This window comes from Cnephaeus nilssonii, assembly GCF_951640355.1.
Source record: "Cnephaeus nilssonii genome assembly, chromosome: 20".
NCBI classification, from domain to species: Eukaryota; Metazoa; Chordata; class Mammalia; order Chiroptera; family Vespertilionidae; genus Cnephaeus; species Cnephaeus nilssonii.
Window position 1 is genome coordinate 39,551,130 of NC_137091.1, and position 71,454 is coordinate 39,622,583.

General features: G+C 46.9%; 2 protein-coding genes across 2 annotated transcripts; both read right to left on the minus strand.

Moving 5' to 3' along the window:
* Positions 1 to 1,364: 1,364 nt before the first annotated feature.
* Positions 1,365 to 7,925, minus strand: LOC307092522 (cell adhesion molecule CEACAM1-like; the record flags this gene model as incomplete). The annotated part of the gene is made up of 6 exons (XM_079759795.1): positions 7,853 to 7,925; positions 6,621 to 6,980; positions 5,075 to 5,164; positions 4,152 to 4,406; positions 2,504 to 2,782; positions 1,365 to 1,540 (listed from the first exon to the last, which is right to left on the minus strand). Exons 1-6 carry the CDS (start codon positions 7,914 to 7,916, stop codon positions 1,365 to 1,367), a joined length of 1,224 nt encoding a protein of 407 aa, XP_079615921.1. The 5' UTR covers positions 7,917 to 7,925.
* Positions 7,926 to 21,046: 13,121 nt separating this feature from the next.
* LOC307092647 (cell adhesion molecule CEACAM1-like) lies at positions 21,047 to 28,802 on the minus strand. The gene is made up of 5 exons (XM_079759999.1): positions 28,730 to 28,802; positions 27,258 to 27,614; positions 23,482 to 23,760; positions 22,815 to 23,069; positions 21,047 to 21,472 (listed from the first exon to the last, which is right to left on the minus strand). The coding sequence occupies exons 1-5, from the start codon at positions 28,791 to 28,793 to the stop codon at positions 21,186 to 21,188; spliced, it is 1,242 nt and encodes a 413-aa protein (XP_079616125.1). The 5' UTR covers positions 28,794 to 28,802; the 3' UTR covers positions 21,047 to 21,185.
* Positions 28,803 to 71,454: the final 42,652 nt, after the last annotated feature.

Sequence of the window (71,454 nt, forward strand, 5' to 3'; positions counted from 1 at the left end):
GTTGGATGGTGCCCCTGCCCTGAGGGTGGGCCGCTGAGGCCCTGGGTGAGGGAACAAGGAGGGGATGGACTTACCGGGAAGGCAGAGGTTCCAGTGGGACCCTGGCCTGGGAGCAGAGACAGGAGGTGTTAGCACCCAGGGTGGGGGGGGGAAGCTTTAGCCTGTTCTCCCATGAGGGGGTGGTTCTTTAACTCCCAAGAGCCAGGTGTGAAAGGTCATCTCCCAGGGCAAGACCCTCGTGCAATTTCAGGGTCCAGTGAGGGAGAGGTGGTGACACATGACACATCCTACAGGTCAGGGTGATTGGCGAATAGGGGTCCCCTGTGCAGAGTGGTGATGAGAATCCCCCTTGAAGCCCAGGGAAGGGTCAGAGCCTGAGGGACAAGGGCAGGGTGGACACTGTGGGGCAGGCCCAGGGGCTCCAGGCTGAACAGACACTCACCAGGGGCGGCTGCTGGGGATGGGTGCTCTTGGAGGCCACGGGGGTCACTGGCCCTGGGAAAGGTCAAACTTACTTGTGAGGGGTGCAGGGGAGCTTTGGTGTCACAACAGGGGGCAGGGAGGGTCTCCTTTCCCAGCAGAGGGTGGAGGCCTCTCTCCTCTGTTTATGGGGGACGGGCCCAGGAGAGGGGAACTGAGGCAAGGCCTTAAGGATCCACGGCTGGGCCCACAGGGGAAGGACCCACAGGCAGATGGGGGTCTGGGAGGAGTAACAGGGAGGCGACTGAGGACCCAGGACAGGAATCCACCCCTAGGGTATGACTTAGTGGAAAGGTCAAGGTCGCAGGAGCAGCCATGCCAGCCTCATGTAGCATTGGTATGAGCGTGGTGCCCTGCTGTGGCCAGACCCGCCTCTCAGGCCTACAGAGCTCCACTGTGACAGTGGCCTGTCCTGCCTCTATCCATCTGACCTAGAGGAAAAACCACACCACAGGCTCTGCTCTTTTCCCATCTTACACATCAGGGTTGTGGTTACCACCCCAACCTGTCCAGGCACTTCCACCCTCAGCTATGTGGCCTTGGTCAGGATGACTTTGAGACCCTGAGGCAGCCCATCCCCTCACCTGGGAGGGTGGACTTAGATAAACAACAGGAGGTGCCTTACTGAGCACTTACTACCTGCCTGCACCGCAGTAGGTGTGTGGAGAGAACCAGGACAGTCCTGAGGGCACAGTTCCTTAATCATGCCTCATTGATAGGTGAGGAAGCTGTTGAGCAAACCACCCTGGTCAGCAGCTGGTGAGGGAGGAGCTGGATGGAGGGAGTTAGGGACATCCATGGGGAAGCTGGGAGGCCACAAGGAGCTGGACCAGAACCCTCCGAGGACGGGGTCTTTGTCCTCCTGGCCTGGGCTCTGCTGGGGGTCAGCCTGGGTCGGGGGCCAGGATTAGGGTGAGGGTGAAGGCAATGCCATGGTACCTCCTAGTCCTCCTGAGGTACAGGAAATAGCCCAGGGAGGCCCCCAGAGCCACCATGACGAGGATCCCGATCACGCTGCCAACGATGGTCCCCACTGAGTAGCCAGTGTAGGTTTGTTCTGCTGAAAGGAGAAGGGAAAGGGGGAGGGGTGAAGGCCCAAGTCCATTCAGGGGAAACCAGGAGGGGTTTTACAGGGGGAGGCCTGATGAGGGAGGAGGGAATTGCCACCTAGTCAGTGTGGTTTGGGAGTGTCCGTCCTCCTGACACCCCACTTCCTGCGGTTGCATCATTCTCTGGTTTGCACATTTGAAACCTTCCATTGGCTCAAACTTTGCTCGTACTCTCACACCCACCATTCCCATGTCCTGGTAATTTTCCTCTTAACTCCTCTTTCCCTCACTTATTCTGTCTCTTACCCCTGTTTCTTCTTTTTCATCACTATGGACAGTCTTAGCAGGCACCTTACCTGCCAACTCAGTGCTGATGAGTAATAAGAATGTGCTGAGTGTTTTTGATGGTCCTAGTAGGGTGGGAAATACTCTACCTTCATGTCATCTGATCCTTCCACCCCCACAAGGGATGGGGGGTGTCACCCCCATGAGCACAAACAGAATCAGGGATGGGAGGTGCTTAATAAATGGTTGGAGGTCACAGAGCTGGTGAGTGATAAATGACATTTTCACTGAGTTCTGCTTGACTTTACAGCCTACTGACAACAGCGTTCATAAAAATACCAATAATAATTGATACACTGTCTGAGTCCTGACTGAGCATGACCCTGGCGGAGGGCTTTAACTCATTCACCTCACAATAAATATCCTAAGAATGGTGTTTAGGTCCAGCTGTTTTATTCCAGTTTAGAGATGAGGAAACTGAGGCTCAGGTGGGTGAGAGCCTTCCCCGTGGTCAGACAGCTAATACTCATGGAACCGAGACAATGACGAGATTAGTCTAATCCTGGGGTCCTGACCCATGTGCTCTATAGGCTCTGAAGGAGGCTCCCATCTACTCAAGGCTTTCATCCATCTTATCCCCTGCCCGTGAAATATACAAAGGCAAGTGGGAGAGGTCGAAGGTCACTCACATTGCACATCCAGCCTGAAGGGGTCACTTTTGCCGGAACTGACAGGGTTGAAGACCTCACACTGATAACCCCCAGCGTCCTCCCTCCTGACAGGGTCGATAGTGAGGGTGCTGTTGTCCCGGGACAGCTTCATCCTGTCCGTGAGCAGGAGATTCTGGTTCTTGAAGAGCCACCGGCTGGAGATCCCAGTGTCATTTGTGAGGCAGGTCAGGACCACGGCATCCTTATGCTCTGTGACTATGGCATTGCTGGCTCGGAGGGTGGGCTTCCCCACTGGCTCTGTGGAGAACAGAGGAGGTGACTGACTGAGAGTTGGCTCCTTCTTCAGAGATGTCAGCCACTCCCCGGCCACAGTGAGCTCTGTAAAGGTCACCAGAGGAGGACTCTGACCTCTGCAGGCTGAGGACCTTTGTTCAGGTGACAGTCTGTAAGGGGAGGACTATAACTCCCCTCTTATCTCCAGATCACCTCAGGGTGACCCCTGACCTGTGTCGTTGGACATCTGAGGTATTAGCACTGGGAGCCTTAGACGTGTGTCCAGCATCTTCATCACCAGGTGGCATTTTCCACCCATTGACTTTTGTGTGACTCTTTCCCAGACCTTTCTGAAACTTTCCAGACACTCACACGCATCTCTGGTACGGTGGCTACACACAGAGATGGGAAGGAATTTCCTTTTTGTTACATAATTTATTAGAGAATGAGAGTGGCCCAGTCATGACCTTAGGACCTGGAGAAGTTTCAATCTAAAGGATTTCTCCATCTGAATAGGATGTTCACTTCCTGGCCTGTGAATTGAAGATCAGGGAGAAGCAAGTCCCTAGAGAGAAGTAGTCAGTTTTAACAAAAGGCTGGTACTCTTAGCTTTCTCCGTAAACTACACACATTGTGGCACTGCTCCTTCTGTCCCATGAATCTACCTACTTGTCAAGTTAGCACCATCATTCACTGCTCTCCGTAGGCATGTTACATAGGCTTGTGTTGCACACTGTTGTACAACTGGTTACTTCAGAGTCAGAACACAATTCAGAGGCTCACTCTCTCCCCATTTCCATGCAGCCTGGTCTGAGGGAGGCCATGGTGTCGATGGATGACATGATTTCGCCAGTCAGAGGGTAGGCCACGCATGTCCCATCACCACAGACCCTTGTCCCACCACAGAGGGCACAGAGTAGCCAGTCACCAGGTGAGCCTGAAGCAGAGCAGGGTGCAGGGGTCTTTCCTGCTCACCCCTCCTCAGAGGTGGTGTCCTCCTTTAATTTGGGGAAAAGAGGTGAGCTTGCTCAAAGCCTTGTATGTTCCTTGTAGCACATGGAGCAGGTAACAGACAAGAGGTGACAGAAGGAAAGTGTTAGTGACAGAAGCAGCAACTTGACCTTGAGGACCTTTGTTTTCCCCTCTGGGAAGCTCCCTCCCTCCACCACTTGACTCTTTCTGGGGCTGAGAGACCCCCAGCTCTGCCATGAGAGATCAGAAGAGCAAGGGAAGGGAGTCTACAGAGATGTAGTGGGAGGGCTCAGGGGAAGACTTGGTGATTTCCTTGTGTCCATGGCCACAGGATGGGAGCCAACACCCTCCAGGCTCTGTTCTGAGAACCAGACAGACCTGCACCCCACAGCCTGGTGTCGATCGTCCAAGAGGCACTTACCATAGACTGTGATAGTCTTGACCGTGGTCCCTTTGAGGCCAGTGACAGAGTTCTGGGCGAGGCAGGTATAGAATCCACTGTCATGTCTAGTGATGTTGGGGATAAAGAGCTCTTGTGTGGGCTGCTGTGGCCTTCCATTGATAAACCAAGAATACTGTGCAGGCGGGTTAGAAGCCGAGAGGCAGAAGAGTCTGAGGTTTGCCCCTCGTAGATAATGAGAGTTGGAGGGGGAAATGGTGGGGGCGTCCGGGCCATCTGGAGCACAGAGAACACAGCCACACATGATGTAATCAGAGGGAAGGGGGAGGTCCTGGTCTGTGTAAGGGCCACACTCTCCCTCTGAGCTGGGTCACAGCTTTGTTTTTAAAACCCCCAACCATAGCCCCTGTGTTCACTGAGCCTGAGTCTGAGACATTCACCTGTTTGTCCCATGAAAGCTTGTTAACCCTGAGCCTCTCCAGAGAGGAGCATCCCATCTCCTCCCAGTCTTGGCTCAAGGCCGAGCCTGCCCAGATGTGCCTATCATGTGGCCTGTTCCTCTTCTTGGGCTCATGGGGAAAAGGAGCCGTGATAGGGTCCAGCAGAAGCTCTTTCTCCTGGTGACCTGGGAAACTGGCTCAGGATGGAGCCTGGGCTGCTGCTCCCACTGATTTCTGTGTCCTCTCCTATTGCCCACGAGGGTGGGCCTTGACACAGGTGTTAGCAGGACAATCTGGGGAGACTGCATGGTGGAGGAAGCAGAGCAGAGTAAGGTAGAGTGGCTGGCATGAAGGAGGAGACAGATAAGGAAAATGGAAGGAGCAGATAGAGGCAGAATGTCCTTGGTGAGCAGCGGGGATTACAAGTGACTTCAACAACCCCAGGGACCAAGAGCCCACAGCTGCCCCAGAGCAGGAGCAGTGCAGTCTGGGAAATCTTCTCACAGTGGAACAGCCCCACAGTCACCAAGGGACTTGGCTCCTGAGTGGGCTTCAGGGACAGGTGGTCAGAGGGATGGACATGGCTCTTAGAACCTGTAGGGACAGGGAACAGGTGTGGCCAAAATGTCTTAGGACTCTGCATTGAGGTTCCAGTCTTTCTAGTCATTATGCATCATTCATTCATTCATTCATTCTGTCATCGTTCACTATCATACCTTTCTTCCTTCATGAGACAGCAAGTGAGTGCTGGTCCCTGAACTGGTAGCAGCTGTAGGGTGGAGAGTGAGAAGGCAAAGTCCTTTCCTTCATAGCTAGTGGGAGTGACGCCAACACATCAGGAAACAAATAACTGGTTTCAAGTCCAGAGCAAGGAGGGGTAGATTGGTGGTAACCTGAGGGGAAGGCCTGGGCATTCCCAGCACTGACTCTGAATGTTATTGTAGGTAATTTGATTCTAGAGTGAAAATTAATTCTCCACTTGCTTAATCACCAGACCAGAAAATCTACCTTGAACTGAGGACTGCTAAGAAAAGGCACTGAACCAATGACTGGTCTCAGGGTCCACAGACATCTAAGACCCTCGTGGTGGAGGAGAGGGTGGGCTGTGGCTGTGCCAGGACCTTGCTGTGTCTGTGTGAGCCTGATGCAATGACTGTATCACACTGTGCCTCCGTTTCCCCCGAATAAAAACAGAACAAATGGTAAATGGACTCTGGATTACCATGTTGTCTGTGAATTGACCTTAAAACATCCCTGGATACTTGACTTTAAGCCCAGTATAGAGGAGACACTGACTTAAATGGCCACTACCATTATTTGTCTCCATGAGAGAGAATTCCTGGGCTGACCCCTGGGGGACGAGGAGCTGTCAGGAGCATCTTCTCTCCTCTCTTCCTTCCTGGAGACCTGACCTCCCTCAGGAGTCTCCTAAGTCCCTCAGAAGAGTCAGATAATGGAACGGGGTATTTTGTTTATCTGTGCTCTCCTGCCACCACCTTAGCTGAAGGACTAGGCTCTGTCCCTGTCCTGATGTGGCTTTTGGGGCTGAGCCCTGGCTGGTGAGCAGGAGTAGAGCCACTGCTCCCACCCAGCCCTTCTAGGAGGTCAAACCCAACCTGACACAGACTCCCCAGGTTCCCTGGAGTCAGGAGCCCGGGGCAGGGGTCTGGGAGGGGTTCCCAGGCTGAGCTTCTCTATGAGGATTCCAGGGTCCCCTCAGGCCAGGGTGTGACCAAGCTCTGCAGGGTTTTCTCAGTGTCTTGGTCATGGGGAGGGGGCCAGGGGGTGGACTGAGACTCTGCTGAGTCTCCTGCTGAGTCACTCTCATCAGACTTCTCTCTGTGGAGAATGTCTGCAGGGCTGGAATCTGGGAATGGAACTCTGACCTTAGGAAGTTTGTCTCCACTGTGTGTGTCCTGCACTAAATGCCCAAACCCAACCTGGGAGATGATGCAGAGGGGGATCAAGGCAGAGTCCAGGGCTGTCATTCTTGTGTGAGAAGTAGAGTTCACCTCACTCGACACCCAGAGGTCAGAGAGCAATCACTCACGGTATACATGGAGCTGTCCAGTTACTTGCTTGGTCTGAAAACCTTTGTCTGTGGCTTGTAGGGTGTAGTATCCTGTGTTCTTCAGGGTGACTTTCTGGAACAGCAGGGATCCATTGGGGTATATTGTCTCTCTACCACTGTATGCAGGCCCGAGGATAGTTGCTTGAGTGTCTATTACATATGATAGAATTTGAAGGTTGCTGTCCACTATTTCCCCTTTGTACCAGTTAAAGCTTCCAAGATTCCCAGGCAGGTTGTGGACACGGAGAAGCACATCCTTCCCTTGGGCAGCATTGGGCGGCACTGATTCAATAGTGAGCTGGGCAGTGGTGGGCAGGCTCCAGAAGGTTAGGAGTGAGGCTAGGAGGGAAGAGAGAAATTGATCAAGATTTGGAACTCTGTATTGGGAGGGAGAGATGAGGCCCTGGGTCCTGCGCAGGTCTCTTCATCTCTCAGCCTTGGTCAGAGTATGTATGTGTGTGTGTGTCTCCTGTGGTCAAGGTCAACAGCATGACCACCAGTACTTCAGCACCTCTGAACCTGTTATTTCCTCTGTTTTGAATACTGTTACCCTGGTGTCTGCCCTCAGACCCCTGCTGACACTCAGGGGTGTCCTTGGGAGACCCCTTCCCTGATGACCTCCTCTAAAGACCTCTGTCTTCACTTTCTGACCTGTCCCTGGGCTGTTCCCTGCATGGCACTAGGGGGGACCTGACATCACATGTAGATCTTCCCTTGTCTGCCTTCTCCCATAGAACATGAGTTTCATGGGGGCAGGGGCTTGTCTGATCTTGTTGCACCCCCAGTGCCTGCAGCAGGCTGTGAGCACCTGTGGGTGAATGAGTGAGTGTTGCAGGGTCCTGCACCTCCTGGGATGTACAGCACATTTCTGAGCTTGGTGGTAAGGACAATGTTTAGTGCCCCTGGTTAAATCTCCTCTGTCCTCACATAAATTGTTTTTATCTGAAGTTTTCAGCTTTCAACTCTCAGTGATGAGTAACTTGGGAAATGAGCAGTCATTGAGGTTTTCCTGTCCCTCATCGTTTCCACATCATTTTCCTGTTGCTGAGTCCCCTCCCCCATCCTACTCTGCTCCTCTGTCTTATCCCCTCAAGTCCAATCAGAAGGCCCCTACTCCTAGTGTTCTCTGAGAGCCGTGTTCTCCCCAGGAGTCCCCAGCTAGCCTGTGCCTGTCCTCCTCCCGTCCACCACCAGGTAGTTGTCCCTCTCACCAGCCAGCAGGAGCCCCTGCCAGGGGAGAAGTCCTCTGTGGGCAGGGGCTGAGGGGGACTCCATGGTGTCTGCTGTCTGCTCTGTCCCTCCCTCTGTGGGAAGAACTTGGATTCCAGAAATGCTCACAAGCACGGCTGTCTTGGTGGTGGGATGTGCTGTTCCTCCTCCCTGTGCACTGAGCCTCCTCCTGGGCCAAGATCACTTCCTTGGTCACATGGGCCAGGGGTGGAGTCTGTACCCAGGTTCCTCCCTGCCCTCCCATTATTCCTGCCTCCCCTTTTCTTTCTTCTACATTTTCATTCCTTGTAACTGCTGAGGCTTCTACCTTCTTCCGCAGTGACTCTTCCCCATGTACACACACACACACACACACACACACACACACACACACACACACTTGTTTGTGTAGTAGGCAGTTAGGCCTGAGCAGAGTAGGACAATAGGCCAGTAGGGAAGGTCACCAGAATGGAAAGCCTTAGGTACCTGGCAACTTGCAAAACTAGACTGGGACCTTGCCCCCTGGGTAACCTTTCATCCTCTAGCACAGTGGTCGGCAAACTCATTAGTCAACAGAGCCAAATATCAACAGTACAACGATGGAAATTTCTTTTGAGAGCCAAATTTTTTAAACTTAAACTATATAGGTAGGTACATTGTTATTAACTTAATTAGGGTACTCCTAAGCTGGCCTTTGCTAAAAACTCAAGGGGCCAAAGAGCTGCATGTGGCTCGAGGGCCTAGCATATCCTGGTTTTGCAATTTAGACCCTCTGACCTTTCATATCACTGGTCATGTGGTTCCTGCCCTCCCTGACCTTTCCTCCCGGGCATACTCTTAGTCATTTGGGTTAGATGCCCTTAGAGAGGAAATGAACAAGGGGACCAAAGAATAGCCCTTCAGAATTAAGCCCCCAGAACAATGAGGTTCCGACTGGCATCAAATTCATCTAAGCCTCAGTTGTGTTTCAGCTGCAGGCCCAGAAATGCAGCAAAACCAGATGAGTGTAAACATCGCTGATATCGGGATCTACTGCATTGACCTTCGACCCTGAAAGGACACACCTGGAAAGCTGATAAATATTTTATTGGGATCCTCCCCTGAGACCTCCAGATAACTACCCTCAAGAAGTAGGACCTTCTTCCAAAGTAAGAAGGAACTTGCCCTCTGAGGTTTATGCCTTAGTAAGAAAGGATCTTCTCCAATAGTTCCAAGAGGGAATTTTTGGTTTACTGATCGTTCCAAATGCTCCCCTCCTGACAAATCCTAAATGAAGTCTATTTAGGGGTGTCACACTTTCATAACTTTATCCTAATTCACAATATAGGATCGTTTCTCAAGTATCTTAGATAATCACTAGTATAGAATCAGCATTTTAGAGCTCAAGTGTTAAAAATTCTCTTGTAGGAGCCATACTACATAAATAGGAATGCAGGGAGGGGACCTGCCTGAGATGGGTTTCCATGGCCTATTCTCCCCGACCCCATTAGTTCCATGATAAAGTATGGAAAGTAAACCACTGCTTGACCTACCTAAGGTAAATTAACGCTCAGGGAACCCTCTCCCGGTTCTTGACCTTGCACAAATAAAAGAACCTATGGGGCCTTGAAAATTAAATCTCTTTGGCCTTGGAAGCTAGAGACATTTTATTTCAACAATGTAGTTAAGGACTTGAATGTCACATATATGACCAAGGTTGGAGAAAATGTTTCTTCTCCCAACTTTTATAGGGTGTGATTCTTAAATACTTTTATAATGTCCAAGGTATATATAAAGATATGTATTGTAACAATTATGAGTGTGTATTTTTTGCAAAGATTGTAGTTTCTCTAAGTGGAAAAAGGAAATATTTTCATAATTTTATTTTATTTTATAGGTACTAATAGAGTGAAAGAAAGGCCCTAGTCCCTCCCCTCCCCCCCCCCCCACTACCAAAAAAAAAAGAAGTAGGACACAGTGCGGCTTTTCCTCTCTGGAGCACACCCTAACCCTTTCCCTACCTACCCCCTTCTTTTATCAAGGCACTTAACTTTGTTCTCTTTCTCCTAAGCTTCAAGAGTCCTTCTTTTGCTTCTGTAACTAGTTTTTTTTTTAAAATATATATCTTTATTGATTTCAGAGAGGAAGGGAGAAGGATAGAGAGATAGAAACATCAATGATGAGAGAGAATCATTGATCGGCTGCCTCCTGCATGTCCCCTATTGGGGATCGAGCCCACAACCCAGGCATGTGCCCTTGGTCGGAATCGAACCTGTGACTCTTCAGTCCACAGGCCGATGCTCTATCCACTGAGCTAAACCGGCTAGGGCTGTAACTAGTTTTTTGAGCCCATTTCTTCTACAGCTCACTTTTACCTCTATGACTTTCTAAATAAACTCTCTTATGATTTGAGTTCTTGACTCTGAATTCTTCTCTTAGCTGAACTCAAGTACTGAGGTTGCTGAACTGAGGGCCTAACTCCCTAGGTTAACACCTGGTGCCATTCCACTGCTCACAATTGGACAAGCAGAAGCTTGGGGTGCACGTATCCAGGGCGTGTCCCACAGCTCTGTGTGGAGTGCACAGTAGCCTTCCCACCACCTTCTCTCATCCCCATTTGTCTCTTATCTTCAGAGCGGACGCCTGGGGCGACATCAGGAATTCTTATCACAGGGATGCCACCCCTTTGTGTATGGTATCATCTATGGAACTTTCTAAAGGTTTCAATGCCCAGGTGACCCCTTAGAAATGCTGCTTTGGCAGCTGCCCAGCTAAGGTGGATGCCCAGCCAGAATGAGACCCTGTGATGTGGGGATGGGGAAGCCCCTCCCCCTCTCTGTGCACAGGGAGGGTCTGCAGTTCCTATTAAAATTGTGACTCAAATGGTGTTTGGTGGACCCGACAGTCTCCATCTAACAAGCTGTCAGGAGATGCTGCTCATCCTGGCCTGCAAAGCACTTTCAATGGCAAGGCTGATGGGGATCCCTGCTCCCTAAGAGGACAACCTACCCATTTAACCCCACCCTTGGCCTGTGCTGTGTGCTGGCCATTGGTCTGTCAGCACCACACAGAGAGCCCCAGGGGATTATTTATTTGTGTGACACAGAAACCCAGCTGGCACCACACCTTCCCTGTGTTCTCAAACTGCTGGGAAGTTGCATTTCCTCCCAGCAGGAAGGGCACAGAGGTGACTCTGGGGGTGAGAAAGGGTTGTCTGAGTGATGACTGGTGAGGGGATCCACCTCTGTCTTTGGGTGTCACCAGCCTGGTTTCTGCTTCCAGGGACAGAGTCCAGGTAGGACCTTCAGTGAGGGGGGGCAGGGGCGGGATGGGAGAGGGTACAACATGTCCTGGGAAGAGGGGACTGTGGTGGGAGGTCATGTGGTTGTGAGCTCCTGGCTCTTGAGGGCCATGATTTTAGGGAAATTTTCCCCTTCCGGGTCTGTTGGCTAAGCCAGTGCATGTGCTCCCTGACCCTTGGGGCAGCCTCTGTCCTCTGCATGAGGAACTTGCTTGTGGTCACCCTGCCTTCCCCATGGTGGTATGCAGCAGGAAGTGGGGAGCTCCTAGCCCCCTAGGAGCCTGTGGGACAAAGTGGACACATGGGAGGGGCCCAGAAGGGTCTGTGATATGGACATCAGGCTTCTTTCCCATCTTCATCAAAGCCAGGTTCCTATGTTAATTTCCTGTTGTCTATGTGTCCCAATGTCGCCCCCTGGAGGGCATAAGATGACTGGCGGCCGCGTCAGGGATGCTGACCAGGGAGCTTACCCTGAGCCTTGGGCAGAGGTGACCTCTGACCTCCTGAATGGCCAGTCACTGTGGGTCCCAGGCTGCCCAACTTCATCCCAGGACAGGGTGAGCGCAGGGAGAGGGGTGGTTGTCCGGAGGACTTGGATCCAGTGCCAGGAGAACTACCCACCCAGGAGGAGCTCGCTGTCCCTGAGGTTTCAAGGAAGGGCCTGGTGAGGGCTCCTGTGGGGCTTCCAGGAGAGGGTGCTTGCCTGGGGCTCTGATGCCCAGCATGCCCTGTGGGTCCCCATCACAGCATTGGGGCACTGCATCCAAGTCACCTGTGTCCCTGACTGTCATCTGCTCTCGGCCTCCCCACGGGGCCCAGGATCTGGATCAGCTCCACGTGGAGACCCAACAGGGGACCCTCCACGTGGAGACTCTGAGGTGGAAGCCCCCCAGATCCTGGGTTCTCCTGACCCATCCTGCTCGGGAAGATCCCCACGACATCATGGGCTGGTGAGATGTTTTCAGAGACACAGCCAGGTGAGCCCACAGATCAGGGCCTTTGGGCACAGGGATTTGCCCCTGACTTCCTTTGAGGTAAAGGTGGGCTCCTTCCTCCTGTGGTAGTAACTCCACCTGGGTCCAGAGTCCAGAGTTTGTGCCAGGTCAGGTGTCACTGGGAAGAGGAAGGACACAGGCTGTCACCAAGACCCACCTGGGGAGATGAGATGTCACTCACAAGGCAGAGGTGGGGAGGGCTGTGATTTTGGAGGAATGGATGGGGGTCTGATCCCTCACTGTTAGGAGAGCCCTGCCCTCCCTTTTTGGGACAAACAAGGGTGCTTGCTGGCCCCCTGCCATGCTGACAACCAGGCCCTGGTCTCCAGGGAACATGCTCTGACCACTGATGTCACAGGTGGTAGGATAAGAGGGCAGGTGCCAGGCTTTAATTGTGTGGTTTCCATCATTTACTTAAAGGTGCCTGTGAAGCCATGTGAGGGTGCAGACAGGCAGAGCTGGGTATTGATCTGGCTTCTGTCTCATCCTCACCGACATTGTCGCTGGAATGAGGCTTCTGTTCAGAGTCTCTACCTGGCACAAGGCCTGGACCTTCCCATCTGTCATCAGGGGTTCTCTTAGATGTCAGTGCCCTGGCTCTGCTCCCGCTCTCACCGCATGTTCCCTCATCCTCAGACCCCTGATTCCCTCCTTGCTCAGCACAGCCTCAGATGTGGCACAAGGTCTGGGTGCTCAAAGTGGCAAGTGACCAAACCATAGGCCTCAGTAACCCTCCAGACATCAGAGGCAGGTGCAGGTGCTGGGATCAGGGCCGCCTCATGGGAAAGGGCCTCCAGGTTTGAATAACCACCACCTGTGGGGACTGGCAGGTCCTATCATGGCAGGTGGCAAGTGATCTCAGGGTGCACCCAGGAGCACCCAGGAGCTGCCCTGAGAGCTGAGAGCCATGTGGGTGCTTTCATGCAGTGATTTGGTTTCCAGAGCTTCCTGCTGTCTGTGGACTGGCCCGAAGGCCCGGATTGGACCATAAAGAGGGGCTGGACTCATCCAGCCTCGGGCCAGACCCACCAATCAGTGGAGGTGGATGCAGGGACATCAGGGCTCAGGGACAGCATGCAGGGTGCACACCTCTGTCTTGAGGGTCAGGGGAGGTTAGGAGTTAGCTCATCCTTCTGCTGGTGGGAGGTGTTGGGATCTGGGTGAGCATCCCCTAGCCTCCTCTAGTTTTTCTTTTCAGATTTAAAGGGATAAAGGGTAATAATTCCTACTGACAAACAAAAAAGGTGCAGAGGCATGGATACATGGACCATATCTCAGAGTGGAGGGAGTGGGTGTAAGCAGAAGAGATTAACCAAAAAACATATATGCATAGCCCATGGACATAGGCAATAATGGGGCGAAGGCCTGGGGTGGGGCGGGGGCTAGGTAGAAGCGGGGAGGGCGCGGTGGGGGACATCTGTACACTGTCAACAATAAAAATTGTTTTAAAAATGTAGCTAGCCTCTTGATAGAAGGGAACCCTTTCATCAATGTAAAATGAAAACATGTACTGGAATATTCTTTAAAGGAAAGCAAACAACCATTTTCAATTTGTCAGTAATTGTGATGCAGGTTTTACTTTTCTAGTTCATCACTGATAACACTTTTTGTAGTTTAGCTCATGGGAAATGGTGAAAGCCAGCCACGGTCCATGTTTTATTTCAAGAATGTGGACTCTCCTGTGATTTTAGGTGTTCACATAGCTCACCTTCTGTGAACACCAATGCCATTTCCCTCTGCCCGTGTGTTACTCATCCCTGTACAGAGAGAGTCACATTTTCCCTGGAAAGCATCTGACCACCAATGAAAAGAAAGTGTCCAAAAGCTTCTGGCTGATGATGATGGTGCTGAAGGTTGGAGGTCTGTTCAGGGTGGGCCAGGGCAACAGTTTTTGAGAACTTTTCCCTGAAAATTACCTGCCGAAGATACCTGTCACGTGTTGGGGTGGAGGAATGATAGAAATAGAGGTAGGAATTTAGGTATCACACCCAAGAGTGGACAACAGATTCTGACCAGATTCTGAGAGGTGGAGGGACAGATGGTAAGGACACTACAAAGACCCCCACCCAATCCCTTAATGAGGGAACATTAAAGGGCTTGTGTTCAGAGAGGGGCCCAGGGATGGGGACCGGGGTTGTCAGCCCACAGGTGCTGGGAAGGAGACCTGACACTGTCCATTTTGGGGGCATAAATGCATTTTTAAGTAATGATGTCACAGTGTATGATTCTGAAAATATAGAGAAACTCCTATGATGTAATTTTCTTCTTAATAAGATGTTTCTTCATAATGATAGAAATGACTGCATTTACTGCTAAGATGCTTGAGATGGTAAGAACATCAGAGTAGGTTGTCTAATGGCATGACATATAGATTTGTTAGGATGTATTTTCTCTTCCCAGTGTCTACAGAATTTTCCTCACTCGACTTTGCAGTACAACCCACTGGTGTCATTCTGATTTGTGGTCACACCCTTTCACAACCCAGTCTTCAGTTGGTTAGCCTCAGGCAGCCACCAGTCATCACCTCTAACTATGCCTCCTTCTGAACCTGAATGTGCCCTCTGTCCAAGGTCAGCCCCAATCTCTCAATTCTCCTGCCCCCTTCTCTCCTCTTCTAGCAAGAACAAGCCACTAGAGGGCACCCACACTCCTCCTTGAGCTCCTGGGGACCTTTTCCATCACCTGAGACAAATAAATGCAAGTGTTTTTACTCAACAGCCCCACCCTTCAAATACTCTTTAGATTTGTTCAGGGTGTAGCTCCTGCTTCAGACATCAGGATCCCCAGGGGAGCACCTCACATTGGGGTGTGGCAGCATGGACTGGGGACCTGGAACCATCCCCAGGGCCTAAGTCATTGTAGAGGGAGATGGTTCAGGGACAGTGGGTAATATAGGATAGACACCCAGGGCCCAGATGTTCCTGCACGAGGGGTGGTCACAGGGGACAATGGTCGTGAGCCTGTGGCTCTGAAGGCCCTGCCACTTAGCATTTGTGCACATGGGCCTTGGCTGGGCTGCTGTGAAATATTTCAGACTGGGCCTTCCTCAGTGCGTGGCGGGTCCTCCTGGGTATTTCAAGAACCTTCCTATTGAAGAATGAGAAGAGATGTGTTATTGGCCTTAGAGAGTCACATTTTCCCCTAGAGCTGGAAAGCATCTGACTGCCATTAAAAAGAAAGTATCCAAATGCTATTGGTTGATGATGATGGCAGTCAAGGTGGAGGTCTGCTCAGGGTGGGCGAGGGAGGTTCTCTCAGGACCTGAGGGAGTAGGTGGTGTCGGGCTTTGCCATCAACTTCAGATCAGGACCCAGGAAGTGGGAGGCTGAGGTCCTACCTGACCCTCCCCACCCTCCTCAGGACACCACTGCTGGGCTGACTGTGGGGAACTCAACCTCCCCTCCCCTTCCTTGCAGTGCAGGACACGGACCCAGAGCCCCTTCATGTAGAGTGGACCATGAAGGAGCACAGGTGAGAGAGGGCAGGTGGACGTGAGGAGGTGGGAGCTGTGAGATGAGGGCCAGCAGGAGGCACACAGCCTGCTTAGCGCCTGCAGCTGAGTCAGTGCGCCAGAGCGTTTCCTCTGCAGAATCCAGTATTTTCCCTGCGAACATTCCATTACGTCTCCTTCAGTGCTCCCAGCTGAGGCCTCAGTCCTTCCCCACTCAGTCCTACATCAACTCTGTCCCCTTCACACTCGGGCAGCACTGTCTGCCCAACTGCCCAGTCCCAACAGGGTTGCAGAATGGTCATTGCTGTCCCTGACCCACCAGTCTGGAGGCCCAGTCCTATCTTCCTGGTCAGCTGTGAGACCAGGCTTTTAGGCTCCATGTCCTGATCACCATCACCTGCCAGGACGTGGCAGCAACTGAACAAAGGAGAGATGCAGGGACAATTGTTAGCACCCTGTGAGTCTCCAAGTGGACATGTAGGGGAAGGTGCTGGAGGGTAGGGGGTGGTGGGAACACCAAGGAAATGATGGAATTACCTGCTAATTTAGATGCTGGTAGTGTGTGCCTTGGGGATTTAACAGAGAGTTCATGAATATTTTCTTGGAGATAGATAAGAAGTTACTTGTAACTCATATTTGGGTCCTCTCTCTTTGTTTCTTGATGAGTATGGCTAATGGTTTATCAATTTTGTTTATCCTTTCATAGAACCAGCTCTTCGTTTCATTGACTTTTTGTATTGATTTTTAGTCTGTATGGTATTTATTTCTGCTCTACTGTTTATTATTTCCTTCCTTCTTCTTACTCTGGGTTTTTCTTATTGTTCTCTTTCTAGTTCTTTAAGTTGCAGGGTTAAATAGTCTATTGCTGATTTTTCTTGTTTTCTTTTTTTAAAAAATTATTTATTTATTTATTTATTTATTTATTTATTTATTTATTTATTTTTTGAGGTATGCCTGTAGTGCTATGAACTTCCCACTCAGGACTGTTTTTGCTCTGTCCCAAAGATTTTGGGTTGTTGTGTGTTCATTTTCATTTGTTTCCAGGAAGTTTTTGATTTCTTCCTTGATCTTGTTGGTAACCCATTCAGTGTTTAATAACATGCTATTTAATTCCAGTTGTTTGAATGTTTTGGGGTGATTTTACTGTAATTGATTTCTAATTTCATTCTACTGTGATCTGAGAAGATGCTTGATCTTATTTCAATCTTCTTGAACTTATAGAGACTTGTTTTGTGTCCTAACATGTGGTCTATCTTTGTGAATGATCCATGGGCACTTGAGAAGAATGTATATTCTGCTTCGTTGGGGTAAAATGTTCTATAAATGTCTGTTAAATGCATCTTATCCTGTGAGTCCTTTAGAGTCTCTGTTTCCTTGTTAAGTTTTTGTCTGGAAATCTGTCCAGTTAAGTCAGAGGGGAGTTAAAGTCCCCTATTATGACTGTATTGTTGTTGATGTCTCCGTTAAAGTCCTCTAGAAGTTTTGTTATATATTTAGGTGCACCTATATTGGGTACATATATGCTCAACAGAGTTATATACTCTTGTTGGATCGATCTCTTTAGTTTTATGTAGCGACCTTTGTTGTCTCTTGTGATGGCCTTCATTTTGAAGTCTATTTTGTCAGATATGAGTACTGTTCCTCCAGCTTTTTTCTTTTCCATTTGCATGGAAAAGATTTTTCCATCCCTTCACTTTCATCCTGTGTGTGTTTTTGTTTTGAGATGGGTCTCTTGTAGACAGCATATAGTTGGGTCATATTTTTGTATCCATTCAGGTATCCTATGCCTTTTGATTGGAGTATTTGATCCATTTACATTAGGGTTATTATTGACAGGTACTTATTTATAGCCATTTTAATTCTGTATGGCTAGGTTTCTCTCTCTGTTTCTTCTTCTCAGCAATCTCTTACAGCATTTTATTTTATTTTATTTTTATCTCAAGGGAAACTATTTTAAATAAAATAATGTTAAATGCAATAAATATAAATTATTCAAGAAAAACAATCTTAATATATTATTACATGCAATAAACATTAATTTTTCAAGAAAATAAGATTTTAAGTATAATAATATTATCAAAACTGTATAACATAGTATGATATCACAAACATTGTAGGAAATATTAAAAATCTGCCAATAACAGGATTACTACTATTATATTCTAAAATATTTTCCCCCCTCTGGCTCTATTTTGTTCATCAGTTTATGTTGTTTATTATATTCCACAAATGAGTGAGATCATGTGATATTTATCTTTCTCCCATTGGCTTATTTCACTTAGCATGATGCTCAGAGCTGGTTCTCTGGCGCAGGCCACATCCACAGGGTCTGGGGTCTCAGGTCCTGGAGGAACTAAGAAGCCACGTCTGCTCTGGGGATGACCCGGCAGTACACCTCTGTGTTTGGGTTGAGTAATTCCTGTCAAAGAAAGAAGAGAGCTCTGAGCCCTGCAGCCTTCTCAGAACAAGTGCCATGATTCACAGGCGCCATGGGGGCTGACTGTGCTGGGGTGTCTGACCTCAGGCACCTCCCTCCTCCCACCCTCTGTTGTCACTTTTCACTGCCCTTTCCTGAGCTGGAAGCACAGCCAGGGCTGGGCTGGGGGCAGGTCCTGGGGCCGCTGGGACCTGCAGGACAGAACGTTCATACCGCCCACTCACCTCATAGATGTGGCCTGCTGTCTTGGGGTCGGGTAGGGGGCCCTGTGCAGGGGGGAGAGAGGACATCAGAGGGCGGGGAGGGAGGGTTTTCTCTGCAGGACTGACAGCTCTGCCTCCTGAGCAGCTGTCTTCACACCTGTAGCCCAGCACCCCAATTTCTGCCCACACTGCACCCCCACACCCTTGTTAGCCTGGGACCTCTGAATGGTGTTCCCAGAGCCCATTCTGCTCCATGCTGGACTCCAGTGTTTCCCTCAGACTCCGGCCCTGCCCTGTCCACTCCTGACTGGGGGCCCCACCAGGCCAGGGCGGGCCTCCCCTTGTGCTGGCTGTTCTTGGGAAGGAGTCTGTGCTGCGTTGTGAGGTTGGATGGTGCCCCTGCCCTGAGGGTGGGCCGCTGAGGCCCTGAGTGAGGGAACAGGGAGGGGATGGACTTACCGGGAAGGCAGAGGTTCCAGTGGGACCCTGGCCTGGGAGCAGAGACAGGAGGCGTTAACACCCAGCGGGGAGGAAGCTTTAGCCTGTTCTCCCAGGAGGGGGTGGTTCTTTAACTCCCAAGAGCCAAGGGTGGAAGTTCATCTCCCAAGGCAAGACCCTCTTGCCATTTCAGGGTCCAGTGAGGGAGAGGTGGTAACACATGACACAGCCTACAGGTCAGGGTGATTGGCGAGTAGGGGTCCCCTGTGCAGAGTGGTGATGAGAACCCCCCTTGAAGCCCAGGGAAGGGTCAGAGCCTGAGGGACAAGGGCAGGGTGGGCACTGTGGGGCAGGCCCAGGGGCTCCAGGCTGAACAGACACTCACCAGGGGCGGCCGCTGGGGATGGGTGCTCTTGGAGGCCACGCGGGTCACTGGTCCTGGGAAAGGTCAGACTTACTTGTGAGGGGTGCAGGGGAGCTTTGATGTCATAACAGGGGGCAGGGAGGGTCTCCTTTCCCAGCAGAGGGTGGAGGCCTCTCTCCTTCGTTTAGGGGGGACGGGCCCAAGAGAGGGGAACTGAGGCAAGGCCTTAAGGATCCACGGTGGGCCCACAGGGGAAGGACCCACAGGCAGATGGGGGTCTGGGAGGAGTAACAGGGAGGGCACTGAGGAACCAGGACAGGAATCCATCCAGAGGGTCTGACTTAGTGGAAAGGTCAAGGGGACAGCAGTGCCAGCCTCATGTAGCATCCAGATGAGCTTGGCGCCCTGCTGTGGCCAGACCCACCCCCTCAGGCCTACAGAGCTCCAACTGTGACAGTGGCCTGTCCTGCCTCCATCTACCTGACCTAGAGGCAAAAACTACACCACAGGCTCTGGTGTCGTCCCGTCTCACACATCAGGGTCGTGGTTACCAAACATTCCTTGTGGGACATTTGACCCAACCCTGCCTGTCCAGACTTTTCCACCCTCAGCTGTGTGGCCTCGGCCAGGATGACTTTGAGACCCTGAGGCAGCCCATCCCCTCACCTGGGAGGGTGGACTTAGATAAACAACAGGAGGTGCCTTACTGAGCACTTACTACCTGCCTGCACCGCAGTAGGTGTGTGGAGAGAACCAGGACAGTCCTGAGGGCACAGTTCCTTAATCATGCCTCATTGATAGGTGGGGAAGCTGTTGAGCAAACCACCCTGGTCAGCAGCTGGTGAGGGAGGAGCTGGATGGCGGGAGTTAGGGGCATCCATGGGGAAGCTGGGAGGCCACAGGGAGCCGGTCCAGAACCCTCTGAGAATGGGGTCTTTGTCCTCCTGGCCTGGGCTCTGCTGGGGGTCAGCCTGGGTCAGGGGACAGGATTAGGGTGAGGGTGAAGGCAATGCCATGGTACCTCCTAGTCCTCCTGAGGTACAGGAAATAGCCCAGGGAGGCCCCCAGAGCCACCACAACGAGGACCCCGATCACGCTGCCAATGATGGTCCCGACTGAGTAGCCTGTGTAGGTTTGTTCTGCTGAAAGGAGAAGGGAAAGGGAGAGGGGTGAAGGCCCAAGTCCATTCAGGGGAAACCAAGAGAGGCTTTACAGGGGGAGGCCTGATGAGGGAGGAGGGAATTGCCACCTAGTCTGTGTGGTTTGGGAGTGTCCGTCCTCCTGACACCCCACTTCCTGCGGTTGCATCATTCTCTGGTTTGCACATTTGCTGTAACTTTGCTCGTACTTTCACACCCACCATTCCCATGTGTTGGTAATTTTCCTCTTAACTCCTCTTTCCCTCACATATTCTGTCTCTTACCCCTGTTTCTTCTTTTCCATCACTATGGACAGTCTAAGCAGGCACCTTACCTGTCAACTCAGTGCTGATGAGTAATAAGAATGTGCTGAGTGTTTTTGATGGTCCAGGCAGGGTGGGAAATACTCTACCTTCATGTCATCTGATCCTTCCACCCCCACGAGGGATTGGGGGTGTCACCCCCATGAGCACAAACAGAATCAGGGATGGGAGGTGCTTAATAAATGCGTGGCAGTCACAGAACTGGTGAGTGACAAACGACATTTTCACCGAGTTCTGCTTGACTTTATAGCTACTGACAACAGCGTTAAAAAATACCGTATTTTCCAGCGTATAAGATGACTGGACGTATAGAAGATTTTCCTGGGTTAAAAAGTCGTCTTATACGCCGGAAAATACGGTAACAATAATAATAGGTACATTGACTGAGTTCTAACTGAGCATGACCCTGGCTGAGGGCTTTAACTCATTAACCTCACAATAAATATCCTAAGAACGGTGTTTAGGTCCAGCTGTTTTATTCCAGGTTAGAGATGAGGAAACTGAGGCTCAGGTGGGTGAGAGCCTTCCCCGTGGTCAGACAGCTAATACTCATGGAACCGAGATAATGATGAGATTAGTCTAATCCTGGGGTCCTTACCCATGTGCTCTATAGGCTCTGAAGGAGGCTCCCATCTACTCAAGGCTTTCATCCATCTCACCCCCCTGCCCATGAAATATACAAAGGCAAGTGGGAGAGGTCGAGGGTCACTCACATTGCACATCCAGCCTGAAGGGGTCACTTGTGCCGGAACTGACGGGGTTGAAGACCTCACACTGATAACCCCCAGCGTCCTCCCTCCTGACGGGGTTGATGGTGAGGGTGCTGTTGCCCTGGGACAGCTTCATCCTGTCCGTGAGCAGGAGACTCTGGTTCTTGAAGAGCCACCGGATGGAGATCCCAGTGTCATTTGTGAGGCAGGTCAGGACCACGGCGTCCTTATGCTCTGTGACTGTGACATTGCTGGCTCGGAGGGCGGGCTTCCCCACGGGCTCTGTGGAGAACAGAGGAGGTGACTGACTGGGAGTGGGCTCCTTCCTCAGAGATGTCAGCCACTCACAGGCCACAGTGATCTCTGCTAAGGTCACCAGAGGAGGACTCTGACCTCTGCAGGGTGATGATCTTTGTTTAGATGACAGACTAGATCAACTCAGGGTGACCCCTGACCTGTCTCCCTGGAGATCTGAGGTATTAGCCTTATATCGTGTGTCCAGCATCTTCATCATCAGGTGGCATTTTCCACCCATTGAGTTTTGTGTGACTCTTTCCCAGACCTTTCTGTGACTTTCTAAATAATCACACCTCCTCTCTGGTATGGGGGCTACACATAGAGATGGGAAGGCATTTCTCTTTTGTTAAATAATTTATTAGAGAATGAGAATGGCCCAGCCATGACCTTCGGACTTGGAGAAGTTTCAATCTAAAGGATTTCTCTGTCTGAATAGGATGTTCACTTCTTGGCCAGTAGATTGAATATCAGGGAGAAGGAAGTCTCTAGAGAGAAGTAGTCAGTTTTAACAGCTGGTACTCTTAGCTTCCTCCGTAAACTACATACTTTGTGGCACTGTTCCTTCTGTCCCATAAATCTACCTACTTGTCAAGTTAGCACCACCATTCACTGCTCTAGGTAGCATGTCACATACACTTGGTGTCGCACAATATTGTACAGCAGGTGACTTCAGAGTCAGGACACAGCTCAGAAGGGTCTACCCTGTGGCTCACTCTCTGGTCTGAGGGAAGCCATGATGTTGATTGTTGACACGATTTGGCCAGTCAGAGGATAGGCCACCCATGCACCTTCACCACGGACCCCTGTCCGACCACAGAGGGCACAGAACAGTATGTCACCAGGTGAGCCTGAAGCAGCGCAGGGAGCAGGGGTCTGTCCTGGTCACCTGCCTCAGTGGTGGTTTCCTCCCTTAGTTTGGGGAAAAGAGGTGAGCTTGCTCAAAGCCTTGTATGTTCCTTGTAGCACATGGAGCAGGTAACAGACAAGAGGTGACAGAAGGAAAGTGTTAGTGACAGAAGAAGCAACTTGACCTTGAGGACCTTTGTTTTCCCCTCTGGGAAGCTCCCTTCCCCCACCTCTTGACTCTTTTGGGCTGATAGAACCCCCAACTCACTTTCCAAGGTTGGACCCCAGCTCTGCCATGAGAGATCAGAAGAGCAAGGGAGGGGAGTCTACAGAGATGTAGTGGGAGGGCTCAGGGGAAGACTTTGTGATTTGCTTGTGTCCATGGCCATAGGATGGGAGACAACGCCCTCCAGGCTCTGTTCTGAAAACCAGACAGACCTGCACCCCACAGCCTGGTGCCGATGGTCCAGGAGGCACTTACCATAGACTGTGATAGTTTTGACCGTGGTCCCTTTGAGGCCAGTGACAGAGTTATGGGCGAGGCAGGTATAGGATCCACTATTATTCAAAGTCATGTTGGGGATAAAGAGCTCCTGTGTGGTGTTCTGGGAACTCCCATTGATAAGCCAAGAATACTGTGCAGGCGGGTTAGAGGCTGCATGGCATGAGAGTCTGAGGTTTTTCCCACGTAGATAATGGGAGTCGGAGGGGGAAATGGTGGGGGCGTCCGGGCCATCTGGAGCAAAGAGAACAAAGTCTCACATGATGTTGATGGTGACATGGGAAGGGAAAGGTCCTGGTCTGTGTAAGGGCCACACTCTTCCTCTGAGCTGGGTCACAGCTTTGTTTTAAAAAGTCCCAACTATAGCCCCTGTGTTCACTGAGCCTGAGTCTGAGACATTAACCTGTATGTCCCATGAAAGCTTGTTAACCCTGAGCCTCTCCAGACAAGAGCATCCCATCCCCTCCCAGTCTTGGCTCAAGGCCGAGCCTGCCCAGATGTGCCTGGTACAGGAACAGATGGCCACCCTGGGTGTTCAGAGTGCGGGTGTGTGTACATGTACCTGGGAGGGACAGATGTGGCCTGGCCTCTGGCAGTGTGGATTTGGGTGGGCAGCCTGGCCCGGGCAGGGACAGAGGTTACTCACAGAGAACATTCAGGGTGAATGGGTCACTGCGGGCGGCACTCACTGGGTTCCGGGTTTCACACTCATAGGGTCCTGTGTCATTCCTTGTGACAGGGAGTAAAGTGAGAGTCCTGTTGTCCTTGGACAGCTGCAGCCTGGCACTGGCTGGGAGACTCTGACTGTTGATCAACCACAGGTAGGTGGTGTTCTCAGTCTGAGATTCACACGTTAACACGACAGAGTCCTTGTGCTCCTCCGGGTTGGAGTTGTTGCTTGTGATGCTGGGTTTGGGTAACTCCGCTGTGCAGATAACAGAGAGAACATTGCCCATTGAGTCCTCCAAAGGCTTCTTCAATCAGAATTAGTGCCTCTCAGCTAACTAGAGTTCTTAAAGAAATAAGGCAGGTCTGTGTATCACAAGACAAACAAATCCATGAGGAACTGAGCGCTCAGAGGATGTAAGGCTGCCTGCTCTATGTCTGGGAGAAAAGCAGAGGCTTTCTCAGGTGTCAGACAACTCTCAGGGTTTGATCACTGAGAGACACAGGACTGGTCGTCAGAGACGACCCCGCACCTGTCCTGGCTCCTCACCGACCAGCTGATTGCCTGGCTGACCTTGGGTCTCACCTGGAATGTGCAGGTGCTGAGTCCCCTCCAGCTACACAGACCTACATTGCCAGGTCGAGATGTGTTTCCACTGAAGCCTCACATTCCAGCGTTCACCCAGAGATGAGTAATGATGGGCCACCGCATAGCCCTTAAACCCCGAGAGGACTGGGCAGTGCGACCTGGAACTGGGTGTCTGAGCAGAAACAGTACACGGGAGACCAGAAGCAAGTCTGGCGGTCAATTTATTACACAGGCTGCAGGGCCATGATTTAGTAAAGAGTGAGGGACGGGGGAGCTGGCTGGCAGTGACAGCAGAGCCATGCTCTCTGTCCTTCATCTTTAATGTCCTTTCTGCCACTGCAGAGGGCAAGGATCCTTCCTGAATACCCAGGCAATAGCACGTACAGAAGGGGAACTTGTGGAAGCATGAACTTGCTGGCCCTCATGGACCATTTGTGTCTGGCAGTTATGAGATAGATTTTGAATTAAACTGTAAAAGTATATATGAAAATCACTCATGCCCCAAAGTTCTAATGCCAGTTTTTGGAGGAATTTCTGTCTGAGAGCACGAAGGTCATAGACCAAGTTCTGTCGTCCTATCAGGTCACACTGTTACCAAAGGACGATGCAACAGTGGGTTTGAAATCAGGGACTCCCTGAGATGGAGAGAAGGTGAGTCCTGCTAAGAGAACAGAAGTGATGGGGCGGGGGAGGGGTGAGATGGGGCGCGAGTCCAGCTGTCTCTGCTGTATAAAGGGAGGCATGACACCAGATTGGTAGAAAGGACATGTGCCATGTTAGTAAAGTTAGGGAGAAGGTCCCTCCCTGTTTCTATGGACAGTCAGGCAGAGGGGGAGGAGCCCCCACACGGCATGTGGCATGTGCTCTTCCTTGTCTTTCTAACTCAGGAAACAACTGGAGTTTAGTCAAATTCATTCAAATGGGCGGCGTCTAAGAGAAAGGAGAGTGGCTGGTGGATCTCACTGTCTGAGAGGATCCCACCCTGTGGTCAAGGTGTCTTCATGAGGACACACGTGTGTGAAACAGGCAGTGAAACAGTCAGATGGTGGAGGATCACCAGGCCCGCCCTGGGAAGGTCTCGGGAGCCAGTGGGAGGAATGGGAGCCTCACACCAGGACAAGGGTGTGAGTCTCCAGTCAGAGGTAAAGTGAACCCGTGAGCTTTGGGGACTGAGACCTGTCCTTCTGCCTTTGACTCCCTGGTTGACTCCTGTAGAGAGTAGGTCAATGGTTTACATGTCCCTGTCATGTGGCCTGTTCCTCTTGTTGGCCTCATGGGGAAAAGGAGCCCTGATGGGGCCCAGCAGAAGCTCTTTCTCCTGGTGACCTGGGAAACTGGCTCAGGATGGAGCCTGGGCTGCTGCTCCCACTGATTTCTGTGTCCTCTCCTATTGCCCGGGAAGGTGGGCCTGGACACAGGTGTTAGCAGGACAATCTGGGGAGACTGCATGGTGGAGGAAGCAGAGCAGAGCAGGGCAGTGTGTCTGGCATAAAGGAGGAGGCAGATAAGGGACATGGAAGGAGCAGAGAGAGGCAGAATGTCCTTGGTGAGCAGTGGGGGTCACAGGTGACTTCAAAGAGCCCACAGCTGCCCCAGAGCAGGAGCAGTGCAGCCTGGGAAACCTTCTCACAGTGGAACAGCCCCACAGTCATGAAGGAACTTGGCTCCTGAGGGGTCTTCAGGGACAGGTGGTCTGAGGGATGGACATGGCTCTCAGCACCTGTAGGGACAGGGAACTGGTGTGGCTAAAACCTTTTAGGACTCTGCATCCATGTTCCAGTCTCTGAGGCAATTATGTATCATTAATTCATTCTGTCCTCATTCACTATCATTCCTTCCCTCTCTTCATGAGAGAGCAAGTGAGTGCTGCTCCCTGAGCTGGTAGCAGCTGTAGGGTGGAGAGTGAGAAGGTAAAGTCCTTTCTTCATAGCTAGTGGGAGTGACGCCAACACATCAGGAAACAAATAAGTGGTTTCAAGTCCAGTGCAGGGAGGGGTGGATCGGTAACCTGAGGGGAAGGCCTGGGTATTCCCAGCACTGACTCTGAATGTTAGTGTAGGTAATTTGATTCTAGAGTGAAAATTAATTCTCCACTTGCTTAATCACCAGACCAGAAAATCTACCTTGAGCTGGGGACTGCTACGAAAAGGCACTGGTACCAATGGCTGGTCTCAGGGTCCACAGGCACCTAAGACCCTCGTGGTGGAGGAGAGGGTGGGGCTGTGGCTGTGCCAGGACCTTGCTGTGTCTGTGTGAGCCTGATGCTAGGACTGCATCACACTGTGCCTCCGTTTCCCCTGAATAAAAACAGAACAAATGGTAAATGGACTCTGGATTACCATGTTGTCTGTGAATTGACCTTAAAACGTCCCTGAGTACTTGACCTCAAGCCCAGTATGGAGGAGACACTGACTTAAATGGCCACTACCATTATTTGCCTCCACGAGAGAGAATTCCTGGGCTGACCCCTGGGGGACGAGGAACTGTCAGGAGCATCTTCTCTCCTCTGTTTCTTCCTGGAGACCTGACCTCCCTCAGGAGTCTCCTAAGTCCCTCAGAAGAGTCAGCTTGTGATACGGGGTATTTTGTTTTTCTGTGCTCTCCTGACACCGCCTTAGCTGAAGGACTAGGCTCTGTCCCTGTAATGATGTGGCTTTCAGAGCTGAGTCCTGGCTGGTGAGCAGGAGTAGAGCCACTGCTCTCACTCATCCCTTCCAGGAGGTCAAACCCAACCTGACACAGGCTCCCCAGGTTCCCTGGAGTCAGGAGCCCGGGGCAGGGGTCTGGGAGGGGTTCCCAGGCTGAGCTTCTCTGTGAGGATTCCAGGGTCCCCTCAGGCCAGGGTGTGAGCAAGCTCTGCAGGGTTTTCTGAGGTCATGGTCATGGGGAGGGGCCAGGGGCTGAACTGAGACTCTGCTGAGTCTCCTTCTTCTGAGTGATTCCCATCAGGCTTCTCTCTGTGGAGACTGTCTGCAGGGCTGGAATCTGGGAAGGGAATTCTGACCTTAGGAAGTTTGTTTCCACTCTGTGTGTCCTGCACTAAATGTCCGAACCCAACCTGGAACATGATGTAGAGGGGGATTGAGGCAGCGTTCAGGGCTGGCAGTCCTGTGTGTGAAGTAGAATTCACCCACCCGACACCCAGACGTCAGAGAGCAATCACTCACGGTATACACGGAGCTGTCCAGTTGCTTGTGTCTGAAAATTTTTCTCTATTGCTAGTAGGGTGTAGAATCCTGTATCCTTCAGGGTGACGTTCTGGAACAGCAGGGATCCATTGTGGTATATTTTTTCTCGATCACTGTATGCAGGCCCAGGGGTACATTTTTTAATGTCTATTATATATGACACAATTTTATAGTTGCTGTTCTCTCTTTCCCCTTTGTACCAAGCATAGCCCACTAGATTCCCAGGCAGGTTGTGGACACGGAGAAGCACATCCTTCCCTTCGGCAGCATTGGGGGGCACTGATTCAATAGTGAGCTGGGCAGTGGTGGGCAGGCTCCAGAAGGTTAGGAGTGAGGCTAGGAGGGAAGAGAGAAATTGATCAATATTTGGAGCTCTGTATTGGGATGGAGAGATGAGGCTTTGGGTCTTCAGCTGGTCTCTTCATCTTTCAGCTTTGGTCAGAGTATGTGTGTGTGTGTGTGTGTGTGTGTGTGTCTCCTGTGGTCAAGGTCAGCAGCATGACCACCAATACTTCGCACCTCTGACCTTATTTCCTCTGTTTTGAATACTGTTACCCAGGTGTCTGCCCTCAGACCCCTGCTGACACTCAGGGGTGTCTTTGGGAGACCCCTTCCCTGATCACCTCCTCTAAAGACCTCTGTCTTCACTCTCTGACCTGTCCCCGGGCTGTTCCCTGCATGGCACCAGGGGGGACCTGACATCTCATCTAGATCTCCCCTTGTCTGCCTCCTCCCATAGAACATGACCTTCGTGGGGGCAGGGGCTTGTCTGGTCATGTTGCACCCCCAGTGCCTGCAGCAGGCTGTGAGCACCTGTGGGTGAATGAGTGAGTGTTGCAGGGTCCTGCACCTCCTGGGAGGTATCTGCCCATTTCTGAGCTTGGTGGTAAGGCCAATGTTTAGTGTTCCTGGTTAAATCTCCCATCTCTTCACATAAATTTTTATTATCAAAAGTGTTCAGCCCTAGCCAGTTTGGCTCCATGGAAAGAGCATTGGCTTGTGGACTGAAGGGTCTTGGGCTCGGTTCCAGTCAAGGTCACATGCTGAGGTTGTGGGCTCAATCCCCAGTGGGGGGCAAGCAGAGGCAGCCTATCAGTGATTCTCTCTCATTATTGATGTTTCTCTCTCTCTCTCTTTCCCTCTCCCTTCCTCTCTGAAATCAATACAAATATATTAAAAAAAAGTTTTCAGCATTCAACTCTCAGTGATGAGTAACTTGGGAAATGAGCAGCCATTGAGGTTTTCCTGTCCCTCATTGTTTCCACATCATTTTCCTGTTGCTGAGTCCCCTCCCTCTTCCTATTCTGCTCCTCTGTCTTCTCCCCTCAAGTCCAAACAGAAGCCTGCCCCTTCCCCTCTTTTTCTGTGAGAGCCCTGTGCTCCCGAGGAGTCCCCAGCTAGCCTGTGTCTGTCCTCCTCCCATGCACCACCGGGTGGTTGCCCCCTCTCACCAGTCAGCAGGAGCCCCTGCCAGGGGAGAAGTCCTCTGTGGGCAGGGGCTGAGGGGGACTCCATGGTGTCTGCTGCCTGCTCTGTCCCTCCCTCTGTGGGAAGAACTTGGATTCCAGAAATGCTCACAGGCACGGCTGTCCTGGTGGTGGGATGTGCTGTTCCTCCTCCCTGTGCACTGAGCCTCCTCCTGGGCCAAGATCACTTCCTGGGTCACATGGTCCAGGGGCGGGGTTTGTACCCAGGTTCCTCCCTGCCCTCCCGTTATTCCTGCCTCCCCTTTTCTTTCCTCTACATTTGCATTCCCTGTAACTGCTGAGGCTTCTCCCTTCTTCCGCAGTGACTCCTCCCCATGTACACACACACACACACACACACACACACACACACACACTCACACACACACACACACACACACCTTGTTTGTGTAGTAGGCAGTTAGGCCTGAGCAGAGGAGGACAATAGGCCAGTAGGGAAGGTCACCAGAATGGAAAGCCCCAGGTACCTAGCAACGTGCAAAACTGGACTGGGACCTTGCCCCCTGGGTAACCTTTCATCCCAGAGCATATCCTGGTTTTGTAGTTTAGATGCTCTGACCTTTCATATCACTGGTCATGTGGTTCAGGCCCTCCCTGACCTTTCCTCCCCGGGCATATTCTTAGTCATATGTGTTAGACGCCCTTAGAGGGAAGAAACCAGAGACCTAAGAATAGCTCTTCAGGATTAAGCTCCCAGAACAATGAGGTTCCGACTGACATCAAATACATCTAGGCCTCAGTGGTGTTTCAGCTCTGGGCCCAGAAGAGCAGCAAAACCAGATGAATGAGAACATAGCTGATATCAGGATCTACTGCATTGACCTTTGACACTGAAGGGACACACCTGGAAAGCTGATAAATATTTTATTGGGATCCTCCCCTGAGGATCAAGAAGTAGGACCTTCTTCCAAAGTAAGAAGGAACTTGGCTTCTGAGGTTTATGCCTTAGTAAGAAAGGATCTTCTCCAATAGTTCCAAGAGGGAATTTTTGGTTTACTGATGGTTCCAAATCCTAATGAAGTCTATTTAGGGGTGTCACACTTTCATAACTTTATCTTAAATCACAATATAGGATCATTTTTGCAAGTATCTTAAATAATTACTAGTATAGAATCAGCATTTTAGAGGTCAAGGGTTAAAAATCCTCTTGTAGGAGCCATACTACATAAATAGGAATGCTAGGGAGGGGACCTGCCCGAGATGGGTTTCCATGGCTTATTCTCCCCGACCCCGTTAGTTCCATGATAAAGTATGGAAAGTAAACCATTGCTTGACCTACCTAAGGTAAATTAACACTCAGGGAACGTTCTCCCGGTTCTTGACCGTGCACATATAAAAGAACCTATGGGGCCTTGAAAATTAAATCCCTTTGGCCCTGGAAGCTAGAGACATTTTATTTCAACAATGTAGTTAAGGACTTGAATGTCACAATATATGACCAAGGTTGGAGAAAAGGTTTCTTCTCCCAACTTTTATAGGGTGTGATTCTTAAATACTTTTCTAATGTCCAAGGTATATACAAGGGTATGTATTGTAACAATTATGGGTGTGTATTTTTTGCAAAGATTGTAGTTTCTCTATCTTGAAAAGGGAAATATTTTCATAAATTGTTTTTATTTTATAGGTACTAATAGAGTGAAAGAAAGCCCCGCCTTCCCCCCCCCCCCCAAAAAAAAAAGAAAAAAAAAAAGAAGTAGGACGCAGTGTGGCTCTTCCTCTCTGGAGCATACCAGTAACCTTTCCCTACCCGGTTCTTTCCTCAAGGTGCTTAACTTTGTTCTATTTCTCGCTTCAAGAGTCCTTCTTTAGCTTCTGTAACTAGTTTCCTGAGCCCATTTCTTCTACAGCTCGCTTCTACCTCTATGACTTTCTAAATAAACTCTCTCTTATGATTTGAGTTCTTGACTCTGAATTCTTCTCTTGGCTGAACTCAAGAACCGAGGTTGCTGAACTGAGGGCCTAATTCCGTAGGTTAACATCTGGTGCCATGCCACCGCTCACAATTGGACAAGTAGAAGCTTGGGGTGCATGTATCCAGGGCGTCTCCCACAGCTCTGTGTGGAGTGCACAGTAGCCTTCCCACCGCCTTCTCTCATCCCCATTTGTCTCTTATCTTCAGAGCGGAAGCCTGGGGGGACATCAGGAATTCTAGTCACAGGGATGCCACCCCTTTCTGTATGGTATCATCTATGGAACTTTCTAAAGGTTTCAATGCCCAGGTGACCGCTTAGAAATGCTGCTTTGGCAGCTGCCCAGCTAAGGTGGATGCCCAGCCAGAATGAGACCCTGTGATGTGGGGATGGGGAAGCCCCTCCCCCTCTCTGTGCACAGGGAGGGTCTGCAGTTCCTATTAAAATTGTGACTCAAATGGTGTTTGGTGGACCCGACAGTCTCCATCTAACAAGCTGTCAGGAGATGCTGCTCATACTGGCCTGCAAAGCACTTTCAATGGCAAGGCTGATGGGGATCCCTGCTCCCTAAGAGGATGAAATACCCACTTAATCCCACTCTTTGCCTGTGCTGTGTCCTGGCCTTTGGTCTGTCAGCACCACACAGAGAGCCCCAGGGATCCCCAAACATAGGGGATTATTTATTTGTGTGACACAGAAACCCAGCTGGCACCACGCCTTCCCCGTGTTCTCAAACTGCTGGGAAGGTTGCATTTCCTCCCAGCAGGAAGGGCACAGAGGTGACTCTGGGGGTAAGAAAGGGTTGTCTGAGTGATGACTGGTGAGGGGATCCACCTCTGTCTTTGGGTGTCACCAGCCTGGTTTCTGCTTCCAGGGACAGAGTCCAGGTAGGACCTTCAGTGAGGGGGGGCAGGTGCGGGTTGGGAGAGGGTACAGCATGTCCTGGGAAGAGGGGACTGTGGTGGGAGGTCATGTGGTTGTGAGCTCCTGGCTCTTGAGGGCCATGATTTTTAGGGAAATTTTCCCCTTCCGGGTCTGTTGGCTAAGCCAGTGCATGTGCTCCCTGACCCTTGGGGCAGCCTCTGTCCTCTGCATGAGGAACTTGCTTGTGGTCACCCTGCCTTCCCCATGGTGGTATGCAGCAGGAAGTGGGGAGCTCCTAGCCCCCTAGGAGCCTGTGGGACAAAGTGGACACATGGGAGGGGCCCAGAAGGGTCTGTGATATGGACATCAGGCTTCTTTCCCATCTTCATCAAAGCCAGGTTCCTATGTTAATTTCCTGTTGTCTATGTGTCCCAATGTCGCCCCCTGGAGGGCATAAGATGACTGGCGGCCGCATCAGGGATGCTGACCAGGGAGCTGACCCTGAGACACAGCCAGGTGACCCCACAGATCTGGGAAGAGGTGGGCTCTGACCTCCAGGAATGGCCAATCACTGTGGGTCCCAGGCTGCCCAACTTCATCCCAGGACAGGGTGAGCGCAGGGAGAGGGGTGGTTGTCTGGAGGACTTGGATCCAGTGCCAGGAGAACTACCCACCCAGGAGGAGCTCGCTGTCCCTGAGGTTTCAAGGAAGGGCCTGGTGAGGGCTCCTGTGGGGCTTCCAGGAGAGGGTGCTGGCCTGGGCCTCTGATGCCCAGCATGCCCTGTGGGTCCCCATCACAGCATTGGGGCACTGCATCCAAGTCACCTGTGTCTCTGACTGTCATCTGCTCTAGGCCTCCCCACCGGGCCCAGGATCTGGATCAGCTCCACCTGGAGACTCAGCAGGGGACCCTGAGAGGAGGCCCGCCTGGGACCCTCAGCTACTCTGAGGTAGAAGCCCCCTGGATCCTGGGTTCTCCTGACCCATCCTGCTCGGGAAGTTCCCCAGGACATCATGGGCTGGTGAGATGTTTTCAGAGACACAGCCAGGTGAACCCACAGATCAGGGCCTTTGGGCACAGGGATTTGCCCCTGACTTCCTTTGAGGTAAAGGTGGGCTCCTTCCTCCTGTGGTAGTAACTCCACCTGGGTCCAGAGTCCAGAATTTGTGCCAGGTCAGGTGTCACTGAGAAGAGGAAGGACACAGGCTGTCACCAAGACCCACCTGGGGAGATGAGATGTCACTCACAAGGCAGAGGTGGGGAGGGCTGTGATTTTGGAGGAATGAATGGGGGTCTGATCCCTCACTGTTAGGAGAGCCCTGCCCTCCCTTTTTGGGACAAACAAGGGAGCTTGCTGGCCCCCTCCCATGCTGACACCAGGCCCTGGTCTCCAGGGAACATGCTCTGACCACAGATGTCACAGGTGGTAGGACAAGAGGGCAGGTGCCAGGCTTTAATTGTGTGGTTTCCATCATTTACTTAAAGGTGCCTGTGAAGCCATGTGAGGGTGCAGACAGGCAGAGCTGGGTATCCATCTGGCTTCTGTCTCATCCTCACCGACATTGTCGCTGGAATGAGGCTTCTGTTCAGAGTCTCTACCTGGCACAAGGCCTGGACCTTCCCATCTGTCATCAGGGGTTCTCTTAGATGTTAGTTCCCTGGCTCTGCTCCCGCTCTCACCGCATGTTCCCTCATCCTCAGACCCCTGATTCCCTCCTTGCTCAGCACAGCCTCAGATGTGGCACAAGGTCTGGGTGCTCAAAGTACCAAGTGACCAAACCATAGGCCTCAGTAACCCTCCAGACGTCAGAGGCAGGTGCAGGTGCTGGGATCAGGGCCGCCTCATGGGAAAGGGCCTCCAGGTTTGAATAACCACCACCTGGGGGGACTGGCAGGTTCTATCATGGCAGGTGGCAAGTGATCTCAGGGTGCACCCGGGAGCACCCAGGAGCTGCCCTGAGAGCTGAGAGCCATGTGGGTGCTTTCATGCAGTGATTTGGTTTCCAGAGCTTCCTGCTGTCTGTGGACTGGCCCGAAGGCCCGGATTGGACCATAAAGAGGGGCTGGACTCATCCAGCCTCAGGCCAGACCCACCAATCAGTGGCAGTGGATGCAGGGACATCAGGGCTCAGGGACAGCATGCAGGGCACACACCTCTTTCTTAGGGTCAGGGGAGGTTAGGAGTTAGCTCATCCTTCTGCTGGTGGGAGGTGTTGGGATCTGGGTGAGCATCCACTAGCCTCCTCTAGTTTTTCTTTTCAGATTTAAAGGGATAAAGGGCAATAATTCCTACTGACAAACAAAATAGGTGCAGAGGCATGGATACATGTCCAGATCTCAGAGGGGAGGGAGTGGGGGTGACTAGAATAGGTTAACCAAAAAACATATATGCATAGCCCATGGACACAGGCAATAATGGGGTGAAGGCCTGGGGTGGGGTGGGGGCCGGGTGGAAGGGGAGAAAGGCGCGGTGGGGGACATCTATACACTGTCAACAATAAAAATTGTTTTAAAAAATGTAGCTAGCCTCTTGATAGAAGGGAACCCTTACATCATTGTAAAATGAAAACAATGCACTGGAATATTCTTTAGAGAAAAGGAAACAACCATTTTCAAGTTATCAGTAATTGTGATGCAGGTTTTACTTTTCTAGTTCATCACTGATAACACTTTTTGTAGTTTAGCTCATGGGAAATGGTGAAAGCCAGCCACAATCCATGTTTTATTTCAAGAATGTGGACTCTCCTGTGATTTTAAGCGTTCACATAGCTCACCTTCTGTGAACACCAATGCCATTTCCCTCTGCCCGTGTGTTACTCATCCCTGTTCAGAGAGAGTCACATTTTCCCTGGAAAGCATCTGATCACCAATGAAAAGAAAGTGTCCAAAAGCTTCTGGCTGATGATGATGGTGCTGAAGGTGGAGGTCTGTTCAGGGTGGCCCAGGGCAACAGTTTTTGAGAACTTTTCCCTGAAAATTACCTGCCGAAGACACCTGTTACGTGTTGGGGTGGAGGAATGATAGAAATAGAGGTAGGTAATTTATGTATCACACCCAAGAGTGGACAACAGATTCTGACCAGATTCTGAGAGGTGGAGGGACAGATGGTGAGGATACTACAAAGACCCCCACCCAACCCCTTAATGAGGGAATATTAAAGGTCTTGTGTTCAGAGAGGGGCCCAGGGATGGGGACAGGGGTTGTCAGCCCACAGGTGCTGGGAAGGAGACCTGACACTGTCCATTTTGGGGGCATAAATGCATTTTTAAGTTATGATGTCACTTTTAAGTTATGATTCTGAAAATATAAACTCCTATGATGTAATTTTCTTCTTAATAAGATGTTTCTTCATAATGATAGAAATGACTGCATTTACTGCTAAGATGCTTGAGATGGTAAGAACATCAGAGTAGGATGTCTAATGGCATGACATATAGATTTGTTAGGATGTATTTTCTCTTCCCAGTGTCTACAGAATTTTCCTCACCCGACTTTGCAGTACAACCCGCTGGTGTCATTCTGATTTGTGGTTACATTCTTTCACAACTCAGTCTTCAGTTGGTTAGCTACAGGCAGCCATCAGTCATCACCTCTAACTATGCCTCCATCTGAACCTGAATGTGCCCTCTGTCCTAGGTCAGCCCCAATCTCTCCTCTCCTGCCCCATTCTCTCCTTTTCTAGCAGGACCAAGCCACTAGAGGGCACCCACACTCCTCCTTGAGCTCCTGGGGACCTTTTCCATCACCTGAGACAAATAAATGCGTGTTTTTACTCAACAGCCCCACCCTTCAAATACTCTTTAGATTTGTTCAGGGTGTAGCTCCTGCTTCAGACATCAGGATCCCCAGGGGAGCACCTCACATTGGGGTGTGGCAGCATGGACTGGGGACCTGGAACCATCCCCAGGACCTAAGTCATTGTAGAAGGAGATGATGGTTCAGGGACAGTGTGTAATATAGGATAGACACCCAGGGCCCAGATGTTCCTGCACGAGGGGTGGTCACAGGGGACAATGGTCGTGAGCCTGTGGCTCTGAAGGCCCTGCCACTTAGCACCTGTGCACATGGGCTTTGGTTATTCATGATACTTGATGAATTATTTCTCTGCCTGGACCATTGTGGGAATGGAAAACCTGCTTTTTACAAGTGTTTAGATTTCAGTATTAAGCAGGTTGATAAGAAGAGGTCTTTCTTTTGTTTTCCAGTAGGTGGCACTGAAGAGCCAGTTTTTATTTTCTTTTGTGTGGCCTCAGCCTGGAAAATGCCTTGTATTCGCTGGGAATGTTGGCATCCTCTCCTTGACAAGGTATCCTTGGACTCGGCACCACCCCTTTGGGGGAATGTGGTGGCGATAGGGTTCCAGGCCCAGGAAATGCCAGCACCGCCTCTTGCAACTAGATGCTGCCAGTGCTCTCCTGTGGTGTCCTAGATGCCTCCCCTGGGTTCCACTGCAGTGGGTGGGGGGCCCGTGGCTGGGAGAGGCGGGCTCAGGGTTTTATTCTCCTCCCAGCCAGATCTCAGCGGCCACACCTCTGTATTTCCACCCCTTGCCACTGGGATTAGTCACAGTGTGTACCTGTTACTCAGGAAACACTCTTTCTGCTTCCCCAGTCTCAGGGCTGCAAAGGGCGCTCTGTAACCTCACACTGACTGCCCAGCTTCTGTTTGGCCCACTGTGAGCCCAATTCATGAAGTGTCGTTTCACCTCCAATACTGCTGCTTTCAACACAGTAGCTGCTTTTAACAGAGTAGCTGCTTTCAACACAGCAGCTGCCTCCTACACAGTAGCTGCTCTCTACACAGTAGCTGCTCTCTACACATGTGTGACTGGTCTGCATAAGTACATTATGGCGCCAACCCCGTCACATACACCTGTATTTGTACGGGGTGTATGTGATGGGGTTGGCGCGATGATGTCATCACTCCGGGTACTTGTATGTGGGCATATCTGCATGTGGGCGGACCCGCTTGGAGACGGATAGAGGAGCGGTGTCTCGATTCCTAAGACCATTGGAAATATGTGTTTTCCGATGGTCTTAGCTGACCCCTGTGAAAGGGTCGTTCGACCCCCAAAGGGGTCATGACCCACAGGTTGAGAACTGCTGGCATAGGGGATAATAGTATGATAACTATGTATAGTTCTAGATAAGTACTAGACTTACCAGGGGAATCATTTTATAAATCATATACATGTCTAACCACTATGCTGTTCACCTGAAAGTAATATAAAATAATATTGAATGTCCACTGTATTTGGGAAAAAAACATCCCTGAGTCTTTCTCTGTCTCTGAAAGTTGTAATATTTGTCCTGCCTTTGAAATGTAAACACCCAGGAACTAACTAAAATATTGCCCACAGAGAATGCAGGAAAAAAAGAGGCCCTTTTAAAATACAGATTGTTTTATAAGTTCCCTTGCCAAAATTTCTTTATAAAAAAGCTATTTTTTTCCTATAAAACTACTAGAATCTATATATATAAAAGGCTAAGTGACCATCTGACCATCCAACCGGCTGGTAGGTATGATGTGCACTGACCATCAGGGGGCAGATGCTCAACGCAGGAGCTGCTGAGCTGCGGTGACTTGGCAGCAGTGGTTCTCAGGTTACTCACCCTGGAACTAGAGAGGAGGGAGCCTGATTCCTCGGGGGTCCATGTGATTTCACCTTCGGCCGTGAGTTATGTTGTTGCTGGGACACTGTTGGCCCCGAATCTGGTTTACTGCCCAGCTGTGGTGACTGCAGATGCCCTTTGAATTGCAGCACTGCCCCAGGGACAGCCGGCCTGGGAGGGACAGCAGGAGGTTGGCTCCAGGGCGTGTCCAGCCCATCTTGCCCAGTCCTGCCCTGCTGGCCACCTTCTAATTAATTTCCTTTCAATGTGCACGAATCTGTGCACCGGGCCACTAGTCCTATATAATAAAACCCTAGTATGCAAATTGACCAAAAGGCGAAACAACTGGCGGAACGACTGGTCGCTATGACATGCACTGACCAGCAGGGAGCAGGTGCTCAATGCAGGAGCTGCCCCCAGCCCGCAGGCCCTGATAGGCAGTGGTGGTGGGAGGCGGGGCTGGCGAGCAGGCAGTGCCAGGCCAGCCAAGGCTGATGTGAGTGGGGCCCCGGTTGCCCTGCTGGTAGCTCCACAGATCACCGGCCAGGCCTAGGGACCCTACCTGTGTATGAATATCGTGCACTGGGCCTCTACTATAATAATAAAACAGAATATGGACTGTATATGGAAAATAGGGAAAATGAAGCATGGAGATACATTTTTGTTGAGAAAGAGGAAAATATGAATGTGGTTTTGGATAAGGAAAGATATAAAGGAGATGGTTGTTATTTTAGTAAAAGAAGAAAAAGAAAGTGAATTTGTCCTAAAATAAAATGATTGTTTCAAAATCAGAAAGGAAAAGATAGGACAAAAACTGAAAGGTACATGAAAGATGCCGAACATTATTCATTCCAATATTAGTCAAGCTAACTAAATTGTAATGAATAATTAAGTCAATCAAGTTATTTGTGTGTAGATGTATATGAACTCTCACTAGATCTTTAACAATGGCCATTTTTAAGTCTTTTGTCATTTACCGACAGTTATTGTTATACTCTAATACTTTGGGGAAAAATGTTCCTACAAATACAGGGTGGGGCAAAAGTAGGTTTTCATTTATGACTACATAAAAACAGAGTTTATTTTTGTATTATGATTTATTAATTATTGAATTATGTTTCATATGAACAACTGTGAACCAACTTTTGCCTCACCCGGTATGCTTCATCTTCAGCAACATTTATATAAAAGCAAACAAAGAAAGCACTGACAAGTACTCTAAAATGAAGGTTTCAGATAACTTTAAAAGCATAACACTGAGCTGAATGCATAAAGAAACTCTGCAATTCAAAAACAACAAAGCCAAACTACCCAATTAAAAAATAAGCAAAAAACTTAAAAAGACATTTCTTCACAGATATACAATGGCCACCAGTCTTATAACAAGATACTCAACCTCACTAAATTTTAGAGGAGTGCCAATCCAAACAACCACGAGATACCATCTTATATCCACAAGCAAAGTCACTATTACAAAAGCAGAAAGTCACCTGTGTGGCATGAGCAATTGCAATCCCGGGCCCACTTAGGGTGCTGTCTCACTGTGTCCTAGCACACAGTCCTGGGCGGACCCAACTCTCTAGGCTCTTGCTTCTTGACCAACACTCATTGCTGCCTCGATTGCCCTGGCCCTGTAGGCCAGGGATGCCCAGGGACAAACATGGCTACCTCTGTTCATTCTAGGAATTCCTGGGCCCAGACGTCTCCCAGGCTCCCAAGCTCAGGGACTGATCGAGCCTCTTGATTCTCCCAAGGACGGCCTACTGGGAGAGGTGGATGTGCCCAGGAAGGCGGGGCCATTCAGACCAACAGACAGCCAGGGTCTCTGGCAGTCTCCTTGGGCAGGAAGCCAGCCAGGATGCTGTCCCATCACTAGATGAGTGGATAAAAAAGCTGTGGTACATATATACACTGGAATCTTTCCCAGCCATAAGAAAGAATGAAATCTTACCATTTGCCACAGATTTGATGGACATAGAGGATATTATGCTAAGTGAAACAAGTCAGTCAGAGAAAGGGAAATGCTATATGATTTCACTTACAGGTGGAATCTAAAGAACAATATAAACGAACAAATCGAACAGAATGAGACTCATAGATACAGAGAACAGAGTGATGGTTGCCAGATGGGAGGGTGTTTGGGGGACCGGGTGAAAAAGGGGAAGGCATTCAGAAGTACCCATTGGTAGTTATAAAATAGTCATGGAGATGTAAAGTACATCATAGGAAATATAGTTAATAATATTATAAAAACTGCATGTTGCTAGGAGGGAAATGAAAATATCCAGGGGAACACTTTTGAAAGCATACAATTATCTAACTACTGTGCTGTGCACCTGAAACTAACACAAAGTAGTGTTGAAAGTAAACTGCATTGAAAAAGAAAGACCTTGGTTTGCTCGTCTCTACAGAGCACACAGTTGTGCTTCATGCAGGGCTTCCAGGTCTCTCTCTAGAATTCTCTGCTTCTGAGGTCACAAGAACAGGCAGATTCCAGAATCCCGTGGTTGGGTCCAGCTCTCACTCTGTGCATTGGCAGCGATGAGGAAAAAGCCCTTCTGTTTTCCTACTGTCCCCAGCCCACCCTCGCCCCCTCCCACTTCCTCCTCACCGGGTTTCCCACACTGCCTTTGGCAGGCCCCCACTCTGGGCCCTCGGCCTGGCCCTCCCCCTACTCCTCCACCTCACCAAACCAAGTTCCCATCTCTCACCAATGGACACCCTCCGCACTTGGTGGCCCAAAAGGCCTGCAGCCTTCACATGTCCCCTGGGGTCCCCTGTTCCCACTGCCCGGCCAGTCCCCCTTCCTCTCCTTCCCTCCACCCTGTCCAGCTGGCCTCCCTCTCTGCTCTTCATTCTTCCTTTGCCCCACAACCCCCTTCTGGACCTTCTCTGGCCTCTAGACAACTGAGCAGACAACTCACCTGCCTCTATTCCCCTCCTTCCCAGTCACCTCCTCCCACCATCTCCCCTCTGTTGGGCCATCCTGCAAACTCTCCCCAGGACCTGGAGTCCCTGCCACTGGAGACCCAGACGTCTCCATGCTTCAGGAGTCAGGCACCTGCTGGGCACAGGGAGCAGGACATGGTGGGCAGCAGCTACAGGTAATCCTGGTGGGCCCTCCAGCACTCCAGAAAAAGCCATCTCCACAGAGAGTTCTCAGCCCTCTAGTCCGTCCGGCCTGAGTCTCCGGGTGGATGTCCCACTTGTGGATTGGTCCACAGGCCAAAGAAAACGTAACAAGCTCCTGGGTGTCCACACATGGGCCCCACCAGGCTCTCGGAGCTGCCATTGGAAGGGGGTGGCGGGGCTTGGGCTCAGGGCATCTTTCCCGGCAGGCCCTTCCCCTCCACGTGGCCAAGCATAGTCCCCTCATTCAGAAGGAGTGACTGTGTCATGTGCCTGGTACATCCCCACCCCCCAACCAGCCTTCCCAAGAGACCATGACTAGGGGCCCTCTGGCGAAGCAAAGTCTGCCTGGGTGGGGCACAGTGGCAGTGGGAGTAGAGGTGCATCCCTGCTGTAAGGTATGGGGGCCCCGAGGCTGGGGGAGGCCTGGGACCCCTCTCGGGCAAAGCGTCCTGTCCACTGTGGTACTGGGCACTCAGAGGGCAGTTGCTGAGCTCTGCAGTTGTAACTGGCCATCGGCGTAGCTGGGTCAGGACCATATTTCTGCAGCCTCCCTGGGGACAGCTGTAGGCTTCTGGGGGGTGTGGGAGAAAGTTGCAGCTGGAGGGGCTTACCTGAGGCCTCGGGGCCTCCACACCTTACTTCCCTCCCCCCATGCAGGCCCCAGGGCAGCCAGGGCTACTCCCGCTTCCCACCTGTGACAGAAGCAAGGAAAGGCTGGACTGGCCCAAAGTGGGGGAACCCACACTTAAACTCTGCTGTCTGCCCAGCTGGGCCAGCCAGCTCCAGATTGGACCACCGAAAACCAGCATCACGTCCCCTTCTTCCCCTCCGAAAGGTGAGTCTTGGGAGTGCTGACTGAAAACTCACAAGCCGCACAGCGGTGGGCCTTCCTGACCACAGCCTGGGGTGCTCAGGGTCCAGGACTTACTTTCCTTTGGCCCCTGGAGAAGTCTCAGCCTTGACACTGCCTTCCTGTGGGGTGGTCATGCTCTGAAGACACTTGCCACTGGACCCCTTCTCCTGGTGCCGCTCTCTTCTTGATGGAGTAAAGGGACACATTTGCACCGCTGTCGCTACCAGAGACCTGCAGACATTTGTATTTTGGGGTTGAGAAGCCCTTGATCTCCTGCTCGGTGGCCTAGCAGATACTGTATGAGTGACTTTGGAGCCAGTGGTATGATACCAGGACCTCTGTGGGCTCCGGGAGCTGGGCAGCCTGGAGGGTACATAGAGTCTTCTCAGGACAACAGAAGTGGACTTCTCCTGTGAACACCACCCTGGACCACACGCACCCTTTTTGGTTTGGAAACTTTTCTGGGAAACATCTGGGACCCCCAACTAGCCCCAGTTCTGAGCCCCTCCCTTATCTCCACGACCTGTGGTCCCCCTGGCACCAGCATCTCAGACAGAACTGACCATGGAGAGAGCTGTGCAATGTCCACCCAAGGAAGGAAACCAATGACCCAGCTCCTTGGGGTCACGGGACAGCAGCCCTGTCCCCCTAGAGCTCCCCACCCCCTCCCTACCAGGGCAAAGGTAAGACTGGGTTCTCAGAGGCTCAGCCCAGACCCCAAGGGGCAGGGCAATGGAGAGACCTGGGGAGGAAGCTTGTGGGGTGGGTTCATGGTTGGCTAGTCCCATCGCTCTCCTCTCCATCTTGCCAACTTGCTTTCTTAGAAGATGCATCTGAGTCCCAGGAGGGGAGGTGGGAGCCATGACGTAGCCTATTTTCTTTCCCAAGTGCTACCTGGGACAGCGTTTAAGCAGCTCTTCAGAAAGGCCAGGCCCTCCTCCTGACCCTGGAAGCTGTTGACTGAGACCTGGAGGAGATGCAGCTGGAGCCAGGTTCCCATGAACACACGGTGAAACTCGGAGGCTTTATTTCTTCCCACCCAGAAGGGCATCCTTCAATTTCCCGAGGGAAATGAACAGAGGCAAGATCATGGGGACCTCATGGAGAGCTTCTGACTGCCCCAAGGCCTCGGAGGAGGGGGCTGGTGCGAGGGCCTAGAACCCCTCGGAACCCTGCCCTCGGCCTGCTGCTTGGGGTCCCCGAGAGATTCGTATTTTCCAGAGCTGGTAGAATTAAGAAGACCAGCAATCTCCACTGACCTTCTCCTCACTCCAGTGTCCCAGCACCAGTCAACCTCCCCTCATCTGTCCTTCAACTGAGACGCCATCAGGAAGCAACAAATATTTCTTACAGCGATAGAAAATACGTTAAAACCATTTCACAGAAACACAGGCCAAAACGCAGGGAGGGTTTGTTTTAACTAGTTTTGGGTCATCTGGTTACAGAAAGTTTTTCTTTTTCTTTTTATATATTTTATAATGAATAAATGTCAATTAAATATATTTTCCATAAAAATATTATGTAAGTATTTTCAGATTTTGTTTTAGTTTCTAATATAGTGGATGCTGAAGATGTGACCTACATCACTAAAAGTTTGGGGATCCTTGCCCTAGCCGCTTTGGCTCAGTGGATAGAGCGTCGGCCTATGAACCAAAGGGTCCCAGGCCAAGGGCATGTACCTGGGTTGCAGGCTTCTCCCCAGCCCCCCTAGTCAGGGCCCATGCTGGAGGCAACCAAACTGATGTGTGTCTTTCACATCGATGTTTCTCTGTCTTTCCCTCTCTCTTCCACTCTCCCTAAAAATCAATGGAAAAATATTCGCGGGTGAGGATTAACAACAACAAAGAACAAATGAATAAAAAAGAAAAGTTTTGGGATCCTTAATAAATTTTAATAGTGTGCAGCATCCTGAGGTCACACAGTTTGAGAACCCCTGGCCTGGACATGAGTGGCAGAGTGCAGGGTCAGCTGAACATGGCTATTTCCACCATCACCTACTAGCCTGTCTCCCAGGCAAGACACCTGGGACAAATGCAGAGCAATTCATTTTTTTTTTCTCTTTCCCCCTGCTTTTGTTTCTTCTCTTTTCCTCTTCCTAGCTTTTCTCTTGTTTGTCTTCTTTTGCTTCTCCCAGCCTCAACTCCCATAATAAAAGTTGCCCACACCATCACCTTCCCTTCTTCATATGGACTGACGTTTTTCTCATATCTAAATAAGAGACATAGTAACATTTGAAATAGGCTTTTTCTTACTGCTCATCCCCTTCAAAAGAGGCAATGTGCATATTTAAAAACACATATTATTCATCTGTAATCACAGAACTGAAAATAAAATTCTTCATTTCTCTGGTGATTAGTGATATTGGGCATCTTTTCATATGTCTATTGGCCCTCTGTGTGTCCTCTTTAGAGAAGTGTTTACTCAGGTCCTTCGCTCATGTTTCAATTAGATTGTTGTTGTTGTTTTGTGAGGGTCACTTTCTGGTAAATCTGTCAGACATGCTACCCAGGGATTCAGCTCCTCCAAACTTAAGTCATAGAAGGGCCCAGCCATGCCAGGGCTTGAGAGGGACATACAGGGTGGTCTGAGCAGGGCCGGCATGGGCCAGTCAGCACTCAGGGCCAGGATGGGGCAAGGTCACCTCCCCTTGAGCAGTGTCCCTAGGACATACCTTTGGAGGGGAGACCTGGCAGGGCCCCAGATGGACTCTGTGCAGCCACTTCCCTCAGAGCTCATTGTCCCCATGGCCTTTGAGATGAGGGGCAGCTTGTTCAACCTCCCTCGCCCCTCTCTTTGCTCCTGTCCATTCCTCACACCAGGTCCTGCACTGTCCCTAGGTTTCTCTCCATCCCACTGAGCACCTTCCACAGGCACCTCCCTGGATCAGAATCTCCCAACCTCCTGCTGCCTCCCCGAGAGCCCTCCTCAGAGATGTGGTTGGATTGCTGGTCCTCTCTGGGGAGGCCTGAGGGACTGAGGGAGAGCCCCGTCACCAGTCACCTGCCTGGATTCGGAACATTGAGTGCTCCTCTCTTGGAGACCTCAGCCCTGTTTCTTTTCTGGATGAGGCCCCTCAGCTGTTGTGTGGGGCAGGCCCCACCCTGTGATCAGACTGGCATTGCAGAGGTAGGCCAGGTGCTCCCTATGAATAGGTGTGAAAATAGAGGGTGGAACTCATCAGCATGACTGGGTTGTGAGAAGAGCTGTGCTCTGGGGAGTAGAAAGGTCAGTTAGTACCACTGGTCAGTGCCATAGTGCTGTCCATCCCATGGGCACTGGATGTGTTGTACTCTAGGTGAGGGCACCCCCTGGACTTGTGCAATTGTGCCCACCTGTGGGCAGCTGTCATCATAGAGTCAGGAAGAGTGTAGGGGCAGCTTCCTTCCAAGTGGGGTTCAGGGCTATGCAGTTCCTTGAGCCCCTGCATAAAGGGAGATTCCACAAGGAAAATTTTGTGGGCCCTGGGAGGTTGAGGGAGAATAAGGTCAGGCTCCACATGGCCATCCTGTCCGAGTGTCCAGGAATCCCTGTGGCTTAGTGAGGTGAGAGCTATTCCCTGGATGCTGGGGATTGTGGTGCTGGCTCAAGAGGGCAAAGCCTGAAGGAGTTGGAATAGGCATGGAGAGAGTGGGATGTCTCATGACTTGGGGTTCACTTCTAGCATGTCCCCCGTGAGCAGGTGTGCCAGGGTGCATCTTTCTGTGGTGATGGTAGAACCTCATGTGAAGAGATCTTGTCCTGCATGAAACCCTCTCTCACTGAGTCTCAGCCTGTCTCTACAGCAGAATCATATCCCTGATTCACACATTGCCATTTAGGAGGCACCTCTCAGGTAGGCTGACGTGTGGTGGGGTCTGTAGATGAGGGTGGAACCTGCCTGGAGACTATTCCTTCACTCCAGGTGTCACCTTGTCCCAGGGTCTCAGCGTGAGACTTGGGCTCTCTGATCCTCTTCCCTCCCACCTCTGAAATGGACGATGTGGACAAATTGCTTTGTGTTGAGTGCATTTCATTTCAATCATACCTCCTGTCTATTCCCATTGTCCATGTCAGAGTCCAGGCGCCATCCACTGGACCCCCTGGAGGAGACACAGAGCTCAGATTCCTGTGAGCTCATCATGTGCTCCCACTGGTGATTTCACGACCACTGCCCATCCTCTGAGGAACTCGGTGTTGCCTCCACTGTCCAGATGGTGCAACTGAGACCAAGCAGAGATGGGTCCTGGTGTGGAATGTGACCTCGAGTCAACAATAACGACAATGTCAGTTCACATTTTTGAGCATGTAATGACTCAATTTAAGTCTTCTGAACTTTCTACTTTTATCATTGACTATTCACTAGGAACCTATTTAGAAAGTACATCATGGCCATCATTTTCAGATACGAAAAAATTTATTCAGAGTTTAATAACATAGAGGAGGGAAGAGGGTCACTCATATTTTACATCCAAGGACACTGATAACCCCCAGTGTCCCCTCTCCATTTGGGGTCAATGGTGAGGGTGCTGGTGCCCTGGGACAGCTCCATCTTCTCTGTGTGCAGGAGATTGTGGTTATTGAAGATGCACCGGATGGGTCACGCCTTCCCAGGTGAATATCACTGACATGAACCAGTGAACCAATACATGAGAGAGCAGAGCCCAAAGAATGAGCTCAAAAAGAGGAAAGGGGACAGGCAGGAGCTGGCTGTGTCAGCAGTTTGTCCCATCATGACTCTGCCCTTGTCATTAAAGTCATTCTCCCTCTGTGAGGGCAGGGGAGGACATGTGCAGATGCAGAAGGGGTGATGGACACCAAGAAGGGAGCATGGATTAGTGACATTCTGGCACTTGTGAACCATTTGTGTTTGGTGGTTATGAGAGAAACTTGAAAGGAATTTAAAATCTTCTGTATGTGAAAATTACTATTAATGCCTTAGGACCTAAGAGCAAATGCAGGAATGACTATTTCTCTAAAGCAGTGGTTCTCAACCTTCCTAATGACGCGACCCTTTAATACAGTTCCTCATGTTGTGGTGACCCCTAACCATAAAATTATATTCGTTGCTACTTCATAACTGTAATTTTGCTACAGTTATGAATCGTAATGTAAATATCTGATATGGAGGATGACTTAGGGGACCCTTGTGAAAGGGCCGTTCGACCCCCAAATGGGTCGCAACCCACAGGTTGAGAACCGCTGCTCTAGAGACCAGCAAAGGGTCTCTCTGAGACATGGCTCTCAGCCCCTGGAGGGGCAGGGAGTTTGTCCCATGCGGCCAGAATTTCAAGGACTCTGAATCCAGGTTCCAGTCTCTGAAGAGATTTGAATAGATCATTCATTCATTCACACCATTTATTTTTTCCCAATTAATCAAAAGCAATTGGTGTTTATTGCATGTTGGTCTCTGAGCTGGATGCAGTTGTAGAGTGGGGAGTAAGAAGGCAAAGTGCTTTCCTTTATATGCAGTGGGAGTGACACCAGCACATTTAAATATTCACAACTGTGAAGTCTTGAAGGTGAGCAAACAGATGACTTTGTGTATGTAGGAAATGTTTCATGATTAAAAGGAAAAGTATATATTGCCCTGGCCATTTTGGCTCAGTGGTTAGAGTGTTGACATTCACACCAAAGGGTTTCGGTGTTGATTCCTGGTCAAGGTCACTTACCTGAACTACAGGTTTCATCCCCAGATCCATTTGGAACAAGTGTAGGAGGCTACTAATCTATGTATCTCTCTCACATCAATGTTTCTCTCTCTCCCTCCTTTCTTCCTTTCCTCTTTCCCTCCCTATTTTCCATCCATTCTATGTAAAAGCAATGGAAAAATATCCTCAGGGGAGGATTAACAACAAAAACAAAAAACCCCAAACCACCCTGGCCAGTTTTTCTAAGTGGATAGAGCATCAGCCTGTGAACTGAAAGGTCCAGGGTCTGATTCCAGTCAAGTGCATATGCCCGAGTTGCAGGCTGGATCCCCAATGGGGAGGAGGGGCGTGCAGGAGGAATCGGATAAATAATTCTCTCTCATCATTGATGTTTCTATCTCTCTCTCCCTCTCCTTTCCTCTCTGAAATCAATAAAAATATATCTATCTGTCATCAATCTATCTCTATCTCTATCTCTATCTCTATCTCTATCTCTATCTCTATCTCTATCTCTATCTCTATCTCCATCTCCATCTCCATCTCCATCTCCATCTCCATCTCTATCTCTATCTCTATCTCTATCTCTATCTCTATCTCTATCTCTATCTCTATCTCTATCTCATAAGAAAACTTGAGAATCCATGGAGGGAGACCACCCAAAAATCCAGAGTAGTCTTTCCATCAAATCACCTATAACCTCATCACACGTGCAAAGTGCCTTCTGTAAGGAAATGTAAAATCAAAGGTTCCAGGGACAAAGCTCAGCCTATCTTTATGGGACAATGATTGTCCCTACCACTGTATTCATAGAACTTCAAAATGGCTTTTCTCCATATTATTAAAAGCTTTTTAAAACGACCTGTTTCATTCCTGTGTTCTTGAATGGGCTAAGTGTTGTCCCCGCAGTTGAAGCTCTTCATGGTACCAGCTCTACAGGAGGGTACCATGGCTTCCCACCCCCTGGGACATGTGTGTTGTCAGACATCCTTCCAGACAATCTGGTTCCATTGGAACGAAAAGGGGGCCGGGCACTGGTGCACAGGCTCCTTTGCCTGGAGCACTCCCTAAGGGTGTGGGGTTGGTTCATGTCAGATCTGTGACTCGGTAAGAAGCCAGCCTTCCAGGTCTGAAATCATTTCTGGGAATGAAGGGCACAGACATGCTCATGATGTCTTCCAAAGATTCATTAACTTCCTTTACGACAGGCAAAGCTTTAGAATGTCTAGTGGGCAATTTGACTACATTTCTCATGAATGAATTTCAAGTATTTCTGACAAATTAATGATGTGTTCACTGAACCAGTCACCAACTTGTTTAAATTAGAAGTTGTCTATTTTTATTTATTTCTGATTAAATTTATTTTGGTAAAATTGATTTGCAAAACCATACTGGTTGGTTTCAAGTATACAATTCAATAAAACACCATCTGTGATCTGCATTGTGTGTCCATTGCCCCAAGGAAAGTCTTTTATCATCCAGATGAATAAGGATCATATTTTTAACAGAGAATATTGTTCCATTTGAGCTTGCATTGGCAGAAGAAATGAGGATGGATTAAAGAATAGCGTCACCCATAGCATTAACAGATAGTTAAACAAGAGAGAGAAAAAAAAGGAAAAAGCAGGGAGAGAACCCAGTTTGCTTAATCTTCTCACACAGCCTGTGGACCTGAAACCTTAGAACCCTTGTCCCTGTCCTCATCTCAGGGAGCCACAGAGTGACGTGGGAGAGTTGCATGGACCCCCTCAGAGGGTTGAGTGGAAAGAGATTCCAGGGAAGGGACCAGATCAACAGCTTCTTGGAAAATCCATTCTCATTAGCAACAAAACTATGGATTGAAATATTTAATATTGTTAAGCTGTCCATGATATCAAAAGCAATCTAGGGTTTCAATGTAATATATTATAATCCCAATGGCATTGTTTTAAATAAATATAAAATCTAATTCTCAATTTATATGAAACCTCAAGGGACCCCAAGGAGTCAAAAGAATCTTCAAGAAGAGCAAAGTTAGAGGCTTGAATTTCCTGATTTCAAAATACATTACAAAGCTAAAGTAAAAATACAGTGGTATTGGCATAAAGACAGACATATAGACCAATGGAACCAAATAGAGAGCCCAGAGATAAACCCTCCTGTATATATATGGTCAAGTGATCTTCAACAAGGGTGTCAAGACAGGTCAATGGGGAAAAGAGACTTCAACAAAAGGTGTTGGGAAAACTGGATATTCACATGTTAATGAATCTTATACCACATACAAAAATTAACACAAAATACACTGAAGATGTAAATGTATGACCCAAAACTGTAACACTCCCAAGAGGATAGCCACATGTAAAGCTTCCCTACAGATTTGGCTATGGTTTCTTGGATAGGACACTAAAAGCTCAGGAAACAAAGGAAAATAGAAAATGGGCCTAGATCAAGATTAAAGTCTACTGGTCATCAAAAGGAACAATCAAGTGAGTGAAAAGTGAAACAAAAGAATGAGAAAATCATATATGTCTGTTAATGTTTAACATCTAGTGTATATAAAGAAACCTTATAATTCAACAACAATAAATAGAGCCCAAATGACCTGATTTAAGAAAAACAAAAGACATTTCCCCAAAGAAGACTTACAAATGGCCAGCAAGCTTGTGAAAAAAATGCCCAATATTATTATCACAAATCACTAGAGAAATCCAATCACAACAGTGGAATATCACAGCACACCCATTAGGATGGTCACTATCAGAAACACAGAAAGTAACCTGTCTTGATACAATTTGGGCCCATTGTTTGTGGAAATGCAAAATAGTGCAGCTACTACAGAAAACAGTTTGGAGGTTCTTCTAGAAATAAGAAATGGACTTATCATGCGGTCCAGCAATCCCAAAAGAATTGAAAGCAGAATTTTGAAAAGACATCCATTTTCATTGCAACATTATGCACAAAAGCCAAGAGGTGAAAGAAATCCAATTGTCCATGGACAGATTAATGGAAAAGAAAATGTAGTATATGCATATTCAATGGAATATCACCCAGTCATAGAACAAAACGTAATTCTGGATATTATGCTATGTGAAACAAGCCAGTCCCAAGAATACAGAAATGGCATGATTCCTCTTTATATATGGTACCTCAAGTATTCAAATTTACAGAAACAAAGAATACCCACACCATTTATTGAAGATGCACTGAAATTCTATACCCATTGAATACCCACACCCCATTTCCTCCTCCCCCATAACCGGTCATTGCCGGTTATGGGGGAGGAGGAAATGGGGTGTGGGTATTCAATGGGTATAGACTTTCAGTTTCACTGATGATAAAGTGCCAGAGATCTGTTTTACAACCATGAGAATATATATACCACCACTGAACTGTACACTGGCTCTTGGTTCATGATGGCAAATTTAATGTTATGTGCTTTAAAAGACAATTATATAAATATTTTTAAGGGAAAACTTTGGAGTTAAAAACCTTGAGGCTTGTGAAAACACCCTGCCTCAACAGGGGAAGTTCTGTCTGGGTGTGATCAGTGTAACGTGTGTGTGGTTTGTAGGGTTCATATCCTGTTTCCAAACAGTTTTGTTTTTTTTCAAAAGAAAAAATCCAAAGCAGCAATCTACAGGCAGTTGGTCTTGGTGTTGTGAGCCCCTCCAGAGCCTGTGATGGTGGAGAGGCCTCAAAGCTCCAACAACTCTCAGCTGCTGAAGGCCCAGGAGGGCAGGGGAAGGCTTGGCAGGGCTGGGAAGACTGGTCAAGGAGATTGAGTCTGGAGGGCCTGGCAGATAAAAGATTCAGGAGAGCTGAAGAGGGAGGAGGGAGGCATCTGAGATGAGCAGTGTTGGGGACTTTCCATGTCAGTTGTTCAGAGTGACCACTGAAGCTCTCCTTGTGTTTGTGAAACTTTTGCCTTTTCTGAAGATATTAAACTGAGTTAGTTCCCTAATGTTGAAGCATGTAGTCTGTGGCAGAAGAGGAAGGAGGAGAAGACTTACCCATGGCATTAACAGATGGTTAAGGCAAAGGGAAAGATTTTAAGGAGCACAAACATTGTCTCAGTTGATTAGCTTCCTCCCATGAACAAGCTTCAGATCAGGGCAGCAATGCACCACCTCAGAACATCTGAAAGCTGTAAAGTCACAGAAAGGAAACCAGGCAACTGAGTGTTTGTTTGTTTTGGGAAAATCAACCACCCTCACTTCCAAGAGAGCTAGATGGCACACTTAGGACTGCCTCCATTCTTTTTTTTTTTTTAAATTTCTTTATTGATTAAGGTGTCACATATTTGTCCTCATCCCCCATTCCCATCCCACACCCCTCCCCATGGATGCCCCAACCCCCTGTTGAACTTAACCATTGGTTAGGCTCATATGCATGCACACAAGACCTTTGGTTGATCTCTCCCCCCTCCCCCCACCCTCCCCTATCCTCCCTCTGAGGCCCGATAGTCCGATCGATGCCTCCTTGTTTCTGGTTCTGTTCTTGTTCATCAGTCTATGTTGTTCATCATTTCCCCTAGATGAGCGAAATCATGTGTCACTAGAGATATACTTATAAGAATTGAATGTGAGACGAGCAATAATAGTTATGCTGACAGGCAAATGAATCAGTCTGTAGTGAGTTTCTTTCTGGACCAACAGTTCTTTTGAGACCCAATATCAATGTCCACCAGTTCCTTATGAGTACATGTTGGCACTGACCCCTCAGCTCTGGATGGTGGACAAATGGTGGTAATGCAGGTCCGACTCCCTCTGGTTTGGTCTCGGCCGGACCCAGGGGCACGGCTTCACCCGGATCCAGGGGCCCACGGCCTCACCCGGACCCGGGACCCAGCCTCACCCAGATCCAGGGGCCCATGGCCTCACCCGGACCCGGGACCCAGGCTCACCCGGATCCAGGGGCCCACGGCCTCACCCGGACCCGGGACCCAGCCTCACCCGGATCCAGGGGCCCATGGCCTCACCCGGACCCGGGACCCAGCCTCACCCGGATCCAGGGGCACACGGCCTCGCCCAGACCCAGGATTCAGCTTTACCTGGACCCAGGGGCGCATGGCCTCACCCGGACCCAGGGGCGCGTGGCCTCTCCCGGGCCTGGGACCCAGCCTCACCCGGATCCAGGGGCACACGGCCTCGCCCGGACCCGGGATCTAGCTTCCCCCGGACCCAGGGGCACGTGGGCCTCCATTCTTTTAAAAATTATCTATCTATCTATCTATCTATCTATCTATCTATCTATCTATCTATCATCTATCTATTTATTTTTTTATAGTCCTCACTCAAGGATATTATTCCATATGTTTTTTATTTTTAGAGAGAGTGGAGGGTAAGGAGGGGAGAGAGAGAGAGAGAGAGAGAGAGAGAGAGAGAGAGAGAGAGAGAGACTTAGATGCCTCCTGTACATGCTCTGACTTGGCTCCAGAATCAAGACTGCAACTAAGTCACATGCCCTTGATCAGGAATCTAAACTGTGACCCTTCTGTTCAGATGACGCTCCAACCACTGAGCCAAACCAGACAGGGCTAGGAGTGTCTTCATTCTGTATTCAGGTATATGGTTGGCATTCACACTCAGAGACATTCATTAAAAATATTTTTTAAGGTGGCAAAATACACATTATGTAAATTTACTATCTTAACCATTTTAAGGTACAATTTAATGGCATTAAATGCATTCACATTGTGCAAGCATCACCACTATCCATCCTCATAACTCTTTTCATCTCATAATACTGAAACACTACCTTTTAAACAGAAAAATTCCCATTTCCTCTCCCAGCCCCTGACAACCACCATTACACCTCTTGTCTTTAGGATTTTGATTAATCTACGTACATGGAATAATTACAGTCATAAAGTATTTGTTCTTTTGTGCTTTATTTCACTTAGCATAGCATCCTGAAGATTTATCCATGTTGTAGCATATTACAGAATTTCCTTTTTTAAAGGCTGAGCAGTATTCCATTGTTTGTGTATACCACATTTTGCTTACCCGTTCATCCATCAATGGACACTAGGGTTACTTTCACATTTTATCGATTGTGAATAAATCTTCTATGAACATGTTTGTACAAATACCTATTTGAGCTCTTGCTATCAACTTGAGTATGTACCCAGAAGTGGAATTGCTGGCTTATATGGTAATTCTACGTTTAACTTTTTGAGGAAGCTCCACACTGTTTTCCAAAGCAGCTATAGCATTTTACATTCCGAACAACAGTGAATAATCATTCTGACCTCTCCACATTGTTGCCAACACTAGTTATTTTTTGGTTTTTGATATGCATCTATCCACACAAGTTCATTGATCCATCTCTTTCCACCCACCCACCCCTGCCTACTCTCTGAGGTTCCAGTCTGTCTCTGGGTCTATTTTTGTTCTTTAGATTCCACATGTGATATTATCTTTCGCTCACTCACTTATTTCGCTTAGTATAATACTCTCCTGCTCCATTCCAATGCTGTTGCAAATGGTAAGAGTTCTTTCTTTAATACTACAGCATAGTATTCCATTGTGTATGATATGAAATTACAAAAGAAAGTTGTGTCTTAAATGTTTTCATGTAATTGGCCAGCCAGTTCCTGCAGACAGTACCTGGGAGCTGGTCCCATATGCCAGCTAATTAGCTCCTTATCTTTAAAATTTTTTTAAATAATACTCTATAGTCTCAACTGTCTAAAATGAACATCTAAGTGGGGCAAGCTGGGCCCTCCCTGGAGAAGAAACCCGGGTTCCCCAAGATATGTGAGCAGTGCTGGGGCCCCGCCAGCAGGCGAGGGGATCCCAAGGCAGGTGCTGGGCATGGAGGCCATGGGGACATAGGGTACAAAGGAGACAGAACTGAACCTCACATCACCCTGCTTGGCTCTGGAGGATGGCTGGTTAGCCAGAGACGGGTAAGATTCCTCAGGGAAGGAACAACCTAAGACAGGCACAGTCGCAGAGGGGCCATCAGGAGAGAACTTGGGGGTCAACAGAGGTGGGGCACAGACCCTCACCCCCCCAACCTTGCAGGGACCTGAACCCTCACCCCTTCTGAGGGAAGTCTCCTGCCCCAATGGCTGCTTAATGTCCCATGCCCAGCTCAAATCGGGACCCGGGTAACAGACAGAGACTTGGCCAACAGCAGCTGCCCTCTCACTGCAACAGAATTGTTTGAGTTGTCTTGAACCCATGGTGAGGGGAAGTGGGTTTTTGAAATCTAAATCCAGCCTACCACCAGGAATGCTCAGGACCTACTCAAGAAGGCAAATAATCCTTTCCACTAATATTTACAGGGTAAAATAAGATTGTTGTTAGAGTAATAAATTTAACAGTAAAATAGTAGTCAAGTCTTCAGGCTAATTTAAATAGGCTAATTGAAGCAAGCGAATATTCTAGAAAAATTAATAGTACTGGACAAAAAACAGTTCCTAAAGTGTTAACTAAAATTTTTATTCGTAGTTCATCTCATGATAAAATTGCATAACATGTAATGAACCTAAAGCAGTCATATTATAGTGTAAAAAATAAAATTTAAAAGCTATCAAGACTACATTAAAAAATTTTCAAAAGCCTCCTAATATTTAAATAAAAAAATGGGGGGATAGTAGAAGAATATCATGTAAGGAAAAATATCCTGTAAGTAAATTACATCTAGAAAATTTGTACTTTAGAAAAATAATTGTAATGCTAAAAGCAAGACACCCATGGAAAACACACATGGTGTCAAAACAAGGCAGAGGAAAATCATTTGGGCAAATAATGAAAAAGGATCCCAAGTCAAATTTATAGGAAATACTCCTTTATTAACTTTTGGTCGAGAATATGTTTGTATATTTTCAGAAAACAACTCCGAGACCATGTGGATTCTAGCAACAGAGAGGAATCGACAGGACTACTCCAGCCATGAAGACAGAAAAGAAGCAGTCCAGAGATGGAAGATGCTGACGTTGCCTTGCCATACTAGCAGTCAGCAGCTGTGCGTCACTGCAGGTTGCCCAGGACCAAACCAGAGAGGGTCCGACCTGCATTACCACCATTTTTCCACCACCCAGAACTGAAATATCATTGCTGACATGTGCACGTAAGGAACTGTTTGACATTGAAATTGGGTCTCAAAAGAACTGTTGGCCCAGAAAGAAACTCACTACAGACTGATTCATTTGCCTTTCAGCATAATCATTATTGCTTGTCTCATTTTTGGTTCTTATAAGTGTATTTCTAGTAGCACATGATCTCACTCATCTAGGGGAAATGATGAACAACATAGACTGAGGAACAAGAACAGACCCAGAAACAAGGAGGAATGGATCAGACTGCGGGCCTCAGAGGGAGGGTAGGGGAGGGTGGGGATAAAGGGGAGAGATCAACCAAAGGACTTGTGTGCATGCATATGAGCCTAACCAGTGGTTAATGACAACAGGGGGGTGGGGGCATGCGTGGGGAGGGGTGTGGGATGGGAATGGGGGGATGAGGACAAATATGTGATACCTTAATCAATAAAGAAATTAAAAAAAAATAAAATGAACATCTATATATTTTATAAGTAGAAAAATCAAATGTTATTATGTGCTCCACTTTATTGAGGTGCAACTACCTTCTTCTCTAACTCCCACACCACGCAGATATTACCCTTCCAAGCCCACCAGGGTATGGAAGCTTCTTTCACGTCCCGCATGATTCAGGGTTCCGGTTCAGGGTTCGAGTTCTGGAGAAGGCCGCACACAAATGAAAAGAGACTTAGAAAACATTTAATTTGGGAAATGGGGGCCAGGCGGTAGTCTAACTCTAGTGGGAGAACTACTATACGCTCTGGCTTTTCCATCCCTTTTATTATGATTAAAATTATAGGATACACCCATATCTCTTAGGCAGGAAACTCTAATAAAAGTCAATCAGTGAATTTAGGACTAATAGGTGGGGGCTTCTTCAACTGCCAATATCTAGTAATTAGCTCTGACCTAGAGCAGTGATGGGCAACCTTTTGAGCTTGGTGTTTCAAAGTTCGCCAAAAAACTGAGCATAACTCAGGTAGTGTGTCCCTTTGAGGAAAAAACATTATTTCGTGATATTTATAGTTTAAATAACATAAATGTTTCATCCTCGGCATGCGGCCGCCTCAGCGGCTGCGTGTCATTAGAAATGGCACTGACACGCGTGTCAGAGGTTCGCCATTACTGCTTTAGAGCAATTGAGGTTGACCAGCCCTCCGAATTCCCTGTCCACAGCTCTCTATTATTAAAACAATGATTGGCTTCCGGCACCAGGGTGTCTGTCAGATTAGCCAATGTTAAACCCTTTGCTTCCAGAGCCCTTCCTGGGAAATCACAGTCACAGGTCAGGCTTGACCCCTCCCCTTGTATTTATCTTCGAGCGACCTGCCCCACATCTGGCACTATCTCAGCTTGGTGAGCAGTGCTGGGTCCTGTCCAGGGGAACCCAGAACCCAATGACTTTTATGTTCATGACATTGGCCTCTCTGTTTACAGTCACATTGATGAATTAAGACCCAGGGGAGAACAAGTGTCACCATGTTTGAAGTCACAGCTGCTACTAAAGTACCTATTTATTATGTTTTCCAAAGGTACAACAATTTCATTCACTCAGGGACTGCTCATGAAATATCTAGTCGACATACCTAGACTATTTGTAATGGATAAGAGAATGGTATATTTGAAAGAGAAATTAACAAACTGTCAAAAACAAGTTAATGATGGCCGTAAAACAAGTACATAAGTTGGTAATTGAGACAATCCTTAAGATTGTAATGAGGATGATTGCAACTGTTACAAAGAATGTTTATTTGGGGTTGTTCATTGGATGTAATTAATATGTATGAATTTTTTCATTTTTTTCTTACATTTTCCCTTATGCGTTCCTTGTCATTTGACCCATCTTCATCGAGAATTTCTACTACACAGTGTCATTTGCTGTACTTCTATTTTTTAAAGTCGTGTTTCTTGATATTTTAGGCTAAACCCTGTGCTTCAGGAGCCCTATCTGGGAAATCCTCCAGTCACAGCTCAGCCTCAGCCCCGCCCCTTGCATTTATCTTTGAGCTCACTTCCGCAAATCTTGGCAGTCTATGCTGTGTTTCAGCTGGGTGAGCAGTTGGGCTCCTGTTCTGGGTTACTGAGAACCCAGTGGCTTTTGTATTCATGGCATTGACTTCCCTGTTTCCAGCCACCTCGATTATTTAAGTCCCAGACACAGAACAAGTGGCACCACGTTTGAAGTCACAGCTGAGACTGAAGTTCCTAGTCATCATGTTTTGCAAAGGCATGATAATTTCATTTATTCAAAGCCTACTCAGGAAATATCTGGTCGACATATCCAGTCCGTTTATAATGGATAAGATGATGCTATTTTTACCAGAGAAATTGATAACGTATCAGAAAAACATGTTAACGGCGGTCTTAAAACAAGTGTGTGACTTGGCAATGGAGACTATTCTTAAGTTTGTAATGAGGGAGATTGCTGCTGTTACTCGAAACCAGTCTGTTAAACATATGGAAAACATCACTTATTGCCTGTCCTTGGAAAGGGGTCACATGAATGTTATATATGCAAACTGTAATAGTAACAGATGTTGAAATTAAGGGTTCTTGGAGTGAGCTTTGCTCAAGGAAGAGTAGATTGATTAAGAGTCCATGACTCAAGGATTGCTTTGTCTCCACAAGGAGGTGCGTGTGGCTCGCTGCCCAGACTGATGGCACGACGCCCAGGAGTTCGGGAGGGGAGCCAAAATTTGGGATATAAATGTACTGCTCTCTGTGAATAAACTTGCCTTCAGCAGCATCACTGCTGTTGTATCTCCTGACCCCCGCTTTTGCTTCTCTCTCTTTCTTCTTCTTCGTCACCGTCTCCTACTTTCAGGATTACCCTGTTCTCTGTCTGAGCAGGTCTCCGACAATGTTTTATGTGTATGTCTTATGTGTGAGCATGTTCCTATATATTTTTTTGTTAAGCTTTCTCCTTCTCATTTGTCATATCCATCTTCACCTAAAATGTTCATTTTGTTTTTTTCATTAGGAATATGTTCTTTTTAAGTCTTTTGTTTTATCATGTTGCTTTTTCTTGACGTCATTTCGTTTGTTGTCTCATCATTGATCTTTACAAGAATGTTTATTTGGGGTTGTTCATTGGATGTCATTAATATGTATGAATTTTTTCATTTTTTTCTTACATTTTCCCTTATGCCTTCCTTGTCATTTGACGCATCTTCATCGAGAATTTATACTACACAGTGTCATTTGCTGTACCTCAATTTTTTAAAGTCGTGTTTCTTGATATTTTAGGTTAAACCCTGTGCTTCAGGAGCCCTACCTGGGAAATCCCCCAGTCACAGCTCCTCCTCAGCCCCGCCCCTTGCATTTATCTTTGAGCTCACTTCCGCAAATCTTGGCAGTCTGTGCCTTGTTTCAGCTGGGTGAGCAGTTGGGCTCCTGTTCTGGGTTACTGAGAACTCAGTGGCTTTTGTATTCATGGCATTGACTTCCCTGTTTCCAGCCACCTCGATTATTTAAGGCCCAGACACAGAACAAGTGGCACCACGTTTGAAGTCACAGCTGAGACTGAAGTTCCTAGTCATCATGTTTTGCAAAGGCATGATAATTTCATTTATTCAAAGCCTACTCAGGAAATATCTGGTTGACATATCCAGTCCGTTTATAATGGATAAGGTGATGCTATTTTTACCAGAGAAATTGATAACGTATCGGAAAAACATGTTAATGGCGGTCTTAAAACAAGTGTGTGACTTGGCAATGGAGAGTATTCTTAAGTTTGTAATGAGGGAGATTGCTGCTGTTACTCGAAACCAGTGGGTTAAACATATGGAAAACATCACTTATTTCTTTAAGAAGAAGAGTCTTCATGAACCAATGCGCACCAACGTGGTTTAAGAAAAAACATTAAAAGATGACGGAAAATAATTATCACTACTGACTGAACATCATCTTGCCTTCCTGGATGAATAACAACTCAATTTACTGACTTACATATAATCACAAAATAAAAATATCTCTTATTGAAAACATGTCTTTAGCAAGTTTTTTTTGTTAGCCTTTTGCCTTCATAATTTTCCTGACTCTGATTGCCTGCCTAAAGAGACAGTTTGGAAACTGAAAACAAAAACCTAGATAAAAAGAAAATGTGGCAACTCCTTTAGTGATAAGGTTCAAGGAGAAAAATTTATCAGATCAAAACCTACAAATTGGAGAAACAAAGCATGGGTATAAAAATAACATATTGAACACCCGATTCCCCGAAAAGATCAATAACATTGCCAGGCTGTGGTACAAGAAAAAAGGAAGAAGCGGAAGACAAACAAAATGCATGTAAGAGGAGAAGGACACCGTTAGACTCAGGGAAAGCTGGCAGGACAACAGAAGACTGTACTGCTTAAATACATGCTCAGCCAGGACCAAATTGGTATGTTTATATGTTCTGTAGAGCATATAAAATACCAAAGTTGGTGCAAGAAGAAATGGACAATGTGTTCCTTTAGATTTTCCCTGGTGTGTTCTCCCTTAGTAATTGTCACTCATCTGCATCCAATACTTTAATTTCAGAGTTTTCATGTGGCATGTTTTGTGGGAAAATTCATGGGGCCTTCCTATAAGGGCACTGGATAGACGGGCCTTGAAAAGGATCTGTCTCTAACTGGTGTTCTTATTCCAAGGCAGCTGCGTGATTGCCTGTCCTTGGAAAGGGGTCACATGAATGTTATATATGCAAACTGTAATAGTAACAGATGTTGAAATTAAGGGTTCTTGGAGTGAGCTTTGCTCAAGGAAGAGTAGATTGATTAAGAGTCCATGACTCAAGGATTGCTTTGTCTCCACAAGGAGGTGCGTGTGGCTTGCTGCCCAGACTGATGGCACGACGCCCGGGAGTTCGGGAGGGGAGCCAAAATTTGGGATATAAATGTACTGCTCTCTGTGAATAAACTTGCCTTCAGCAGCATCACTGCTGTTGTATCTCCTGACCCCCGCTTTTGCTTCTCTCTCTTTCTTCTTCTTCGTCACCGTCTCCTACTTTCAGGATTACCCTGTTCTCTGTCTGAGCAGGTCTCTGACAATGTTTTATGTGTATGTCTTATGTGTGAGCATGTTCCTATATATTTTTTTGTTAAGCTTTCTCCTTCTCATTTGTCATATCCATCTTCACCTAAAATGTTCATTTTGTTTTTTTCATTAGGAATATGTTCTTTTTAAGTCTTTTGTTTTATCATGTTGCTTTTTCTTGACGTCATTTCGTTTGTTGTCTCATCATTGACCTTTACAAGAATGTTTATTTGGGGTTGTTCATTGGATGTAATTAATATGTATGAATTTTTTCATTTTTTTCTTACATTTTCCCTTATGCGTTCCTTGTCATTTGACGCATCTTCATCGAGAATTTCTACTACACAGTGTCATTTGCTGTACTTCAATTTTTTAAAGTCGTGTTTCTTGATATTTTAGGTTAAACCCTGTGCTTCAGGAGCCCTTTCTGGGAAATCCCCCAGTCACAGCTCAGCCTCAGCCCCGCCCCTTGCATTTATCTTTGAGCTCACTTCCGCAAATCTTGGCAGTCTGTGCCTTGTTTCAGCTGGGTGAGCAGTTGGGCTCCTGTTCTGGGTTACTGAGAACTCAGTGGCTTTTATATTCATGGCATTGACTTCCCTGTTTCCAGCCACCTCGATTATTTAAGGCCCAGACACAGAACAAGTGGCACCACGTTTGAAGTCACAGCTGAGACTGAAGTTCCCAGTCATCATGTTTTGCAAAGGCATGATAATTTCATTTATTCAAAGCCTACTCAGGAAATATCTGGTTGACATATCCAGTCCGTTTATAATGGATAAGATGATGCTATTTTTACCAGAGAAATTGATAACGTATCGGAAAAACATGTTAATGGCGGTCTTAAAACAAGTGTGTGACTTGGCAATGGAGAGTATTCTTAAGTTTGTAATGAGGGAGATTGCTGCTGTTACTGGAAGCCAGTCTGTTAAACATATGGAAAACATCACTTATTTCTTTAAGAAGAAGAGTCTTCAAAAACCAATGCGCACCAACGTGGTTTAAGAAAAAACATTAAAAGATGACGGAAAATAATTATCACTACTGACTGAACATCATCTTGCCTTCCTGGATGAATAACAACTCAATTTACTGACTTACATATAATCACAAAATAAAAATATCTCTTATTGAAAACATGTCTTTAGCAAGTTTTTTTTGTTAGCCTTTTGCCTTCATAATTTTCCTGAGTCTGATTGCCTGCCTAAAGAGACAGTTTGGAAACTGAAAACAAAAACCTAGATAAAAAGAAAATGTGGCAACTCCTTTAGTGATAAGGTTCAAGGAGAAAAATTTATCAGATCAAAACCTACAAATTGGAGAAACAAAGCATGGGTATAAAAATAACTTATTGAACACCCGATTCCCCGAAAAGATCAATAACATTGCCAGGCCGTGGTACAAGAAAAAAGGAAGAAGCGGAAGACAAACAAAATGCATGTAAGAGGAGGAGGACACCGTTAGACTCAGGGAAAGCTGGCAGGACAACAGAAGACTGTACTGCTTAAATACATGCTCAGCCAGGACCAAATTGGTATGTTTATATGTTCTGTAGGACATATAAAATACCAAAGTTGGTGCAAGAAGAAATGGACAGTGTGTTCCTTTACATTTGCCCTGGTGTGTTCTCCCTTAGTAGTTGTCACTCATCTGCATCCAATACTTTAATTTCAGAGTTTTCATGTGGCATGTTTTATGTGTATGTCTTATGTTTCAGCATGTTCCTGTATATTTTTTTGTTAAGCTTTCTCCTTCTCATTTGTCATATCCATCTTCACCTAAAATGTTCATTTTGTTTTTTTCATTAGGAATATGTTCTTTTTAAGTCTTTTGTTTTATCATGTTGCTGTGTTGTTTTTTCTTGACGTCATTTCGTTGGCTGTCTCATCATTGACCTTTACAAGAATGTTTATTTGGGGTTGTTCATTGGATGTAATTAATATGTATGAATTTTTTCATTTTTTTCTTACATTTTCCCTTATGCCTTCCTTGTCATTTGACGCATCTTCATCGAGAATTTATACTACACAGTGTCATTTGCTGTACCTCAATTTTTTAAAGTCGTGTTTCTTGATATTTTAGGTTAAACCCTGTGCTTCAGGAGCCCTACCTGGGAAATCCCCCAGTCACAGCTCCTCCTCAGCCCCGCCCCTTGCATTTATCTTTGAGCTCACTTCCGCAAATCTTGGCAGTCTGTGCCTTGTTTCAGCTGGGTGAGCAGTTGGGCTCCTGTTCTGGGTTACTGAGAACTCAGTGGCTTTTGTATTCATGGCATTGACTTCCCTGTTTCCAGCCACCTCGATTATTTAAGGCCCAGACACAGAACAAGTGGCACCACGTTTGAAGTCACAGCTGAGACTGAAGTTCCTAGTCATCATGTTTTGCAAAGGCATGATAATTTCATTTATTCAAAGCCTACTCAGGAAATATCTGGTTGACATATCCAGTCCGTTTATAATGGATAAGGTGATGCTATTTTTACCAGAGAAATTGATAACGTATCGGAAAAACATGTTAATGGCGGTCTTAAAACAAGTGTGTGACTTGGCAATGGAGACTATTCTTAAGTTTGTAATGAGGGAGATTGCTGCTGTTACTCGAAACCAGTCTGTTAAACGTATGGAAAACATCACTTATTTCTTTAAAAAGAAGAGTCTTCATGAACCAATGCGCACCAACGTGGTTTAAGAAAAAACATTAAAAGATGACGGAAAATAATTATCACTACTGACTGAACATCATCTTGCCTTCCTGGATGAATAACAACTCAATTTACTGACTTACATATAATCACAAAATAAAAATATCTCTTATTGAAAACATGTCTTTAGCAAGTTTTTTTTGTTAGCCTTTTGCCTTCATAATTTTCCTGAGTCTGATTGCCTGCCTAAAGAGACAGTTTGGAAACTGAAAACAAAAACCTAGATAAAAAGAAAATGTGGCAACTCCTTTAGTGATAAGGTTCAAGGAGAAAAATTTATCAGATCAAAACCTACAAATTGGAGAAACAAAGCATGGGTATAAAAATAACATATTGAACACCCGATTCCCCGAAAAAATCAATAACATTGCCAGGCTGTGGTACAAGAAAAAAGGAAGAAGCGGAAGACAAACAAAATGCATGTAAGAGGAGGAGGACACCGTTAGACTCAGGGAAAGCTGGCAGGACAACAGAAGACTGTACTGCTTAAATACATGCTCAGCCAGGACCAAATTGGTATGTTTATATGTTCTGTAGAGCATATAAAATACCAAAGTTGGTGCAAGAAGAAATGGACAATGTGTTCCTTTAGATTTTCCCTGGTGTGTTCTCCCTTAGTAATTGTCACTCATCTGCATCCAATACTTTAATTTCAGAGTTTTCATGTGGCATGTTTTGTGGGAAAATTCATGGGGCCTTCCTATAAGGGCACTGGATAGACGGGCCTTGAAAAGGATCTGTCTCTAACTGGTGTTCTTATTCCAAGGCAGCTGCGTGATTGCCTGTCCTTGGAAAGGGGTCACATGAATGTTATATATGCAAACTGTAATAGTAACAGATGTTGAAATTAAGGGTTCTTGGAGTGAGCTTTGCTCAAGGAAGAGTAGATTGATTAAGAGTCCATGACTCAAGGATTGCTTTGTCTCCACAAGGAGGTGCGTGTGGCTCGCTGCCCAGACTGATGGCACGACGCCCGGGAGTTCGGGAGGGGAGCCAAAATTTGGGATATAAATGTACTGCTCTCTGTGAATAAACTTGCCTTCAGCAGCATCACTGCTGTTGTATCTCCTGACCCCCGCTTTTGCTTCTCTCTCTTTCTTCTTCTTCGTCACCATCTCCTACTTTCAGGATTACCCTGTTCTCTGTCTGAGCAGGTCTCTGACAATGTTTTATGTGTATGTCTTATGTTTCAGCATGTTCCTATATATTTTTTTGTTAAGCTTTCTCCTTCTCATTTGTCATATCCATCTTCACCTAAAATGTTCATTTTGTTTTTTTCATTAGGAATATGTTCTTTTTAAGTCTTTTGTTTTATCATGTTGCTGTGTTGCTTTTTCTTGACATCATTTCGTTTGTTGTCTCATCATTGATCTTTACAAGAATGTTTATTTGGGGTTGTTCATTGGATGTAATTAATATGTATGAATTTTTTCATTTTTTTCTTACATTTTCCCTTATGCGTTCCTTGTCATTTGACGCATCTTCATCGAGAATTTCTACTACACAGTGTCATTTGCTGTACTTCAATTTTTTAAAGTCGTGTTTCTTGATATTTTATGTTAAACCCTGTGCTTCAGGAGCCCTTTCTGAGAAATCCCCCAGTCACAGCTCCTCCTCAGCCCCGCCCCTTGCATTTATCTTTGAGCTCACTTCCGCAAATCTTGGCAGTCTGTGCTGTGTTTCAGCTGGGTGAGCAGTTGGGCTCCTGTTCTGGGTTACTGAGAACCCAGTGGCTTTTATATTCATGGCATGGCCTTGCCTGTTTCCAGCCACCTCGATTATTTAAGGCCCAGACACAGAACAAGTGGCACCACGTTTGAAGTCACAGCTGAGACTGAAGTACCTAGTCATCATGTTTTGCAAAGGCATGATAATTTCATTTATTCAAAGCCTACTCAGGATATATCTGGTCGACATATCCAGTCCGTTTATAATGGATAAGATGATGCTATTTTTACCAGAGAAATTGATAAAGTATCAAAACAACATGTTAAGAAGAGTCTTAAAACAAGTATCTGATTGGCAATTGAGACTATTCTTAAGTTTGTAATGAGGGAGATTGCTGCTGTTACTGGAAGCCAGTCTGTTGAACGTACGGAAAACATCACTTATTTCTTTTAGAAGAAGAATCTTCATGAACCAATGTGCACCAACGTGGTTTAAGAAAAAACTTTAAAAGATGACGGAAAATAATTATCACTACTGAAAGAACATCATCTTGCCTTCCTGGATGAATAACAACTCAATTTACTTACTTACATATAATCTCAAAATAAAAATATCTCTTATTGAAAATATGTCTTTAGCAAGTTTTTTTTGTCAGCCTTTTGCCTCTACATTTTACTGAGTATCATTGCCAGTCTAACGAGACAGATTTGAAACTGAAAGCAAAAACCTAGATAAAAATAAAATGTGGCAACTCCTTTAGTTACAAGGTTAAAGGAGAAAAATTTAGAAGATCAAAACCTACAAATTAGAGACACAGGACATTGAATCAGCTGTTGAACACTCAAAACATACAAGTTAGAGCAAAAAGCATTTAATCAGGTGTTAAGCACTCAAAACAGACAAATTAGAGCAACAAAACATTGAATCGGGTGTTTGATCACATAACGGTCCCTGGTACAGGAAAAAAGGATGAATTTCATTCAAACAAAATGTATGTAAGAGGAGGAGGACACAGTTAGGTTCAGGAGAAGCTAACTGGACAACAGAAGACAGTACTGCTCAAATACATGCTCAGCCCGGATCAAATTGGTATGTTTATGTATTCTGTAGAACATATAAAATACGAAAGTGGTGCTTGAAGAAATAGACAGCGTGTTCCTTTTTATTTTCCCTGATGCTTTTTCCCTTAGTTGTTGTTACTCTACACTTTAATTTCAGAGTTTTCATTTGGCATGTTTTATGTTTCCGTCTTATGATTCAGCATGTTCCTATATATTTTTTCCTTATGCTTTCTGCTTCTCTTTTTTCATATCCATCTTCACCGAGCTAAAATTATCTTTTTTTTTTCCGTTGGGCATATGTTCATTTTATGTCTTTTTTTTTTTTTATCATGTGGTTTTGGGCTGTATACTTTTGGTTCGTTGTGTTATCCTTCTTCTTTGCAAGAATGTTTATTTCGGGTTTTTCGTGGGATGTAATTATATTTATGTATTTTTCTTCTTTTCTTATATTTTACCTCCTGTGTTCCTAGTCATTTGACCCATCGTCATCAAGAATTTCTATTACACATTTTCATGTGCTGTATTTTAATTTTTAAACATTGTGTTTCTTTATATTTTAGGTGAAACCCTTTGCTTCTGGAGCCCTTTGTGGGAAATCACACAGTCACAGCTCAGGCTGAGCCCTGCCCCGTGTATTTATCTTTGAGCGACCTTCCCCAAATCTTGGCAGTCCTGCTGTGTTTCAGCTGGGTGAGCAGTTGGGCTCCTGTCCTGGGGAACCTAGAACCTAGTCGCTTTTACATTCCTGGCATTGACTTCCCTGTTTTCAGTCACCTGGATTATTTACATCCCAGCACAAAACCAGTGACACAAGGTTTGAAGTCACAGCTGAGACTGAAGTTCCTAGTCATCATGTTTTCCAAAGGCATGATAATTACATTTATTCAAGGCCTACTCACGAAATATCTGGTCGACATATCCAGTCTATTTATAATGGATAAAATGATGCTATTTTTACCAGAGACATTAATAACGTATCAAAACAACATGTTAATGGAGGTCTTAAAACAAGTACTTAAGTTGGCCATTGAGCGTACTCTTAAGTTTGTAATGAGGAAGATTGTGGCTGTTTCTGGGATCCAGTCTGTTAGACTTATGAAAAACATCACTTATTTCTTAAAGAAGAAGAATCTTCTTGAACCAATGTGCACCAATGTGGTATAAGAAAAGACATTAAATGATGATGGAAAAAAATTATCACTATTGAATAAACATCATCTTGCCTTCCTGGATGAATCACAACTCAATTTATTTACTTACATGTAATCACAAAATAAAAATATCTCTTATTGAAAATATGTCTGTAGCAATTTTTTTTTGTCAGCCTTCTGCCTTCATAATTTTACTGAGTCTGATTGCCAGACTAAGGAGACTGATTAGAAACTGAATACAAAAACCTAGATAAAAAGAAAACGTGGCAACTCCTTTAGTGACAAGGTTAAAGGAGAAAAATTTAGAAGATCAAAACACACAAATTAGAGCAACAAAACATGGGTATAAAAATAACATATTGAACACCCGATTCACTGAAAAGATCAAGAACATTGCCAGGCCGTGGTACAAGAAGAAAGGAAGAAGTGGCAGACAAACAAAATGCATGTAAGAGGAGGAGGACACAGTTAGACTCAGGGACAGTTAGCAGGACAACAGAAGACTGTACTGCTTAAATACATGCTCAGCCAGGACCAAATTGGTGTGTTTCTGTAGAACATACAAAATACCGAAGTTGGTGAAAAAGAAATGGACAGAGTGTTCCTTTATAGTTTCCCTGGTCATTCTCCCTTAGTTGTTGTTACTCATCTTCATCCAATACGTGTTTTTTTTGTTTTTGTTTTTTTTTTTACTTCCATTGGTTTTTTTTCTTATCATTGATCTTTAGAAGAATGTTTATTTGGGGTTGTTCATTGGATGTAATTAATACTTATGTGTTTTTCATTTTTTTTCTTATATTTTACCTTATGTGTTCCTTGTCATTTGACCCATCTTCATCAAGAATTTCTACTACATAGTGTCGTTTGCTGTATTTTAATTTTTTAAAATCGTGTTTCTTGATATTTTAGGTTAAACCCTGTGCTTCAGGAGCCCTTTCTGGGAAATCCCCCAGTCACAGCTCAGCCTCAGCCCCGCCCCTTGCATTTATCTTTGAGCTCACTTCCGCAAATCTTGGCAGTCTGTGCCTTGTTTCAGCTGGGTGAGCAGTTGGCTCCTGTTCTGGGTTACTGAGAACCCAGTGGCTTTTATATTCATGGCATGGCCTTGCCTGTTTCCAGCCGCCTCAATTATTTAAGGCCCAGACACAGAACAAGTGGCACCACGTTTGAAGTCACAGCTGAGACTGAAGTACCTAGTCATCATGTTTTCCAAAGGCATGATAATTTCATTTATTCAAAGCCTACTCAGGAAATATCTGGTCGACATATCCAGTCCGTTTATAATGGATAAGATGATGCTATTTTTACCAGAGAAATTGATAAAGTATCAAAACAACATGTTAAGGAGGGGTCTTAAACAAGTATCTGATTGGCAATTGAGACTATTCTTAAGTTTGTAATGAGCGAGATTGCTGCTGTTACTGGAAGCCAGTCTGTTGAACATATGGAAAACATCACTTATTTCTTTAAGAAGAAGAATCTTCATGAACCAATGTGCACCAATGTGGTTTAAGAAAAACCATTAAAAGATGATGGGAAAAATTATCACTATTGAATGAACATCATCTTGCCTTCCTGGTTGAATCACAACTCAATTTATTGACTTAGATATAATCACAAAATGAAAATATCTCTTATTGAAAATATGTCTGCAGCAATTATTTTTGTCAGCCTTTTGCCTTTAAATTTTACTGAGTATCATTGCCAGTCTAACGAGACAGATTTGAAACTGAAAGCAAAAACCTAGATAAAAATAAAATGTGGCAACTCCTTTAGTGACAAGGTTAAAGGAGAAAAATTTAGAAGATCAAAACCTACAATTTAGAGCCACAAGGCAGTGAGTCAGGTGTTGAACACTCAAAACATACAAGTTAGAGCAAAAAGCATTGAATCAGGTCTTGAGCACTCAAAACATACAAATTAGAGCAACATTGAATCAGGTGTTTGATCACATAACATATTGAACACCTGATTCAATGAAAAACATTGCCAGACCCTGGTACAGGAAAAAAGGATGAATTTCATTCAAACAAAATGTATGTAAGAGGAGGAGGACACAGTTAGGTTCAGGAGAAGCTAACTGGACAACAGAAGACAGTACTGCTCAAATACATGCTCAGCCCGGATCAAATTGGTATGTTTATGTATTCTGTAGAACATATAAAATACGAAAGTGGTGCTTGAAGAAATAGACAGCGTGTTCCTTTTTATTTTCCCTGATGCTTTTTCCCTTAGTTGTTGTTACTCTACACTTTAATTTCAGAGTTTTTATTTGGCATGTTTTATGTTTCCGTCTTATGATTCAGCATGTTCCTATATATTTTTTCCTTATGCTTTCTGCTTCTCTTTTTTCATATCCATCTTCACCGAGCTAAAATTATCTTTTTTTTTTCCGTTGGGCATATGTTCATTTTATGTCTTTTTTTTTTTTATCATGTGGTTTTGGGCTGTATACTTTTGGTTCGTTGTGTTATCCTTCTTCTTTGCAAGAATGTTTATTTCGGGTTTTTCGTGGGATGTAATTATATTTATGTATTTTTCTTCTTTTCTTATATTTTACCTCCTGTGTTCCTAGTCATTTGACCCATCGTCATCAAGAATTTCTATTACACATTTTCATGTGCTGTATTTTAATTTTTAAACATTGTGTTTCTTTATATTTTAGGTGAAACCCTTTGCTTCTGGAGCCCTTTGTGGGAAATCACACAGTCACAGCTCAGGCTGAGCCCTGCCCCGTGTATTTATCTTTGAGCGACCTTCCCCAAATCTTGGCAGTCCTGCTGTGTTTCAGCTGGGTGAGCAGTTGGGCTCCTGTCCTGGGGAACCTAGAACCCAGTCGCTTTTACATTCCTGGCATTGACTTCCCTGTTTTCAGTCACCTGGATTATTTACATCCCAGCACAAAACCAGTGACACAAGGTTTGAAGTCACAGCTAAGACTGAAGTTCCTAGTCATCATGTTTTCCAAAGGCATGATAATTACATTTATTCAAGGCCTACTCACGAAATATCTGGTCGACATATCCAGTCTATTTATAATGGATAAAATGATGCTATTTTTACCAGAGACATTAATAACGTATCAAAACAACATGTTAATGGAGGTCTTAAAACAAGTACTTAAGTTGGCCATTGAGCGTACTCTTAAGTTTGTAATGAGGAAGATTGTGGCTGTTTCTGGGATCCAGTCTGTTAGACTTATGAAAAACATCACTTATTTCTTAAAGAAGAAGAATCTTCTTGAACCAATGTGCACCAATGTGGTATAAGAAAAGACATTAAATGATGATGGAAAAAAATTATCACTATTGAATAAACATCATCTTGCCTTCCTGGATGAATCACAACTCAATTTATTTACTTACATGTAATCACAAAATAAAAATATCTCTTATTGAAAATATGTCTGTAGCAATTTTTTTTGTCAGCCTTCTGCCTTCATAATTTTACTGAGTCTGATTGCCAGACTAAGGAGACTGATTAGAAACTGAAAACAAAAACCTAGATAAAAAGAAAATGTGGCAACTCCTTTAGTGACAAGGTTAAAGGAGAAAAATTTAGAAGATCAAAACACACAAATTAGAGCAACAAAACATGGGTATAAAAATAACATATTGAACACCCGATTCACTGAAAAGATCAAGAACATTGCCAGGCCGTGGTACAAGGAGAAAGGAAGAAGTGGCAGACAAACAAAATGCATGTAAGAGGAGGAGGACACAGTTAGACTCAGGGACAGTTAGCAGGACAACAGAAGACTGTACTGCTTAAATACATGCTCAGCCAGGACCAAATTGGTGTGTTTCTGTAGAACATACAAAATACCGAAGTTGGTGAAAAAGAAATGGACAGAGTGTTCCTTTATAGTTTCCCTGGTCATTCTCCCTTAGTTGTTGTTACTCATCTTCATCCAATACGTGTTTTTTTGTTTTTTGGTTTTTTTTACTTCCATTGGTTTTTTTGTTATCATTGATCTTTAGAAGAATGTTTATTTGGGGTTGTTCATTGGATGTAATTAATACTTATGTGTTTTTCATTTTTTTCTTATATTTTACCTTATGTGTTCCTTGTCATTTGACCCATCTTCATCAATAATTTCTACTAGATAGTGTCGTTTGCTGTATTTTAATTTTTTAAAATCGTGTTTTTTGATATTTTAGGCTAAACCCTGTGCTTCAGGAGCCCTACCTGGGAAATCCCCCAGTCACAGCTCCTCCTTAGCCCTGCCACTTGCATTTCTCTTTGAGCTCACTTCAGCAAATCTTGGCAGTCTGTGCTGTGTTTCAGCTGGGTGAGCAGTTGGGCTCCTGTTCTGGGTTACTGAGAACCCAGTGGCTTTTATATTCATGGCATGGCCTTGCCTGTTTTCAGTCGCCTCAATTATTTAAGGCCCAGACACAGAACAAGTGGCACCACGTTTGAAGTCACAGCTGAGACTGAAGTACCTAGTCATCATGTTTTGCAAAGGCATGATAATTTCATTTATTCAAAGCCTACTCAGGAAATATCTGGTCGACATATCCAGTCCATTTATAATGGATAAGATGATGCTATTTTTACCAGAGAAATTGATAAAGTATCAGAACAACATGTTAAGGGGTGGGGGTTTAAAACAAGTCTCTGATTGGCAATTGAGACTATTCTTAAGTTTGTAATGAGGGAGATTGCTGCTGTTACTGGAAGCCAGTCTGTTGAACGTATGGAAAACGTCACTTATTTCTTTTAGAAGAAGAATCTTCATGAACCAATGTGCACCAACGTGGTTTACGAAAAAACAATAAACGAAAGATGAGACAGAGTGCCTAAAATCAGGACTACAGGCTTTATTAAAGGCGAAGGAGCTCTGCCGGGCTGTCTGGCAAGGGGAGAGTAGCAACAATTGCAGAGGTGAAGGCGCCTTTTGAGGGAAGGAATTGGAAGGGATGGGGCTTAGGTTACTCAGCATGCGCTGATTGGTGGTTTCATATAAGGCACATGATTAGGCACTTAGGTACTTAGGAATCGGGGGCTTAGGGTGTTTGGCAGGTGCTGATTGGTGGTTCAATGTATAGTCCATATAAGGTGCCT

What these genes read in the sequence shown, in the direction of transcription:
- LOC307092647 (XM_079759999.1), bottom strand. Translation starts at nt 28,793, where the DNA reads ATGGAGTCCCCCTCAGCCCCTGCCCACAGAGGACTTCTCCCCTGGCAG. An exon ending in TGGACAGCTCCGTGTATACC is followed by an intron (nt 23,761 to 27,257) that starts GTGAGTGATTGC and finishes TTATCTGCACAG; the next exon opens with CGGAGTTACCCAAACCCAGC. An exon ending in CAAAACTATCACAGTCTATG is followed by an intron (nt 21,473 to 22,814) that starts GTAAGTGCCTCC and finishes TGTTCTCCACAG; the next exon opens with AGCCCGTGGGGAAGCCCGCC.